Genomic DNA, 72,089 nt, shown 5'->3' on the forward strand with positions numbered 1-72,089 from the left:
TATTGTTGAGATAGGGGTTAGTGGTGAAAGATATCAGTTTGATAATTATTTATAATGTTACATTTTTTTAAAGATATTGATCCATCCCCCCTCCTCTTAGTATCAAACTTTCCCAATAGACTTCAAACACCTTCAACTTCTTGATTTATATTTCTCTCGCCACATTTACATCATTTAGATTTTTGTTTCTTTCTTCCAATTGTTCCTTCAAAAAATTTATTTCTGCCTCCATATTTCTTGTCTTTGTAGTTGCTTCTTGAGATAAAACACTCGTTATCCTTTTCTCTATTTCTTTGTACCTATTATCTATTGCTTTCTCCTTTCCCTTTGCATTTTCTAGGTCTACTTTTAACTTTTCAATTTCCTTCTCCATCTCTTTTTTCTCTCTCTCCATCTTGAATAGTAAATTATTGACCACAAAGTTGGTCTTTTTTGCCACACTAACTTTGTCCACACTTTTTACTTTGGAGAATTCCATTGATAAGGTGCTAACATGAAAATCTGGTGGATTATTATGTAGTTTTGGGGGTGAAACAATCATGAACTCCATCATTTCTTTATTTGGGTTATATGTTGAAAATATTCTATTTGATGTAGGTTCTTTAGAACGAGCCACATCAAGTGCATCCTTCTTGAATGCCTTATTATTTTTTCTATTCATATTTATGATTTATTCAAATTTTGTTACAAAATTATTGAATTCAAAATTTGGGCCTACTAACACAATACGATGTTTGAAATGAGAAAGAGTACTCGCAATATTGTATTTGTCTCCAACAATGCTTGAGGTTGTAATTATTGCATTTTGACGATTACCAATGACATCACCCCTTCCTAATCCTACCCCATTGCCACTAATAAGTTGAGTCTTTGGACTGTTCTAAGGGTTTTTCTCTGAAGGAATTGTGACTGGCATTGTATCAATCTGAGTATGCATAACCTTTTACTTCTTTTCCCAGTCAACTACAATATTCTAGTCAAGGTGCACTCGTAATGTCCTTTTTGAAGATGTACCACTAGTGAGAGCTGGAATTTTAGATGGGATGAATAATTTCATGGGTTCACCTTATTTTGATAAACCTGATGGGTCATGTGACTCATCTCCAATGGCTAGTTTATGACCAAATTTTGGCAGCTCTTCTAGGGAGAGCGGATACCAAATTCTTTGACTTGTTGGGCCCAACCCACCATCACCTAGATCACCCATGTTTTCTGTCATATTTTCCCCATGCCATACTTTTCCCTTATTTTTTGATTGAGTACAATATATTGTCCAATTGAATCAAATGTTGTAATGTGGAGCCTAATCAAACTCAGAAGTTTATTCAGTGCGATCTCCCTCTAGATTATTTCTACGACGATTTCAAGATAGGGTCAAGGGGCAATGCCCCTAGGCCCCCCAAATCCAAAAATGACCTTATATTGTAAAAGGTGTTGGCTACTATTGTTCTATTATTCTAGCCCTAATTTTTTAAGTGGCAAAAAGCTTGTATAAAATGGCTTAGGGTTAGGGGTTTTAATAAGGTGCGATGCAAAAATTGGTTCTTGTGACGGTATTGAGCTGTAAGGGATTACATATTATAATTAGGTTGTAATCACTAGATCATAATAATATTGGACTTGTTGTCAATGGATGTAGCCTAGGGATTGGGTGAACCACGTTAAATCTTGGTGTCTTGTGTTCTCTTTTATGTGATCTACTATTTTCTGGTATTGGTTATACTTGCATGTAACTGCTATTTCTATCTGGGGTTAAACTTAACAAGTGGTATCAGAGCCAGACGATTGTCATTTTTTTTTTTAGCTAGACTATCATCATTTTTTTTTTAGTGATCCTCTATAGGAAGGTCTCACAGTTGAGTGGGAGTCTTACAGTTGAGTGGGAGCTATGGCAGACGAGGGTACGCTAAAGGTGGAGAAGTTTAATGGGAAAAATTTTCAATTATAGAAGACGCAAATGGAAGATTATCTTTATCAGAAGAATTTATGGAAGTCGTTGGAAGGAAAATTCAAGAAACAAGGAACTATGTCAGATGAGGACTAGGAGATTTTAGACAGAAAGGCACTTGGAAGCATTCAATTATGCTTGGCACCATCAGTGATATTTAACATTACAAAAGCCAAGATGATGTAAGAGTTGATGGACACCCTAGTGAAATTGTATGAAAAGCCCTCCGCTCCAAATAAGGTATATCTCATGAAGCGTTTATTTAATATGAAAATTGTAGAAGGTGGATCTATTGCAAATCATTTAAATGAGTTTAATACTATTACTTGTCAATTATCTTCTAAGGGTATTAATTTTGATGAAGAAATTAGGGCTCTCTTGATTTTGTGTTCTTTGCCTGAAAGCTGGAATGGCTTGGTAATGGCTGTGAGCAATTATATTTCTGGATCTAATACCCTAAAATTTGATGATGTGATCAATGCTATTTTGAGTGAGGAAACTTGTAAGAAATCCTTGGGTAGATCTACATCAAGAAGTGCTTTGAATGCACGAAGCAGAGGCAGAATGACTAAGAGAGGAAATAATTTTGAAAATCATGGAAAATCAAGAGGAAAGTCAAAGGGGAAGAGATCTCAATCCAAAGGACAAGAGATTGCTGGTACTATGGTAAAATAGGGCATAAGAAGAAAGATTGTTGGACCCAAAAGAACAATGAAGAAGATAAACTAGAAGGGAACAAGGAGGCAAATGTGGTAAGCAACAAATCTAAAGAGGATGCTTTGCTTCTATCTTTAGAAAGTGTTAATGATTCATGGGTTTTAGATTTTGGTGCTTCATTTCATGCTACACCTCATAGAGGTTATTTTATGTCCAAGGGGATTTTGGGCTTGTTTATTTGGGGGATAATGAACCCTGTTAGATTGTTGAAAAGGGAAAAGTTAAAATTAAGTTGTAGAATGAGAATCATTGGCTACTACATGAGGTAAGACATGTTCCAAGGCTGAGTAGGAATTTAATTTCAGCAGGGCAAGTCGGTAATGAGGGTTGTGTAGTTACTTTTAATGATAAAAATTGGAAGGTTTTAAAAGGTTCCCTTGTAGTAGCAAAAGTTGTGAAAGTAGGCATCTTATATCTTTGTACGGGTTATATTGCTCCTTCTACTTTTATTATTTTAGAGAAAAATGAATGTTTAAGAATAGTTGTTGTAGTTAAGCAGGGAGAACAAATAGCTATTGTAGATTTTGATACAGTGTTGTGGCACAACAAACTTGGGCACATGAGTGAGAAAGGTATGAAAGTACTTCATTCAAAGAAATTTTTACCAGGTTTGAAATGTGTCAATAGGATTTCTATGAAAATTGTGTGTATGAAAAACAAAAGAGAGTGAGTTTTGTGGAGAATGGGAAGGAAAATAAAAGTGAGAAATTAGAGCTTGTGCATACAAATGTATGGGGACTAGCTCAAGTATCTTTCCTTGATGGTTCTCATTATTATGTTACATTTATTGATGATGCAACTAGAAAAGTATGGGTTTATTTTCTTAAACAGAAATCTGATGTATTTCAAACTTTTAAGAAATGGAAATGCTTGGTTGAAAATGAGATTGGAAAGAAATTAAAGTGTCTCAGATCTAATAATGATGGTGAGTATCGTAGTCATGAATTTGAAAATTATTGCTCCACTAATGGTATTCATAGACAAAATTTTTTCCAAGGACTCCGCAAGAAAATGGAGTGGTTGAATGCATGAACAGGACTATAATAGAGCGTGCAAGAAGCATGAGGTTGCATGCTAGGTTGCCCTTAAACATGTGAGTGGAGGTTGTCAATACTACTATATATTTGATTAATAGAGGCCCCTCTATGCCTTTGGGTTGTATTATTCCAGAGGAAGCATGGACTAGTAAGAAGGTGAGTTATTCTTTTCTCAAAACCTTCAATTGTGAAGCATTTGTTCATATAGATTCTGAAAATAGAAACAAGCTAGAAGCTAAGTCAAAGAAATGTGTATTTTTTGGATATGGCATTAATGAATTTGGTTATAGGCTTTGGGATTTTGAAAATCATAAAATTGTAAGAAGCAGGGATGTCATATTCAATGAGAAAGTGTTGTACAAAGATTTGTTGCAACAAAATGAGAAGAATGAAGATGATTATGTAGTGTTGAATGATACTTCACAAGTTGATGTTATAGAAATTCTTCATGATCTACAACAACAAATACCACATACCCTAGTGAATGTTAGATATTCAACAAGGATCAGTAGACCTCCAGAAAGATTTTCTCCTTCCTTGTATTCTATTTTACTTACTAATGTTGGTGAACCTGAACATTATGATGAAGCTGAGTAGGTGGATACAAAGATTTGGTGGGAGTCTTCAATAAAAGAAGAAATTGAATCTTTACTAAAAAATAAGACATGGGATTTATGAAAGTTGATTGCAGGTAAAAGGAATTTATAGAATAAGTGGGTTTGTAGGTTAAAAGAAGAGGATGGAGGTAAGAAACACTTTAAAGCCAGATTAGTTCTAAAAGGATTTTCATAGAAAAAAGGAATTCATTTTGATGAGATATTTTATCCTGTTGTTAAGATGAGTTCTATTCACACTATCTTAAAGTATTGTGGCTAATGAGGATTTACATTTGGAGTAGCTTGATGTCAAAACAACCTTCCTTCATGGTGATTTGGATGAAGATATATATATGGCACAGCCATAGGGATTTGAGGTCAAAGGTAAGGAGAACTTAGTGTGCAAATTAAAGAAAATTTTATATGGCTTGAAACAAGCACCTTAGCAATGGTATATGAAATTTGACAGGTTTATGCATGAGCATGGATATAGCAGGTGTCATTCAAATCATTGTGTTTATTTTAAGAGGTTGGATGATGACAGCTACATTATTTTAAGTTTATATGTCGATGATATTCTTGTAGTTGGGTCTAACATGGAGCACATTAAGGGGCTAAAACACCAGTTAGCACATGCATTTGCTATGAAGGATTTGGGGGCAGTAAAAGAAATCCTTGGTATGAAATTTGTAGAGATAGGAAAAACAAAAAATTGACTTTATCTTAGGCTAATTATATTGAGAACATGTTACAACATTTCTCTATGGAGAATGCTAAAGCTGTTAGCACACTTTACCTAGAAATTTGAAGTTGACTAAGGAGATGTGTCCCAAGACATAAGAAGAGGAGGACAAGATGTCTAAGGTATTCTATGCTTCAGTTGTAGGAAGCTGAATGTATGCTATGGTATGTACTATGCAAGATATTGCACATACAGTGGGAGTTGTTAGCAAGTATATGAGTCATCTAGGAACTGAGCATTGGAATGTAGTTAAATGGATTCTCAAATATTTGAGAGGAACATACAGTAAGTGTTTACACTTTGGGGTTTCTACTACTTCTTTATAGGGATATGTTGACTTAGATTTGGCAAGGGATATTAATACCAAGCGAAGTACTACAAGTTATGTATTTACTGTTGGTGGGGCAATAATGAGCTGGTTTTCTTGATTGCAACAAGTTAATTCTTTATCCATTATAGAGGCAGAGTATATTGCTGCTATAAAGGTAGCCAAGGAGATGGTATGGCTTTAGTTCTTCATGGAAGAATTGGGACACCACAGAGGGATAATTATTTGTTCACAAATAGCTAGAGTGTTATTCATCTTGCAAAGAATTCAACTCTATATTCAAAGACAAAATACATATATTTGTGGTATCATTTCATTCAACTCAGTTTTGGATGATGGACAGTTAAAGCTGGAGAAGATACATACAAATGACAATCCAACAGATATGTTTACAAAGGTAGTGACAAGGGAGAAGTTGAACTCATCTTTAGCTTTGGTTGGTCTTCTAAATTGAACAAACTAAAAGAACAGTAGAGTCCAAGGTACTTTAATATTCTAGTGGGAGCTACAAGTTTAGTAGTGCTATGATAAGTCTCAAAGTGGGAGGTTATTATTGTGGAGTCTGATTAGTCTCCAAGTGGAAGATTTTTTTGATGTGGAGCCTAATCAGACCCAAAGGTTTATTCGGTATGATTTCCCTCCAGATTATTTCTATAGGGGTTTGGGGGTAGTGCCCCCAGGATAGGGTCAAGGGGCAACACCCCTGTGGGGTCCTAGGGCAGCACCTTAGGTGCGCTCATTGTCACAATATAGGGTGGGGTCGAGGGGCAATGCCCCCATGGGGGTTTTTGGGGGCAGTGCCCCTGAAGCCAAAAATGACTTTATATTGTAAAAGGTATCGGCTATTGTTCTATTATTCTAGCCCTAATTTTGTAAGCAGCAAAAAGCTTGTATAAAAAGGCTTAGGGTTAGGAATTTTCATAAGGTGTGATGCAAAAATTGGTTCTTGTAGTGGTATTGAGTTGTAAGGGATTACAGATTGTAATTAGGTTGTAATCACTGGATCATAATAATGTTGGACTTGTTGTTGGTGGACGTAACCCAAGGATTGGGTGAGCCACATTAAATCTCAATGTCTTATGTTCTCTTTTATGTGATCTACTATTTTTTGGTATTGGTTATATTTGCATGTAACTATTACTTCTGTCTAAGGTTAATGCTAACATCAAATGCATAAGTAGTAGTAGTAGTAGTTGAGGGAGTGGATTCAATGGAACTAGTGGCAGTGCATGTGGCGGTGGATGTAGGACCTTGAGAAACCTCATACTCATTATCTTCATCCTCAGCATCATGCTTTTCTATTGCTGCATTTGGATGCTCACTATCCCATAGTTTGCTAAATGTTTCATCCTTAGATAAGTCTTTAAAATTTGCAGAGGTCTTAGGGTCCCAAAGATTCTTCCTCATTTCCCAAAAAAATTAATTTTATATCAACACCAATGTGCAGCTACACAATCTTTTTTTATGGCATCTAGAAGAGGTTTTTTACTTGGATGATCTACTTTATGGTAGAAATTATATGATGTCATAGGCTGCACTTTTTCTTTTTGACTGTCCAATTCTTAATTTGTGCTGACAATTCCTCTATTGAAATATTGTTTTCACTAGTCAATTTCTCCATCTCTATTTTGACAGCTTCCCAATAGTCCATGTTTTTTAAATTTTTAATTAATGGAATACTCTCATGCTGACATTTGCTTACATAGTTCCCATTTTGTACAATATTTGTACCAATTATGTTTAGTGGATCATACTACCAAGTCTTGGAAACACCAAATTTAAAAACTATAAAGTGCCATTTTGAATGCTCTTCTCTCAAATGTGAACCCTCTGCATGCAACCGACAAGGAAGGAAATATGGTTTTATTTTGGTGGCCATGAAAGAGTACATCTATACTTTCCATCTTCCTTAAATATCCCAATTCATATACCCTCTTTGTCACATGTATTGGAAGTTTGTAGGGTTCTACTGTTGAACCATAAAACCTTAATACATTGTAGTCTTTCATTAAGTACCAGTCAACCAATTGAATTTGACTTCCTAGTTGAATTAATTATTTACAAGACACATAAAATCTAGGCATTGAAATTCCTATAATTTTATGATAAAGGGTGCCACAAAGAAGTCTACAAAGTGTTTGTAGTCCCCTTTGGGATCACTAATCCTAATCACCGATGTCCATTCAAATATTTTTTTACCAAAATTAAGATGAAGCTTGTTTGTTTCAAAAATTTGACAATGCTTTGATAACATAAGATAGCACAAGTAGGTCATGTATTAAATGTCTTATGTGACTGTGACTATGATCTTGCTTTGATCATTAACAAATTGTTCTTACATGCCATGAACAATGTGCTCAATATTATTATATCTTACTAGATCTTGTAGATAATGAATATTGAAAATCATTTCCAAAATGTTGGCACCCACTTTCTAATCACTAATTCTCTAATGCTTTTGTAGAGATCTTGGTAGTTTGTGTAGAGATCGAAGATTGAACAATAAAAATAAAACCTTATGGTCTAGACTCAACACAAGAAAATTCTACAAATTATAGAAGCAGGAGAGTGAAGACTATGTTTGATATTAACTGTTACATACATTATACAATATAAAGTTGGTATAATAATTTATTATGAAATGTGGAACATTACAGTATAAATCATGATTAACTTTAGTGAATATTGCTAATTTATGTCTCTGAAGAGTTGGAGACTTCTTTTCTGAGGAAATTTTGAAAAAATTATTAGTGTAACCAAAATTGGTCTGAAATACATATCCAACCATTGATCTTTGATGATCTAATGGTGATTGGAACATCAACCATTGCCTCTTTAGAGGTCATGTTAGCACACAATGTCTTACTCATTTCTCACTTGATACATGTATGCCATGTGTCTTCTTTGTAGAAATTTTTTGAAAAACAACAACTATAGCCAAAATCAGTCTGAAGTACATCTCCAACCGCTAATCTTTGATGATCCAATGATGGTTGACATATCAACCATCACCTCTTTAGAGGTCGCATTAGCGCACAACATCATACTCATTTCTCACTTGATATGTGTATGCCACATGTCTTCTTTCTAGGAGCATTTGAGAAAATGAGTCAATTGTTGCCGAAATCAAGCCGAAATACATATGTGGTCGTTGATCTTTGTTAATCGAGCGATGGTCGACATGTCCCCTTTGGGCCCTTTTTGGTACAATATAAATGATGTCAATTTTGTGTCACTACATGTCACTATGTTATTTACCAAGTCTTAATGAATAGAGATTAGTCGCATGTGATACATGTATGACACGTGTCTTCTCTATGGGGTGATTTGGGAATACAAGTTTAGTGTTGCCCAATTCAACTCAAAATACATCTCAAGCCATTGATCTCTGTTCATTAAACGGTAGTCAAGGCATCCCTTTATTATATTAACACTTGTGATATTATATTAAATTATAATTATAGGATTAGTTATTATTATATTATAATAATAGTGAAATTGTATTAACACTTGTCCAAAGTGATCTAAAGTGCATCCAAGATTAAAATTTTAGATATAAATAAGATCTCTTATGATAAAACAAGTGCCATGTAGTGGCTTTTATTTGTCGTAATTTGTAATAATTTAATTAAGGATAGTAAAACATTCTTTTATTAAAGATAAAAATTTAATAACTAAAAATAAATTGAATAAAGATGTTTTATGTTTTATCTTAATAAAAAAATTGACTTATTTGTGTAATATCTTTTTAAAATTATTTTGTAATTGAATAAGAAGATATTCATAACAAATTAAATAGAAACAAGAATCTATGTATTTGTGCATTGAATTTCAAATGAATCATTTACATTAACAAAATAATTATCTTATTTTATGCTTTCGATGATGATTAAAAAATAAAAAGTTGGTATGTTATAATCAAATTGTTTGTATGAAAATAAAGCACTTTATAAATATTTAATATATTGACTATTATGTTAGAAAACTACATCAATAATTATATTAGGCTATAATTAAGGACTTAATACAATATAGTTAAATCATTCTGATTTATATAGCATACTAAAAGTTTTAATTGAAATTTAAAAGTTATTACAATAAAAATAATTCAATAATGATACATCATTATTAATTTATTAGTTATTAGTGTTTTCATGTATATTCTTTGTAGATGCATTTATAAAAATGGTTGAGTGTTCCCCAGATTTACCCAAAAATTATCTATGGTCATTGATCTAAGTTGATCAAATGGTGCTACTATAAGCATAGCAATTTCACACTTGATATGTGTTTTTCACGTGTCTTCTTTCTGGGGCATTTGAAAAAAACTAGTCAGTTGTTGTTGAATTTGGCCCAAAAAACATCTATAGTCGTTGATCTTTGTTCATCCAACGGTAATCATGGCATCACCTTTATAATATTACTAACATAGTTCTTAAATATATTATAATATTTCTAATTTATAAAATAAAATAGTGTTTCAATGATACTTTAAATTTGATTGTAAAAGTAAATATCGATTATGTTCCTCATATTCTATTATTCTCTACTAGTGAAACTGAACACTAAAGTAAGTGTATTATTAATTAAATTAATTATTAAATGTTAAACCTCAATGAGTTTGAATAAAAAACTACATAGTCAAATCTTGATAGCAATATCACAAAACCTCAATATGTTAATTTTAATTCAATGTTAAATGTTATATTTTGTTTCTTAACAATGTAATAGAATTTTTTTTAAATGCCAAAACATTGCATAATCAAGCATAACAATAAAACACAATTTTATATGCAACTCCAAAAATTTCATTGATATTCCTTAAAATTACAATCTCTAGAAGATGCATGTACAATGATTGTAATTTGATAAAACAAAATAGAAAGTGAAACCAGATTACAAGGGAAAACCCTAGAACTACTATACTAGTCTATGTACAAAGCATGAGACCCAAATAAGGCTATAAATTCTTGAAGCCACGGGTTGTCCTATGCCACTTCATCTAGATTATACCATTTTTGGAGAAAATCAAAGCTAATTTGTGCCCATTTCTTATGGTGCATCAATTGCCCAACAATCAAGCCCAATAAAAATGGTTGTAGGGCCATATTTGGGCCAGGTCCCAAAAGCTTGTGGATTTCACCTGCCCAAAGGATCCCCACTCCTAATTCTACATGAGCAACAATTTCAATGTCATTGCCTAATTATTTTTCTTTAAAAGTCTTCCTCGGGAGAAGAAAAATGTCGATCCTTTCTTCTTCGAGGTGAGCAAAGAGGCTAGAAAATGGGACGTAATGTCCATGTTGACACAATACCTATTCTCACTCACCAAAAACTCATGCCTCAAAACCATTTGCACAACACGAATAATGAAATCCATAGTGAGCACATCTTAATTGCAAGTTGACAAGAGGTTTTCATTAGAGACATTACCTAAGAAGGCCTTATGTTCCTCTTCCAATTTGCATGTAAAGTGAATTGGAGTGTCCATCTTGATTCACAATTTACAAAATAATTTACTATAGAACAATGACTACAAACTAGTGACTACAAATAAATGATCACTAGTCTACCACACCAAGTAAACTAGACCAAAATTTTATGAGCACCACAACTACCAGATTAATGACTACAAAAAACAAGATGAGAGATGATGAAAGATGAAGCTCAATTTCCAATAAATAAGTTGAGTGGTTGAGTGATGGTTCTAGGACATTTATTCATCCAACTTCCAGTCTAATTGTTTTAAATGATTAAATCTTTGTAAACCTTCCACATAAAAACAAGTTTGTGCCGAAAAATAGTAATGCGTGTGGAGCTGATGTAAGAGAGAATGTCACTGACAGTGATAAGACATATATTTAATTTCTACTACAAGTGGTATAATGTGGATGAAGATGCATCACCATTTCAAATACTTGAACAAGGTTGAGGCTTTGTTCAAGATGTTTGGCCTGAAATAAACCTTCAGCCATTGATATATTATCATTAGATGGTAGTCTATAGATGGATGTTATCGGTTATGCATGTATGTTGGAGATATGACATGTTATTTGAAACATTTCCCAAAAATTCATCACTTTAGACATCAATTCCCACTTACATGTGTATTGTGTACTACTACTAACCAGTAAATACTTACTAGAAAATGAAATTATGATTCAATCTTTTTTGGAAATTAATAATTAAATACATCATTTGATTACTATAAAATAACTAGAGTCCAAAAGAAAATGCCATGCCACTGAAATAACAAAAATTTCAAATATCAACAAAAAGGTGTTTACTTTGCATTATATTATTTATATCTTCTTTATATCATATATATACATATAGCACATTATACTATACCAAAACTGATTATGGTTTCCCTTAAAAAGGGAAGCGACAAGCTTCAAACCTTTACATTTCAAATTCATACACTTTTTAATAATATGCTTTACAAAATAAACCCTAACTAAATCAATGATTCTTTGTGTAACACTTATTTTATCCTTCAAAACATCCCAAAAGATTTGAACTTACAATTTTGTTGTTCCACTACATTTACAATTTGTTCTTCAAAATTTAGTAGGGTCGAGACCCATTTCAATAAACATTGCTTGGAGGTCTTCCTTTTCCTACTCTTTGATGGCATCCCCAAGATGAGCAAAGAGAACCTACAAAGCTATAATAAGCCCAGTAGTAAGATCACTTTGTTCCTCATCCTCCTCTATAGTCAAATTTGGGTTGACAACATGGCTTGGACTTTCATTCGACAATCCCTCTTCCACAAGTAGTCTCATTTTTTGCAATCATCTACATTTCTAATAATAGCAACCACTAACTAGGATGTCTACAATTTAAAGAATGCTTTTTCAACTAGATTCTACTCTACCATAAATGCAATAGGACGTTCCACATACATGTCATTCTATAGATAACTCACTTTCTTATCACTCTTTGATTTAATACTAAGTGTAATCTTTTGATAATCTGACAACTAATTTGAAAAACATACGATTAGTTTCTAGTCATTAATTCATTGAGTAATCATGTCATTTTCTAGCACATTCACCAATGCATTATATATGTCTTCCACTAGATGGGAAAATCACCTAATTCAATATTATTATTTTCCAATAAACGGGAAAATTTGCTTTATAAAATATATATATTTTCCAATAAATAGGAAAATTCGCCTTATACAATATTTTCTCTCCAATAAATGGAAAAAATTGCCTTATACAATATATATTTTTCTATCAAAAGGGACAAAATTGCCTCGATTTTATGAATATTTTTAATGTTTGGAGAAATATTGCATCTAAAATTAAACTATTCCTAACGTCAAAAAATAAATTCGCCACTAGAAATTAATTCCCCCCCTCAAAACTAATGTTGGATTTGTCATGAATTTATAGATTTTTCGAGGATGGGTTTCTTAAAGTTATCCCTAGTGTGTGTGTTTATTGTAAACAAAAAATTAATATGGTTTAAGATATTCAAACCTTTATAATATTCGATATTTTTTTATATAATTTAAACAAAAGAAATAAAATTATATTTATTTATTTTATGTCTTATTTATGAAGGTTAATAATTTATATTTTTGAAGTTATCATTTAATAACAAATAGTCTTTACATAATAAAAGAGGAGAGATAAAAGATTTGGAATAGCAAATTTGAAATAAAAAGAAATTTCTAATTAAAGTAAATTAACACATTTACGTATAAGCTTAACCCTCCAAAACACACATCCATTCTAAAATCAATTTATTTTAGTTTTCAAGATTACAATTGTACTTTGATACATTTTTAAGTTTTGTTTCTTGCCTATAAGAATCTATTAAATTTATGAACATTACTAGATTTCACTTTCATTCACAATCATTTATAGAATTGCTCAATCCCATGAATCTCAAAACACATCAAAATCAATTGAAGAAGAAATATAGAAAGTTCTTTAGCATTTTAAATTTATTTCTAGATAAACAAATGAGGAAGCTACAATTTCTATATGAAATTGTGTTCATGATTTCAAAGTTATTTCTAACTAGCAAAATCAATACAAGGTGCATACTCTTGTTTTAACTTCACATATAAGAAGCTTGTACTAACCATTTCACTTATTATGCTTATACAGAATCTACAATAATATATTTTTAATATATGCAAATGCGATTATCAAATGTCCAAAAGCTTTAGTATCATTAATTAGTATAAAATATTGTCACTAGTGCATATCTTTTTATCCCTTTTAACTCATATCTCCTCTATTTCTTATCTATGTTTACATCCATAGATCTCTACTAACCTTCATCTCTAACTATTGGAAAGTATATTGATGCATTTCGTTTATTGTTGTGATATTATCCTAAAAAATCAAATATATAGTTTTTGAGTCAAATTCATTGACCTACATTTCACAAGAACCCATCTCTCATGAAAATAAATGGAGCACTTGAGATATTCACAAACTACACATTTTACTCATGAGTTGAATTATGATATCCATATCATAATTTAACTTGTTGTGAAGAAAATATCTACAATTTGTACACACACAAAAGCCTTTGGAATATAGTTAGTTGGGGAAAGTTATTGCATCTAAATGATGTAATTACGTCGTACAGGCTAAACTATAGAATGAAAACACTTTCAATGTATTGTTGCACAACAACATGGAAAGAAACCTAAATCGATTGTAATAGAAGAAATTGAAAGGTTGCAACGTGCTTCAAAATTGTTGCAAAGTTTGACCTTTATTGTCTTTGCTTTTGAGAATGAATTGTCTCCCATCACTTGAGAAGATATACTCAACATCGTTACAATCTTTTCTCAAGTGATTCTTCACTTGGAAGCTCTGTGAAATGATTACACAAAGAAATCAATTGGATGACTATTACAAATCCCTATCTACAACAATCCAAAAATAAAAATCAAACCTAGTAGCAAAATAGAAGGCTACACCATCAACAACCTTATTTGCTATCCTATACACCAAGGAGAGCTCATTTATATCAGCTCCACGCCCTCAACCACTAGGTTTTCAAGTTAGTTTGCTTCCACATTAGCCTCCCCATAAACATGGTTGGTAATTAAAACCTTCGACCTCTTTGTTTTTTTTGTAAAGCTTCCTCTAAATGTGCTTGAAGAACCCAAAAAAAAAGTCATGCCCTTCTTGACAACATTGTTAACAATGACCGAGTCACCTTCAATCTCCACCATCCCCTAATTCTTCTCCTACATTTTTACAATCCCAAAATAACGCTAAACTCAACTATATTTTTTGGGTTTCATTCGAAAGACAACCAACCAACTTTTTACTATTCCTAATGTCACATACAACAAGAAATCATCCAAGGTTTCCCTTTGAAGCCCTGTCAAAATTTAATTTTACCTGTCTAATTTGCAAAACTCTCCATTAAGCCTCCTCACTCATTCTTTTTGTCTTGTCCTCCATACCCAAAGACCGAAGGATTTTTTTTTATATTATTATTAGGTTAATAATAATTATGTATTATTACATTGAGAGGAAACTTTAAATGTAGAGGATTAGAAATATTTGTATACATTTTATTATGTCGAGAGGTATCCTAAACTATAAAGGAGTAAAAAGACTAGTACACATTTTAAGCCGATATAAATGTGTCCTATTCAAAGTTTTCGACCAAGATTTTTTTTTTTTTTGGGTAATCAATAACAATGTTGACGTGATGATAATTTAATTATAGAGATGCAAAGTTGTCATATTTTGCATGGAAGAGTGGAAGACAATTTTAATCATTTGAAGATTTGTTACGCATATTCAAAGTAGCTTCTTTCTAGTTTTAAAGTCCACTACTTCCTAAAAACTTGTCTTGAATACAACAGATTTTGTTTAATGAAATAAGAGTGTTTTAATTTTTTATCAAGTTTTAAACTTTAATGCATAATCAATCTTGTAGTTGGTTAAATCTTGTTGTGGCTTGAAGAATCTACTAGTTCCATCCATGATTCCATGTTTTAACAATTTCTATCATTTTGACAAATTAAATCTTCCCATATTATTGTCAAACTTCAAAATTCACCAACTCTTATTGTGGTTGATGCTACTATACTTTTTGACCCAACCACGTAAAGGTGTCATTTTTTTTATTACTATAATTTATGACCTCCTCAATAGAATACATAAATATGAGATGTTTCAACTACCAAAAATGTTTGTTTTCTAGGGTGAGGCACCTTTATAGGTGAAAATTGATGCAAAATAAAGATTACCAAGTGGTAATAATCTTATTATAGATCCATGAATTTTACAATAATTTTGTGATAATGGTGAAATTAGTATTTCTATGTTATTTCCATTTATTTTTACATTTAGTTTTAGTAAAATACTTTTATCTCATGATATTGCTATTAGGATTCAACTACATGTAGTTTTTAATCAAACATATTGATTCATGTTTCATGAGTAGTACTTTACAAGAACCTATCTCTCATGAAAATGAATGGAATAGTAGCACTCATTACATCTAGGCAATCCTCACAAAAGTTAAGCATAGATCCTTCTTAGAGGTCACACATCCTAATATAAATCCATCTCAAATGCGCTTAATAGGCTTGTTTCAATGAATTTGATTGAAAAATTACATAGTTTATATTCAAATATCACGATTTGACTTGTTAGATGGATAATATCTCTTGATTGCTTTTTTTTTTTTGTGGGGGGGGGGGGGTTCAGTTGATTATAGTTACTTATATGTTCGTTTTTATTACATTATCTTCAAATAATTATTTTATATCTATAGGTATTATTTTAGCAACATAAAATTTTTCGTTTCATATATTAAAATGAAAATTATAAAATAAAAAAGAAAAATAGATTATTGTGGATAGTAAAGATTTCATTGTATTAAGCATAATTTAAAAAAAAATTATGGATCATAACTTAAATAATTTACCAATTTAGACAATGAATATATATATATATATATATATATATATATAAGTTGTGAGGGAATCTTTGAATTTTTTTTCATGGAAACTTGTGCAAGGCAAAACAACACAACTACAAATAATGGGATTGTGTAGATATGGTTGATTGAATTGATCAAATCACATGAGTTTAAGGTTACATATATAGTTGTACAATAAGAAAAAATATTAGATTAAGAAAACCACAATATGTTATTGCACAATTAGAAGGAAGATGACACATGTCAAGCATGGCTTAATCATTAAGTAGGTGCAATGATCTTGTTATCATTCGGTATTGCACCCTAGCTCGACACAAACTCATCTTATTGGTGAAACACGAGAACACCTCTAGGTATCGAGTAACATGTAATGGAGATGAACCTCTAGAGAAGGTTGGATTCCTTTTGGTACTCACTTGAAACTATTTCTTATCAACTTAATTGAAAGAGATGCTTGAAACAAAACCTACAACTAATAGTAGGTGATTCACCAATATTGTTTAAAATCACTATATGTTGATCACAACTAACTCAAAAAAAATGGCATCATTCACAACTAATTGACACCTAAGATGACCATATATATTTCATATGAAGTTTTTCCCATCAGTTTGCATGAAAGATGAGTTGAACTATATAGTAATAATAACTGAAATAGAATGTTGACACAACATATAACCTGCTCTAACCAAAAGCTACTTGCCAAAATATTGTGTTGATGTAGAATTCAAAGGATCTAAAGTAAATCACAATGTATTCTAAGATGAACATGCTAACACAATACGAGACAAGATAATGAGTAGGAAAAGTGATATTCTTTATTAATTTTCGGAGGATCTTCTCAAAACTTGTTGCAACTATGATTTTGTATACAAAAATGACTTATATTATGTAACTTGATTGACTGTAAAAATATTAGAGCTAATCTTATGTATCCCTCCCCCCAGCTCTTTAAAGTAAAATCAGAATAAAAAGAGATGCTTGCTTGATGTCCCTTCTTGGCTAGCTATAATTGCATGTGTATTGTTGACTCCTTGATTTTCATCTTCAAAATCAGGCACTTCCATGTTGATTGGGTTACCCCAACTCTCTCCAAACTACTTCCTTAGTCCCTAAAATGTGAATCTTTCTTGTTAGCTCAAGCAAAGGAGAAAAGCTCCAATGTTAGGGGTTGGAATTGAAGAATTTTTTAATTTATAGTTACAAAAGACTTCTTGATTGATGACACACAAAAGTAGGGGATGCGAAGCTACTTTTGAAGTGAAAGAAAATCCTCAAAATTTTATCCAAGTGACTGATGAATCCCCTAAATGTTGCTCCAACTTGAATAAAAATATCTTTTTGGGTCGTACAAGCTTGAAAAGTCCAAAAAAAAATCCATTAAAACTAAGAGAAAGGCTTTTTGTGAAGCCTTAAAATCCTCTTCAACTTGTGGCATACCAAGATGGCTTATTGAATTAAATCTAGCCTATTATATTTTCTTCAAAATACGACCTTTTTAGGCTTCAACTTATCCTTGAATTGTTCTTTTATTACCATGACATTTTTTTAGTCTCAATGATTATTACTAGCCTTTAATCACTACTTTACCATTTTTGTAACCATACATAAACTATTAAATATTATTATCATTTTGATCTAACTAAATTTTCATTACATTGGGTTTGTTCCATCTTTGACAATTAATGACTTTTTAAGAAATATATGTGTGCTACTATTATAATAGTGATATAACCTTTTCATGGCTTTTGATTCTTCATTATCTTTTTTGGAAACCATATCCTTGGTCATGGCCGGTTCTCCATGCATTATTTGATTGGATCATTCATTGCAAAAGTATGCATCTTTTCTTCTTGCTTTTATAGCCTCATAATTGATGTCCTTTTACACCTATGCCTATGTTTTCATGTTATGATTGCTTCTTGATTTGGGTCTTTTTAAACTAGTGAAGATCTCTCAAAAGTTATGAACTAGGTTTGCACAAAATTTATTGAGTTTTTTCATTTTATTGTCTTCAAGTTTCTAACAAAAAAATAGTTAGTATTTTTATGGATATGACTAAAACATGTCTATGGCAATAAAGGATGTTCCTTACTATTGATGCTTTGTCTAGACAAATTGGTGCTCCTTAATTGAAAGATGTTGTTTAGTTCATCAATTTAATGTTCCTTACTGAAGAAACCTAAGTCCTCTCTTTTTGCGCTATTCATTCTTCTAAACTATTTTTCACCTTTAAGGACTCATAGTTGTGTTTGAAACTATTATCCAAGATTAATGAGACTTTTTTCATCTCCATGGGTTTTCTACATCATTTAAATCTAATGTTATGTTGATGATACTAATATGTAGTTTCATTTCCTTGTGATTCTGCCATGTATCTTGTTGTTTTCTCCTCTTCATTGAGATTTTCTTGTGTGATCTTGTGCAAAACTACCATTTCCTTTCTTTCTTGAAATAATTATCTCTTCTTTCCTTGGTAGCTATGAAGAAAACATAATAAAGATAGGGTTTCATAAGATTAGAAAAAAGTTGGACTCCTTTTTGAACATGGGTTAGGATCAAGGATTAAAAAAAATGAGCAAAAGAAAACTCAAAATTGTCTCCTAATTGAAAAGACACATAATTTTTTGTATTCTCTTACTTTTGGAAAATAAATATTCCAAGAAATATTTTTCTACATTACAAATAACTTCTTAGGACTAGAGAGGAAATGTTTTTATAGTGAATTGGCTTCACTTAGATATCTTAAGACTAAGATTCAAATTTAACACGATACAGACTAAATGTTTGACTGAATAAGTATGTTTATGTCTAATAGGGACATGCCCTTTCACCCTCTATACCATGATAATAATATCCACATGCCTTCTTGTTTCAATATCAAGTTGAACAAGCAACTTACCATAACCAAAGTAGCCTAGTAGCAAAAGGCTATCAACATACTCAATATGCCTATCTCCTTCTAGTGTAGGAGCACCCTTTCAAGGCTCCCACCATATCAAATTTTGGTGTGATGAACTTCTTCTAAGAATTATGTAGATAGAATAAGAGTTTCTAACTCATTTGGTGTGTTTTGCTCTAGTTTAGGTTCTTGGTCTAGGTGATTGGCAATGTATTGTCTGTTGTGATGTTTTGCATTCTAGGTGCATAGGGTGTTCCTAAAATGTTGGAATGGTGTATTGGGGAAATTTTGAATCCAAAAAATGCCTTGGGAAGACCCAACAATGGTTTTGGTGAAGGAATTGCAAAAAGAGCAAAAAAAAGAAATAAAAATTGCTAAGTTGTTGGTCACTTGTGTAAAAGTGCTAAGCAACTTTTGTTAGAAAGAAAATTAACTTGTTTAATTGGTTGAAAATGCCCTAACTCAACCCATAAACCATGGGATGTCCTATTTAAGGTTAGAAGAACCTGAACCAAGGATTGGAAGTCATTGTTTTGTATAGCATTCTACTGCTACAACAAACTGTGACTAATTTTTATACATTTTTACTGGTTTTTGGTGTTGTTTGGCAGAAAATCACATTTTTACTGTCATTTTTTTGCATGTTCTAGTTTGTATATTGTATATTCTCCATTATCCATGCATTATACTAGATCTATAATCATGTTTTGGAAGGTTTTAGTAAATTTCTTTAAAAGTAAAAGTTTGCTGCCCGGTTTTGAGTTCTCAGCAATGAACAGGTTGTAGGTCTTGTTTCCACATTGGGATTTCCATGGCCATTTTGATTCCAAGACTAAAGACCCTAATGTGTAACATATTGCAAGAAAGGGCCCAGAAAATGTGTGCAAACATTTGTTTGACAAAGCCCTAGACGAGCTAGGCAATGCTCGGCTAGGAGCAAGCAACAAAGAATTTGTTCTCATGAGAAATGGGAGTAAGATCAAGACTTTCCCTTTGGAAAGGATGAAGGGGAGTATATAAAGGTTCTATGTACAAGAGGAGAAGTTTGTGTGAGTTGTGAAAGGCATTGAAAACAAGAGGACAACAGGCAGTCCTTCAAACCCTCCTAAATCCTCATTTTTACAAAATCTGTTGTATGACCTTTTTGGAGCCCAAGACCCTAATAATCTTGTAGAAGGTGTCTAAGGGAGTAAATTTCCTTATTACTAGAGATTTTGAATCCTCTTAAGGTTAAAAAGTTATAAGCCCTACAAATTTGGGTGGAGGCCTAATTTAGGGCTCTTTTAGTAGCCTTTTTGTGAAGAAATCTTGAAATTAGGTACAAACCCATTTTTGTTATTATCCATTCAAGCATAGTAAAAATGTTCCAATAACATATTAGGACATCATAGAAACCTTGGTTGGACTGGGGAGTGTTGTGGTACCCTAGTAGACCTATAAAACCATTAGAGGGATAGTGTTCCTAGAAGAGTAAGGGAATGATGTTGCAAGTTTGGATTAGTTAACCTAGTGAGGAGGTTGGGCAAGGTCAGGGGATGTTCTAAGTAGCAAGAGATCCTATAGACCACATAGGTGTAGAGAAAAAACCAAGATCCTATTTTTGGATAAGAAGCATAGACTAGCTAGTCTATCCTAGCCTACCCCATCAGATTGCTATCAGAGCCTGTAAAGGTGTGAGACAAAACAAGTGCAAAGTAAGGTGAATGCTATCACCTAGTGAATCCAATGATTCTAACACAATGGTAACCAATGCTGAATTGGCCAAGAAGGTCAAAGAACAAGAAAGAAAGGTAGAAGAGCAAGAAGAGGACAACAAGTCTTTGAGAGAAAGATTGGCACAAGTTGAAGAGTTGTTGAGCGAGGTCCAAGAAACGTCTAATAAAGTCAAGGAAAAGATAGAGAAAAAATAAGAGAAGGAGGCCAAAGTGAAAGACATTGAGTTGGAAGAAGAAATTCCAATACCAAACCCTATTTTACCAAAAGAGCCTTTCTTGAAGGCAATCAAGGCAATAAACAACAAAGCCTTGGAAGGCATTCCTCTATTCAGTAGAAAGATGGAGTCTGATCTCATCATGGAATGGAGAACCATTTTGAATGTGATGGTGTCTCTAATGCTCAAAAGTTCAAGGTGGCAAAGTCGAGGTTGAGAGGTACTGCTCTAACTTGGTGGAAATTTGTACAAATGGAGAGGGGAAAAGAAGGAAAAGATCTTATTGCTAACTAGAAGGGAATGGTGGCTAAAATAAAATAAGCCTACATTCCTAAAGACTATGAAATATAGTTGCATAGGAGGAGAAAAAATCTGAGGCAAAAAGACATGGATGTGCATTCTTATATTGAAGAATTCTAGAAGTTATGCTTGAGGTCTAAAGTGGTGGAAGATGAAAGTATCAAGTTGGCAAGATATCTAAATGGACTCAAATGGTCTATTCAAGAAGATATGAGCCTTGTCACTCCTAAAATAATTCACCAATGCTATCAAATGGCCCTAAAGGTGGAAGAGAAAGGGAAAAGAAAGCAAGACCATACTTCCAAGAATAGAGGAAGAGGTAGAGATTCTAGAGGAGGTCAAAGAGGTGGTTCTAGTAGAGGTGGTGAACCAAGAAACCAAGGGGAGAGTAAACTCTTGGAACAAAGTTTTGAAACCAACACAAGGGGATATTTTGGTAGAGGAAGAGGATCTCAAAGTAACAAAGGGAGAGGAGTAGGAAGAAGCAGCTCCTACTTTGCCACCATGAAATGTTATCAATGTGGACAACTTGGACACCTAGCCTATAGGTGTCCTGATAAGCCATCAACCTCAAATAGTGAGAAGTAGGTAGCTTATGCCAAAGAAGATAATAGCAACTCATGTACTAATGAAGTCAACAAATTAGAATCAGAAATGGGTGAGAATTTGATGATTAGAAAGGTACTCATAAGGTAGCCCAATCAGAATGAACACAAGCAGAGAAGGGCTCTTTTTAGCATCAGATGCAAGATTCAAGGCAAAGTTTGCAAGGTTATAGTGGATTCAAGATCTATAGATAACATTATATTAGAGGAGGCTACAAAGAAGTTGAAACTTACAAAGGTTCCCCATGCAAATCCCTACAAGGTGACTTGGTTGAATCAAGAGAAAAGTGTACTTTTTAATGAGCAAACATGGGTTGAGTTTTCTATTGGAGCCTATAAAGAAAAAGGACTTTGTGATGTCTTACCCATGGATGCATGCCATCTTCTATTGGGAAGACCATGGTAATTTAACAAGAAGGTGATCTATGATGGAGAAGAAAATGCCATCTCTTTCAAGAAAGGTGGAAGGACTTTCAAAATTCAGTCCTTAATAAAGAATGAAGGGGAAGCCTCTAAGACACCTAGTGTGTTACTTAGTAGTGGTAAAGAGTTCTTGCAAGCTTTATAGGATGAGGAAACCATAGGATATGCAATTATGGTGAAACCAAAGGAAGAAGATACGAAGTTACAGCCACTACCTCTTGAAGTGTAGCAAATTCTTGATGATTTCGAAGATATTATTTTAGATGGTACACCAGAAATACTACCACCTAAAAGAGCAATCAGCCATCAAATTGATTTTGTACCCCGTGCTTCTTTGCCTAACAAAGTAACTTATAAGCTTACTTTGGATCAGAATAAGGAAGTGGCAAGACAAGTGCAAGAATTATTGGATCAAGGGCTGATTAAGAAGAGCATTAGTCCATGTGCAATCCTAGTGATCTTAGCAACAAAGAAAGGAGGAAAATGGAGGCTTTGTACAGATTCAAGGGCTATTAACTGGATCACTATCAGGTATAGATTCCCTATTGCAAGAATAGAGGACTTGATGGATTTTTTAGGACGTGTTATGTACTTTACTAAGTTGGTTTTAAAGAGTGGTTATCACCAAATTAGAATCAAGGAGGGTGATGAATGGAAGACTACTTTTAAAACCACAGATGGGTTATATGAATGGCTTCTCATGCCATTTGGGCTCACAAATGCCTCGAGCACTTTCATGAGATTAATGAATGAAGTCTTAAAGGACTTCACAAATAGATTTGTGGTAGTGTATCTAGATGATATACTCATCTATAGCAAGACAAAAGAGGAGCACCTGGAACATGTAAGGTTGGTCCTGAAGAGACTCCAGGAAGAGCAACTAGCCATTAATCTGGAAAAGTGTGTATTTATGCAACAAGAATTGGTTTATTTGGGCTTTGTAGTGTCCAAGGGTAATCTAAAAATGGACCCAAGAAAAGTGGAGGCAATCTTGGATTGGTCTACTCCTAGAAGAGGGACTGAAGTGAGAAGTTTTCATGGCCTAGCACAATCTTATAGAAAGTTTGTAAGGAACTTCAGTGGGATTTGTGCACCAATATTAGACACCATCAAAGGAGGGCTGAAAACAAATTTCAAATGGATTGAGGCAGTAGAGAAAGCATTTTAAACACTGAAACAAGAGGTAGCTACAAAACCCATTTTAATCTTACCTACTCTTGATAAATTATTCACTCTTGAATGTGATGCAAGTGATATAGTAGTAGGGGTGTCTTGAGTCAAGAAGGAAGACTTGTGGCATTCTTCAATGAGAAAATCAATGAGGCAAAGAAGAAATATTCAGCTTATGACTTGGAGTTGTATGCATTAGTACAATCTCTCAAGAAGTGGAGACATTACCTCCCACCCAAAGAATTTGTTGTCTTTACAGATAATCAGGCTTTGAGTTATATAAACACTCAAGAGAAGCTTAGTAATAGGCATTTGAAGTGGATGGAGTATCTACAAACTTTTACATTCACAATCAAACACAAGAAGGGGCAACTTAACAAGGTAGCAGACATCTTGAGTAGGAAACATTTGATTGTCCAAGAAGTGCAACTAAAAAACATTGGAATAGAAGGTTTTAAAGACGTGTATGAAGAGGATGAAGACTTCTCCCAAGCCTATAGGGTATGCCTAGAGTTTGAGAATCATTTTCATAGTGATTTTGCAGATTATACCCTTCAAAATGGATTTCTATTTAAAGGTAATCAGCTATGCATACCTAAGGGTTCCACAAGGGAAAATCTAATTCAAGAGAAGCATAATGGCAGCTTGAGCGGACATTTTGGCATAAACAAGACATTGGAGTTGGTATGGAGATACTACTTTTGGCCTAAGTTAGCAAGGGATGTACAAAGATATGTTGAGCAATGTGGAATATGTCAAAGAGCTAAAGGAGGTTCAAGCAATGCAGGACTCTATCAACCCTTGCCAATTTGAAATGGGCCTTGAGAATGTGTAAGTATGGACTTTGTGGTTGGACTTCCCAAAACCAAATCAGGTATTGACAACATTTATGTTGTAGTAGATAGGTTCTCTAAAATGAGTCATTTTATTCCATGTAAGACTACTCATGATGCAAGTTATGTAGCACATCTCTTCTTCAAGGAGATAGTTCGGATTCATGGACTTCCCTTGAGTATTGTGTCTAATAGGGACAACAAGTTCATGGGTCATTTTTGGTAAACCTTATGGAAAAGGCTGAGAACTAATCTTTCTTTCAGTTTAGCTTACCATCCTCAAACTAATGGTCAAACTAAGGTCATCAACAAGATGCATGGTAACTTGCTAAGGTGCTTATCAAAGGAATATGGGAAAACTTGGGATCTTGTTATATCTTAGGCTGAATATGCTTATAATGATAGTGTTAACAAAACCACAGGAAGGAGTCCTTTTGAGATAGTGTATGGAAGACATCCTAGAGGAGTGAATGAATTGAGATATTTAGGTCCTATGGAGCTAAAAAGTGGACAAGCTAAAGATTTTACCCAAACTATCACATAAATTCAAGAATAGGTGAAGAAAACTATGTTGGAGTCTACTCAAAGACTCAAGGCCAAAATGGATGAGAAGAGGAAAGGAGTATATTTTTAGATTGGGGACTATGTTATGGTCCACCTTAACAAAGCCAAAATGTAGCAAGGTATGCCCACTAAGCTCCAAATGTGAAGAGTTGGCCCATGCAAGGTTCTAGCTAAGTATGGAGAGAATGCCTACAAAGTGGACTTGCCATCAGATCTAGCTATCTCACCAGTGTTTAATGTTGCAGACTTGATCAGATTTAAGGGAGAAATCAGTCAGCAAAGTGCAGCTCCAGCAAGGGTCCTAAAAGACCTTGACACTAATGCAATGCCCAAGAAACAGCCAACCAAAGCAGAGAAAGTATTGGAATCTAGGGTGAAGAAAACTACATGGCATCAAGTGTATATGGAACACCTGATCAAATGGAAGGATCAACCTGAATCTGAAGCTACTTGGGTTGAGGAAGGACATTTCAAAAAGTTTGGCATTGATCCATCTCTTCTTGACCCCAAAGTGCCTTATTTTATGTGGAGGGGGGGAGTATGGCGCAGGAGCACCCTTTCAAGGCTCCGACCATATCAAATTTTGGTGTGATGAACTTCTTCTAAGAAGTATGTAGGTAGAATAAGAGTTTCTAACACATTTGGTGTGTTTTGCTCTAGTTTAGGCTCTTGGTCTAGGTGATTGGCAATGTATTGTCATGTTGTGATGTTTTGCTTTCTAGGTGCATAGGGTGTTCCTAAAATGTTGGAATGGTGTATTGGGGGAAGTTTGAAGCCCAAGAGTGCCTTGTGAAGACCCAAAAATGGTCTTAGTGAAGGAATTGCAAAAAGAGAAAAAAATAAGAAATAAAAATTGCTAAGTTGTTGGTCACTTGTGTAAAAGTGTCGAGCAACTTTTGTTAGAAAGCAAGTTAACTTGTTTAAGTGGCTAAAACACCCTAACTCAACCCATACACCATGGGATAGCCTATTTCAGGTTGGAAGAATCCAAACCAAGGGTTGGAAGTCATTGTTTTGTATAGCATTGTACTGCTACAACAAACTATGACTGATTTTTATACATTTTTATTGGTTTTTGGTGTTGTTTGGCAGAAAATCACATTTTTACTATCATTTTTTTGCATGTTCTAGTTTTTATCTTGTATATTCTCCATTATCCATGCATTATATTAGATTTGTAATCATGTTTTGGAAGGTTTTAGTAAATTTCTTTAAAAGTAATAGTTTGTTGTTCGATTTTGAGTTCTCAACAATGAACGGGTTGTAGCTCTTGTTTCCACCGTGGGATTTCCGTGGTCACTTGGATTCCAAGACTATAGACCCTAATGTGTAACATATTGCAAGCAAGGGCCCAGAAAATGTGTGCAAGCATTTGTTTGACAAAGCCCTAAGCGAGCTAGGCAATGCCCGGCAAGGAGCAAGCAACAAATAATTTGTTCTCATGAGCAATGGGAGTAAGATCAAGACTTTCCTTTTGGAGAGGATGAAGGGGAGTATGTAAAGGTTCTATGTACAAGAGGATAAGTTTGTGTGAGTTGTGGAAGGCATTCAAAACAAGAGGACAGCAGGTAGTCCTTTAAACCCTCCTAAATCCTCATTTTTACAAAATTTGTTGTACGGCCTTTTTGGAGCTCAAGACCCTAATAATCTTGTAGAAGGTGTCTAGGGGAGAAAATGTCCTTATTACCAGATATTTTGAATCCTTAAGGGTAAAAAGTTATAAGCCCTACAAATTCGAGTGGAGGCCTAATTTGGGGCTCTTTTAGTAGCCTTTTTGAGAAGAAATCTTGAAATCGGGTATAAAACCATTGTTGTTATCCATTCAAGCAGAGTACAAATGTTCTAATAACATCTTAAGACATCATGGAAACTTTGGTTGGACCGGAGAGTGTTGTGGTACCCTAGTAAACCTATAAAACCGTTGGAGGGATAATGTTCCTAAAAGAGTAAGGGAATGACGCTGCAAATTTGGATCAATTAACCTAGTGAGGAGGTTGGGAAAGGTCAGGGGATGTTATAAGTAGCAAGAGATCCTATAGACCACATAGGTGTAGAGAAAACACCAAGATCCTATTGTTGGATAAGAAGCATAGACTAGCTAGTCTATCCTAGCCTACCCCATCACCATCCATCCTAGCTCAACCTTCAGTAGTATTTCCTTCCTAGTCAACCCCAAAATATTGATGATTTTGGAATCTATGAGATCAAAATTATATCTCATTACTTCAATTAGTAGATGGATAATATCAAATGACAATAAAATTGAAGCTGTATCCAAAAAGGTGGTCTTCCCATACTCATGAGAAAGGGTTGTAAGATCAAATGAAGCAGTATGAAGAACATCTTGTAGAATTTGTTTATCCAACTTCATGGAGCCAAGTTTACATGCATGCAAAGATAACTTATCATAGGGAAGAATAAATTAGTAAAGCATGGGCTTTGAAAATATGAGAGATTATATTATCATATCAAACTGAATGAATAAAATATTCACTAGATCAATCCTTATAAAGGATATCGATCGAGTAACCAAAAATTAAAAACCTTAAAAAGAAATTATTTTATAATTACTATAATTATTAAATTTCACAAATGCATTAAGTGAAATCTCAAGAGTGAAGTAGAGATAACTTAAAAATTAAGTCACTACTTTACTCTAACACCCCCCCTTAAGATGAGAAAGAGTGTCACTATAAATAATACAAGAAAAGAAAAGGAAACTATAATGCTAAAAGTAAACTTGGGTTCAACCAACATGGCTTGATGAGGTACCCAATCACAACCAAATTTTGTAAAGCAAAAAAATAGAGAAATCAACATGGGAAAATCTCTACTCCACAAAGAGATGAAGACTAGTGAAGGACTGCAGAAGCCTTCAAAGTAGAGAGTATTCCATAAAATAAGAACAAAAAATTGATCATGAAGAACACCACTAAAGCATTAGGAAGCTGCAAACACTGTCGAAGAACATCTACTGATTTGAAGAATCTCCATAGAAATAGAACATGACTAGGTAGAGAAGACTATAATCTGCATGAGTGCCCTAAAATGATACTATTCAAATCAAGAGGCAAACAAAGGAAAATAATTGAAATCAAAGATAGATATATCATAAAACACCAAAGCCTAAAGAACTGATCAATCCAAGATGTAAGGTTTCCTTCAAAATAGGAAATAAAGAGTGTTCATATGGTAAATGATCCATCTCACTAAAATGTATAAGTACCTAACCATTGCATCCACCTAATACATATGATAAAATATTGTATATGTAAGCATGCTTTCAACACTCAAGTTTGAAACTTTGAAAATTAGATTCTTTAAATTGTCCTAATGTTTTAGTTGGTTTTTATTGCTACCGATGATTTTGTAGACTGTCTTGTGAAGAATGCAGCATTCTGAGATCATGTTAAACTTGAACTTTGAACCTCAAAGTTCAGAAGTTCAAGTTCAAGATTCAAAATTGAGCTCACAAATTCAAAGAATCAAGGTTGAAGATCAGGTTCAAAGACCACAATTTGAAGTTGACGGTTTGAATTTCAGCTTCATTGTTTCAAAAGTTTCAAAGCCCGGTTCGAAAATGCAGAATTCGACTTCATTAGTATAGTTTGATGGATCTTGTTGCCAAAAAGGATATAGCATTAAAAGAGATTTTTCATATATATGCCAGAAAATTGGCCACTTTGAGCGTCAGAATTTTTGGGCTCACTTTATTAATGGACACAAGGATGAATTATAACTGGATGAGAACTCCAAATTTGTTAGAAGTGGGTTGAATTGGGGTGCACGTTTACATTACTCATGCCAGATCAAGGGAGATGTATATGAAAGGTATTAAGTTCTCATTCCAACTCACACCGACTGAACCAGTCCATATCAATCAGGCCAAAGGAAGAAACTTCACATGTCATCCCATGATCCAATCGGTTAATCCAACTGTCAATTCCTATAAATTGAATGGATGAGAAATCTTGAACGTGTCATGGACACAATCTCATAGTTGAGGCACACAAAGAGAAAAAAACTCAATTGAAAAGAAATACTCCTCACGCAAGGAATGGCTATGAACTGTTTGACGAATTGTCAACACTGTTGTAGTGCTTGTCAATACGACAACACTTGGATGCATGAGAGAATTCATCCGAAGTAATACATGATGGGAGGGAATGCGCCTTAAATGGATGATCTCAAAGAATGGAGATACTTCATAAACTTGGTGCTTAATATCCCAATGTGAATTATTGAGTTATTGATAAAAATGTAAAGAGCTCGATTTCTGTTTACCACTCCAAGTTCTTGAACGCCATCAACCATGTCATAGACATATTGCTGTATAATGAATCACTGAGTACATATGATGGTATACATATGACAGACATCTAAAAATCAGTGTGATCTTGAGTATATGTTATGGATTGAAAAGACAAACCCAATGGTGTGCTCTCCAATCGACTGAAACAAATCTCACAATACCCACTTTTTGTTGCAGTCAAAAGCCATTAGGGCTATGCAGACGATATTGAGGTCCAATCCGCAAGGATCTAGATCCTCAAAACAAAATTCATGGTCAATCATATGTTCATTAAGGAAGACAAATTAAAATGTGAAAGCTCAAATAGTACATGCAAACTGTTTGATAAAATGCTTGTCCCTCTCGATGCTCGCATATGAGTAAGGTTTGTAGATACTAGCTCACAGAAAAGGCAGAGATAGCAGTGATGCCAATAAAATTGAACTCAGACCTTCAAACTAAACGAGTGATATTGTTAGATGCTAACTATGATGACTCGTGAGCTCAAATCACAGTCATAGGGTTTGCTTGTTATGTCACGTAATACTCTGAAGAGGTCAAGTTATATATTAGGTGTTGTAGTAAATCACGATAATCAATACGCCCAAAACATCATTCAATGATCAGAATTTGGTGTGTAGAGTTTCTGTCACAAGCTTTCTAACACACTATGATCAGACTCATAAGAGGCTCGATGCAGAGGATAATGAGTGATGGAAGTGAATATGTCAGACGTTCAAAAATTGGCATGAAGCAGTGACATCGCAAATCCTAATGTGCCCTAGAGTTATCAATTTCATCAGCATTGGCTACCTCTAGATGTCATTCTGACTCCAAATGGAAATCTCAAATAAAGTGATCTTTAATATCTATCCATGTGGCTTTTCTCAGCCAATACCACGTTATTGTTATCAACTTGTAATTTTATTTTATGTTTAGAAAGTATGAGGTATCCAGGAGTTAGCAATCGAAAATAAATGAAAAGTTTAAGGAAAGAAAATGGAGATCTTATCAAGAATGAGTTACCATCATAACCGAAATGTTCCCGGAAAGGTCAAGTGTTAATAGGTGACAAAACAATGTAGAAAGGGTCTTCTTTTTTCGCAATTCTTGTGGCTGCCAGGAGAGGAACATATATTCTGTTTGTAACAGAGAAATAAGAGGGAAGATTATTTGTTTTCTGACTGTAATTATAGGGACAAAGTAATCACGTGGTTTCTTTTGTTATGTATTTAGAATGAAGAGAAGGTTATATTATCAGATCTTGTGGTCTGAATATACCTTTCTTGGATTGATATTGATCGTGTGGTCACGTCTTTTGTATTTTGGATGCAGTCGTGGGATTGAATAAATAGTCGTACAACTATTTGTTGTTCTTTCTCTCTTTATTCTGATTCATAAATTTAGCAACTGCATTCATTTCATGTGTATGAATGAATGTTAAAAAATCTTTGTGTCTTCACGTTAAAGATACATATTGTTATTTAATTAATTGCAAATATTTTTATTAGGGAGTTGTACCTCTAAATTAAGAGGAGAGTTGTCAATCAATGATAACTCTTCCAATTGTTAGTAGCTTTTTGTTCTTTTATTCGAGCATTTGGAGTCATACTTTATAATTCTTTTCGAACAACAAATATGTTTACTAATAGTATACATAGCTCACTCCAACAAACCAAGAAAGCATTAGAACCGATAGGAGAACCCCCCACTGCCCACCAGAATGTGGACAAGGAATAGGTGATAGGTAACTAGAAAGTATGGCCAATAAGAATTGCATGTCAAAGAACTAGGAACATCAATGTGCTAAAAAAACATAATAATGTCGTCGAAGGATCACTCTCTTGACATATATCATAAGACTAATCATACACTCATTGGACAAAGTTAGATGACAAATAGAGATTCATCTAACATCGACTCCCCATGGTACTTTATAATCTAGTGCATGTATAATGAGGCACAATATGTGTTGGATTCCAAGTATACAATGCATAGTGGCACACGAGAACTGCATGTCAAAGAATTAGAAACATCAAGGTATGCAATGCACAGTACATGTATACAAATAGAGATGAACATCAATCCGCCATGGTACTTTATAGTCTAGTACATGTACAATGAGGCAAAATATGTGCTAGATTCCAAGTATACAACGCATAGTGGAACATTATATCAGTGTGCTTGCATAGAAACAATGCTTTAAAAAGATGTCAATAATGATCAAAAGAGACAAAGGGCTAGAAATATATAAATAACAACCACCAAATGGGTCACCAGATCCCTACACCTAAAACACCCAAGACATTCATCAGAGTGTAGAATGAAAAAAATTAAATAAAATATACCTCAAGCATAATCTAGAAAAATAACCCATATCACTAGAGAGAGCACATAACCACCTTTCCAAGTGATGTAAAATTTTCGAAAAAGAGAGTCTAGATCTTCATATTATGTCTCCCAGAGTACAAACATGACATCAAAAAAGAAAAATTAGAAACTCAAACCTCTAGAAATGGATAAAACTTGGAAGGAACTTTCTAATGATGTAAGATATGTCAAAAAAGGTTTTGCATGCCCAAGATATGGTCATTTAATTGAAGGGTACTTTAGGAAGGGCTTGAAGGGTTGTTGATGCGGCGATGATGTCGATAGTTCCTAAGCTTAAATTTGACGGCCATATGGTTGTCACTATAAAAAATAGTCACCTAAAAAAAGTTGCCACCAGTGTCAAGAAAGTAGTTTTGGTTGCTAGATAGGTTACAAGTGTTGAAAAAATACCCAACAATACCATGTTGGCGTACAAGTGGTTGGTGAGTGGCGCTAGCGGTAATAACACTATTGGTGGCCGCTTGGCAGCTAAGGAGGTGCCAAGTGGATCAAGGAGGCACATGGAAGCACTTGAGATGAGGTGTAGAGAGACCTGTATCAATAAGTACAAGGGCCTGCAGGCTTGCATTAGCAAGTAGTTGTGGGTACCCAATAATAAAATGCCCACCTTTTTTGTTAAAAAATGCCTACGTGATTGTTTTTTGAAAAAAAATTACTTCCTTTATAACTATGTTCTCTTTTCTTTTAAAAACATTTTTTCTATGTATATTTTTTAATAAAAAATAATTGCCTTGATTTGCATGCCTAAGGCCATATGACTTTGAGGCAATTGTTTTTGCCTCAGAGGTCAGTTGTGGCCAAATTGGACAAATTTATATGGAATAAAGGTTTTCAGGTGCTACAAACTCAATAGTGAGGTTCATTTGAGGTCAAAGTGTGCAGAACAAAAAAGGTGACCTAATGAAAAACCTTGATTTTCCTAATTAAACCCCTGTTACCAAAAATTCTTCAAAAACCGAAACAAGTTACAACAAGTCAATGCTCTAATACTATGTAGAATTGTTCAATTCAACTTCATCGAACGAGATCATCTGCATGCAAAGATAACAATCATAAAGAAGAATGGAGTAGAAAAGCAAGGGTTTGGGCTCTGCAACTATGATAGATTATATTTTTAAATCAAAATGAATGAATAAAATATAAAATTGATCAATCCTTATAAATAAGATTGAGTAACCTAAAATAATAAACCCTAAAAATCAAACATTTAATAACTAATATAATTATTAGATGCCACTAGTTTATAAAATAAAATCTTAAGAGTGAAGTAAAGTTAACTTAATAGTTAGGCAAGAGCCTATAACACAATGGTAAATTGTGAGCCTCTAATCTAGGAAGTTTTGAGTTCGAATATACTCAAGTTTAATCAACAACAACAATAATAATTGATCATAACACATAATAATAATTAATCTTGGCTTCGGCCTCTCACTAATCAAAAAATAAAGAAAAAGAAAAAGAAAAAGTTAACTTAATAGTTAAGTCAATAGAACTTAATAATTAAGTTATTACTTCATTCTAATACATCTTGTAAGGTATATAGCAATAGAAGATATCTCTTGCTCAAGTTTAGAAAAAACAAACACAATTAAATCTGTTAATATGTAGTTTCAAACAAAATCCTTCAACTACAATGCATCAACCTATAAAAGGAGATATATTCCTTATGTCAAAATTCCAATCTTAAGACAATGTCAATCTCCTAAATATACCAAATACAAAATTTCAAGTTTTAGGAACCCTCCATTTCAAGAAAACCCTTTTGGCGAAACTATTCAAAAAGGCCACCTGGCTATGACCTTTTCAAAGTTGTTTTTTGAAAAGAGATTCCTACGTTCAATATGATATCTTGCATTCAAGATGATCCTATTGAGTCTTTTATATTTGAAATCACAAGTTTATATCCTATTATGTCTCACTAGAAGCCTTTAGGAGAGCCCCTCATGTTTCAAGGAAATCACAAACCCCCCAAAAATCTATACCAAATGATTCTTATCAAGCGAGACAAATTAGTGAACAAGATAAGGAGTTTTGTACTTGTCACTTCATTGCATTACATATTTTTCAAAACTTTAGGATAGTTCCCAAAGATTGAACTACCACATCAACTCCATAAAGATATTTTGATAAAACATGAATTGATGCAATCCTGCATTTTCACTTACTGAATATTGGATAGGGGAATAACCCCTAGTTTACCTCTAAGATAAATGTATCATTGGGTAATGGCTTGGTGAATATATCTGTAATATTCTCTTTTGACTTCACATACTCCAATCTCACTTGTTTTTCTTGAAATTTTTTTCTTAAATAGTGATACTTAATAGAGATGTGCTTTGTCTTGGCATGCATCACCACATTTTTTTGATATATTAATAGCACTAGTGTTGTCACAATAGATTATTATAATATTTATGACCTCCTTTTGCATACCTTCCAATAATTGTTTGCTCCATACAATGTTTGAGCAATTGATTGCAATATTACATATTCAACTTTAGCAATGGATTGTGAGATACAACTCTGCTTCTTACTTATCCATGTCACAAGTATTTCTCCTAAAAAGAAAGCTCCTCTACTAGTACTAATTATGTTATCAACATTTCCTACTCAGTCGGCATCAATGTAGACTCTCAACTCAAAATCTCCACCTTTCTTGTACCATAATCCATGTTCTTTAGTTCCTTTTAGAGATCTAAAGATTCTTTTCACTACAGTCATATGTCTCTCCTTAGGATTAGATTAAAATCTTGTACTATTCCAACTACATGTGCAATATTAGTTTTACTATGAACTATATATTGCAACTTCCCAGTCATAGACCTATACAGTGTCTCATTGACTTCTACCGAGTTGTCTTCCTTAGACAATTTACATCTAGTGACATTGGTGTACCTATTGGTATTGACTCTTCCATACAAAATATTTTCATTATCCCTTTGAGGTATTTAAAATGAGTAATGTATATTCCACATTCAACTTATTGAACTTGTAAACCAATAAAGAAATTTATCTCGCCAAACATTGACATTTCAAACTTTGTCCTCATTTCATCAGCAAATGACTTACACATCAATTGATCTCCTCCAAATATAATATCATCAACAGATAACTCTACAATTAAGATCTTATCTTTAGATTCACTTTTCAAGAATAGATTATTTTTGTTACCAGTTCTAACAAAACCAATTATGATCAAATAAGAATGTAATCTTTTGTACTATTCTCAAGGTGTCTTCTTCAATCCATACAATGCTTTGTGTATTTTGCATACCTTCTTATTTTGATCCTTTTCCACAAATCCTTCCAGTTGTTATATAGACCTCTTCCTCTGAGATTACATTCAGGAATGCAGATTTGACATCCATTTGATCGATCTTGAAATGTTTGTATACAACATATGCAAGTAGTATGCTCACTCCTTCCAATCTTCCAATAGGGGAAAATGTTTCACCATAGTCAATTCCTTCTTCTTGGAGATATCCTTTACACACTAGTCTTGTTTTGTTCCTTACAACTTCTCAATTTTTATTCATCTTGCTCCTGATAATTATCTTTTCCCAATCATATTCTTTTCCTTGGGTCTCGGTACCAATATCAATGTGTTATTCTTCTCAATCTAACCTATCTCTTCATTCATTGTATTAATCCAATCTTCATTTTTCAAGTGCATCTTTTACTGTTCTAGGCTCAAATTCACAAATCAAGCATGTGTTGTCTCTTAAATTACTTCTTGTTATGAATCCAACATTCTTATCTCTAATTATTTGATTTTGTGAATGGTGACACTTTTTAATAAAGGCTTGATTCTAGTTCCTCCATTATTTTCATCATTTAGTGGGGGTGTAACAATTTTCTTGGTGTGCTCTTGTTGTGACTTGGGTATTGCAGATTATAGCTTTGTGGGTATTTGTTGTTGTTTGGACATCCTCTGCTATGACTCAATTTTCTTCTTAGCTAAAGTGTCAAGTGCTCCATCTTGTACATAGACAAACCTTTGATAGTCTTCAAGTTCTTTCTTTTTCTTCTTATCATTATATCTGTAAACTCATCACTTCTCACATTTTCAATTTTAACCATAGTGTCAATAACTTTATTCAAACACTTAAATGATTTGTTCCTAGTAGATTATCCTAGAAACATTCCTTCATCTCCTTTTGAATAAAACTTTCCATTTCTAGCATCTTTATGAATACAATGCTTACTTTCAAAGATTTTGAAATAAATTGCATTCGTTGTGTGTCCATACTAGAGTTCATAAGGTGTTTTGTTTGTACCTTTATTCAATTTTACTTGGTTAAGGGCGTAAAAATCAATACTAATTGTCTCTCTCCAAATTATTTGAGAAACTCTTTTTCTCAATCAACATTGCTCTAGCACAATCAACAATGGATATATTCCTCCTTTTAGCAATGTCATTTTGTTGTTTTGTCCTAGGTGTATATGCTTTCCTTTTAATTCCATTCTCATTACAAAAGTTAGTAAATTTATTAGACATGAACTCACCTCCTCTATTAGATCTTAAAATTTTCAATTTCTTATCGGTTTCCTTTTCAACTCTTGCCTTATACCATTTGAACATTTCAAGTGCATCAAATTTAAGTTTTAGAAACATCAGAGTCATCATTCTTGAGTAGTCATCAACAAATAGATTAAAGTATCTATCACCATACCAGATATCAACTTTCATAGGACCATAAATTTCAGTATGAAATAAATCCAATATATCATTAGATGAATGTGATTTTCTTGAGAAACTTGACTTAGTCATCTTACCAAGTTGACATTATTTTCACATAGCATTATCAAGCTTATGTAAGCTCGATAAATATATCGCTTTCTTTTTCCTACTAACCTTTATCAATATTATCAAAGTTCACATGATAGAGTCTCTTATGACATAATCAAATATCTTAAACTTTAGCAAACATGTATGTATTTGCAATAGAATCCATGTAGAAAAGGTTACTTCTTGTTTGTTAACTAGTCCCAATCAATTTTCCATCAACATCAAAGATCTTCACTTTTCTATCTTGAAACTCCAGTCGGTGAGTTGTGTTATTTAGTTGTGCAATACTCAAAAAATTGTATTTTAGACCTTGAACCCAATAAGCATCATCACGCCTAATTTTTCATTCAACATTAGTGAGCCTCTTCCTTTCATAAAACACAAAAAACCATTTCCAATTTTAAAAAATCCACCACCATTCTCTTCTAGGTTATCAAACTTATTAATATCACTAGTCATATGATTTGAAAAACCACTATCAATAATCCAAATATCATTCTTACTAACATGAGGTATAAGATTATTTTCTTCTTCATACATTTCCTCCTCTAAATCTTCTTTCACAACAACATGCATAACTTCCTCACCTTCATCTTGATTATTTGATTCTAACTCAGTGTATTCTTCTTTGGCTTCTTTCCATTGGTTTTTTAATCCTTGTTCCTTCAATATTTGTTCTCCCATTTTTCATTCTTTGAACTTTTCTTTTCCTCTCAATAGTCTCCTAGCTAATAGTACTTCTAGCTCATCTTGTTTTCTCTCATCTAATTCATAATCACCTTCATCTCTTCTATAATGAGTATTATTGTCTTTCCTTGAACATCCAATAGTTATTGATGACATAAAATTATTTTCTAACTTTGGAAAATTGTTATCAAAGTTACTTAACTCAAAAGTAGTCAATCTACCAACCAAAGCATCAAGAATAAGGATATTACAAGGGATAGATCTCATTTCTTAAATAGTTGATACTCTAATTGCATTAATAGGTAACAAGGTTCTTAGTACTTTACTTACAACATATTCATCACTTATGACTCCTCTAACAATTGTAATGGTACTAACCACTTCCTTTATTTAGTTACTGCATCGTGCAATGTCCTCTCCTTCTTTCATTTGCATCTCATCAAATTTTCCTTGTAGACTCTTAGCTTCTTCCCTCAACACATTATAATCTTCTCCATGAACAAGTGTAAGCTTATGGGTAGCAACACAATCTTTGACATCATCAAATTTAACATCATTAAGAGAAGAACCAGTCTCTATCATCAAGGTATCGTGTTCTTGTTTTTCCTTCATCTACTCAATTGTCATTGGTCCAAGTTGTGGTGAAGTGTACTCATTATCCAAATAGTACAATGTATAATGTCTAATTTATGATAGGTACAATCTCATCCTTCTTTTCCATGATACAAAGTTCTCTCTATTCATCTTTGGTATCTCTCTCTTATACACCTTCAGATCTTTAGTTTAATTCCTTTAAACTTTCCTCTTCAAGCACTCAACTTTGATACCAATTGTTAGATAACTGGGGGAAGGGGGGTGAATTAGTTATCCTTAGGTCCTTATTCCAATTTTTAGAAACTTAATAACTTAAAATTTCAACATACCAACTCAGTAACTAGATTCAAACTTCACAATAATGTCCACTTAACATTTACTAGTAAACTATTACTTATACTGAGTATCAAAGTAATTGACTGTTAATTGGAAGATCCATAAATTAACTGGCAATAATAAATAGTAAACATCACATAAACATGAAATAACATGTAAAACAGTCATCCACGCATTTTGACATAGCAATTTTAAATTAGAAACTATATTAAGGGAAAAATCACCTGGGACCAATAGCCTAAAAATTTCACTCTTTTGAAGTTAGCTCGATTAGGAGCCAACCCTACTAAAGGTTACAAAAATAATGCTAATGTGACCCTATTAGGGGATTTACAATAAAGATCATCTAGACCTTATCACTCTTCAATTGAGTGGCCTATTGTAAAGGACTTACAAACATTCAATGGAATGTCACCTTAAAAAATATCTACAAATAAGACTTTTAAGTCTACTCAATTAAGAGATTTTCTGCTACAATTGTTAGAGAGTAATAGTGAAATGATCTGATAAATAATGCAACTATCTTTGTTTTTTTAAATCTCCATTTTTCTCATCCTTTGTCCTAATTTATTCCTCTTTGGTTGATCCCTCTTTGGCTCATCCACTCACACACATCAACTTTGCACCTCGCTTGATCTTGCAATATAGTTCTACTTAGTAGCCTCTTCTAACTTCTCATTTTTAAATGATCCTAATCAACAACTCTAAACATCTTGTTCATCCCTTATATATATATATATATATATATATATATATATATATATATATATATATATATATATATATATATATAAAATTTTATTATTTTTTAAATTTATTTATTTATTTTTATTTTTATTTTTTTTTAATAAATTTTTTTTTTTTTTTTTAATTTGTTTTTTATTTTTTAATCATGTATTCCATTTTTTTTTCACTTAATTATAACTATATGATCATCTTCCAACTTATGTTCATTGAATCTAGACACTCAATTAACATGGTTTATCCTCAAACTTTGAACTTCTCTTCTAATCATTAAATCTCCTCCATCATATCATACCTAACTCAATCCCTTTATTAAATTATCTTATTTACATCATCCTTAACTTATAAACTTCATGATCTATTCACATTTTCAACAAATGTCAGCCTCAAATCAATTCTCCCATAAATTGTTCTTCTTTCCCTTGCTCAGTTAATACTACACTTGCTTGATCAATACTATGCTTGGTTAACACTATACTTTCTTTGATAATACTATTCATTACTCATTCACTACACATGTGCTTAGTGACCATTAGTCCTTCATTTACTGGCCTTGATCTATCCTGGTGCAACTCATTGTTTCTTTGTCTTTCTCCAAAATAAATTTCTTTTGTATCATCTCAATCACTTAGTCAAATCATGTAAAACTATAAAGTTAATATTATCTTGCCAAAGTATAACTCATTAAGTGCCCATTGAAATTCACATACTTATCAACACTTTCTCTTATTATCTTCTTCATCATTCTTTCTATCAACCTCTTCATCAACCAACACTACATCCTTCAGATGATTTGGCACCTTACTAAATTAGCATAATGTCTTACCTTATCTAGTTTTACATCAATGATAGCATAATAACTAATATGATCCTTCCACATATACTTTGTATCTTTGTTCTAATCTTTATCTTCATTAGCATGAGTTGTGTCCAACATTATGGACATGAAGCACATGTTCCAAATCAAAAAGATGAGGTTAGTAAGGCATTCAATCAAAAAAAGATCAATTTGGGAGTTCCAAATTTATTTATTTTTGAGAGGTTGAACCATTACACATATAGTCATGATGGAGTCCAAAAAACCATTAAATGTTATGTTTTCACCCAAGCATTAACCTTCAACTAAAAAGCAAAAATTCACCTTATATATTTCCTCCTAAAAATGATATGAAATACAAAAATAAGTTGGTAAGAGATTTTAATCTCTTTATTCAAGAATCATTACAAAAACTAATCAAGTGGTTGTCTTTTTTGCATATCCTCATTGTTACTCATCAACATGTCATTGATTCCAAAATGAAGAATAAATGTATCCATTTCAATCAACCTTGTAATGGTTTTATTTAAGAGATATTGACATTTGGTTAGCATACGTTAATTTAGAGTAATTTTTTTTTTCATTAAGGTTTTGTGACACTAAGTTTTAGTGTCAATTTTAAGGCTTGTAGTCATGTTTGAGTCTAGTTTTCATTCGTCCAAGTATTGTAGTACATTTGTAACAACCTAGTTTTAGTCCAAAGTAAATGGGTAAAGTTTGTCGTAGGTTTTTGTTAGTCAACTATGACTACTATGACCAATGGATGTCATATAAATTATTGGTCTTTAGTGTTAGTAGGAAAACACTCTTGAGAAGTCACCCAAATGTTAACCAAATTAACCCTTTCTACTAAATTTAGGTTAAATTTCAATTTTAGTCTTGAGGTCCCTAAGTGAAGAAAATTTAATTTTTTATAAAGGTTTTTCCTCTCTACTCTTTCAAAAAAAATTATTTATATCAAACCATTTGGAAAGTCAAAATACACTTATGGTGTTTTATTTCTTGGAAAAGGCTATGTGTCTTTTTAGGTAGAGACAATTTTGAGTTTTATTTGTCCAAATTTGTTAACCATTGGTCCTAACTCATGTTAAAAAAAGAGTTCAAGCTTGTTCCAAAGTTTAGGAAGACCTAAATTTATCATTTTCATGGATATTGAGGAAAGAGTAGATAAAAAGTTTAATAACAAAATAAATGGCATATCTATGCAAGATCACACAAGGAAATCCTAATGAAGAGGAGAAAATAACAAGATAAATGGTGAAATAATTGTTGTCCCAACTGGTACTAAGAGGGGGAGGGGGGTGTGAATCAGTACACCCAATTCCACAAATTCTACTAGTTAATGCAACTAGTTTAAATACAAACTTAGTCACTAACACCTTAACTATTAAGGTAATGATAAAAGATATGTATTAAAACCATACAAGATTATATAAAGACACGTACATCAATGACACAAATATTCTTAAGTGGAAACCCCCAAGTGTGAGGGTGAAAACCATGGTGGGAGTAATATACCCACTAGCCTTTCCTTACATGTAAAAGGATTCTTTGTTAAAGGCTTACATATGTTCCTTTTGAGAATGCATCCTATTATGAACACTTATAATTTTCTAGGCTTACAATAGCCTATCAAGGCTACCTCACCAGAGGATTTTGATCTATTTCTAAGAGATTTCTTTTTAGAGGACTTGAAAGATATATTATAAGTCTATCCTATGAAAGGATTACAATAGTTGCAATGGTTAGAAAGAAAGCTAAAGAATAGATCTAAAATTTTGGTACACTTTTTGTGGTAGATCATCTATGTCAACTTCCTTGAATATGATTTGATCTCCTTCCTCTAACATGGCTTGGTGAACTTTCTCTATTCACTTCCTCCTCTTATTGACCTGTCATTACTCTATGTTCCTAACTATTTGTGTATGCCTTAACAAATCTATTCTCAATGTAGCTAGAGAAACAACAATAATAATAAAAGCAAAAACTTCAAAAATGAAGTCTAAGTGAACTTGAAGAACTCTCACTATTCATGGGTGGAAACCCTAAAATTATCCTACTCAAATTGTAAATTTTAAATTTGAATCGCATAGTAAGCACAGTCACATGACACCTATGACTACCTATCTGTAGGTACCTATACATGTAGCCATGTATGTCCACTTGTATGTCCACTTAAAGACCTATGTCCTTACATGCTTTAGCCACATTACATCAATTCTTTCTCCATGCATGTCACATCACTATAGATATTCTTTGGCCTTATCACATGATCAATGGTGACTAGTTCATGACCATCAAATTTCCATAATGTCTCCTTTCCTTTGTTAAGACTAGTAAGCAAGTCTATTAGTGGTTGCACTTGCAATTGTTTAATCCTCTTGTTGAATGATCTCCAATCAATTACAACACTTCAATACTTACTCAATGCTTGAGTTCTTTGCTCGCCATTTTTCCCAGTTAAGCATACTAGTGTAATTTAGTCCAACAATCTTCCACTTTTCCATTAATGGAAAAATATTTATACTTGGAGATTGACTTGTAGGTTAACAAGACTTATATTTCTTCACAATTTCATGCTAACATGTTTCCTTCCTTTCTACTTAACTTTTGAGTTTACTCCCCCTTTGTAATTGCTTCTTTTTATGTTCTCCTCTTCATCTCCTTCTTAATCATGCATCTCCCCTTGTCTAGAGGCTTTCCATATTCCCCTTCATCTTTCATCATCGCCCCCTTTTTGTCATCAACGAACAATGAGTAGTGTTAGGTTATCTATAGGTTATTTTTCTTATGTATATTCTCCCCCTATGTTATTTTTTTCCTCCTTGGGTTGGGAATACAACTCGTCAAATATATATTTATATTTGTTTCATGTTGTATTTATTAGAGTCTCCCATGACTCTTCATATGTCTAAGTGTCAGTATTGCACTCCTAAGATATACCAGTTACCTATAAAGTACATCTTTAATCTCTAATGGTATAGCATGGCTAAATGAGTATCTTCTTCCTTTAGATACTAACTGGTGATTTTTTTTTAGTGGGCTTGGGAAAAAATGGAGTTTCATTAGTCAGATAGATTACTTAGCTTCCTCTGCTCATAGTTGATGTACCAAATATAATGTATCTTAGATCTTTGCAATATGATATGTGACTAATCCAAAGAGTTGATCAAAAGGTTGAGTGCTTCAACATGCTCCTATTGAGCCTTTGTCCTCTTCTACCCTAGATCACCAGTTAAGGTTCCTAATGTACTAGATTTTTGGAATAATGAGGTTATTTCTTTTAAGGCTGAGTTGTCCAATTATGAGGAAGTGGGAAGGATACCAATTATTGTGGAGTAATAGGACTTCCACAATAATTGGTATCCTTCTCACTTCCTTGCAGAAATCCTATGACATCTTTGACATGGGTGATCAAATCATCATTATCTTTATATGATGTCCCTTTTGCAAGCCCTTTTAGTATGTCATGAGCATCAACTCGTGTGTTGGCTTGTTCATACCTCTTATTATTTTGCTTTATCCATTTGTACTTTTTTATTAGGATAACATATTTATTTCGTTCCTTGGAGTTCATCTTGTGAAAATTCTTTCCCATTTCTTCAACTCTATCATTAAGCTCTAGAATCCTTGCATCTTCTATTGCATTAGTATCATAGAGTTTATCCTCATCTTCTAATGTTCATGACTCTTCTATTTCAAGGGATTCTTGTCTCCCTCTACTCTTCTTCTTGCTTTCTGATTCCTCTAACTCTCTTTCCTCTTATCCTTTCCCTTCTCTGGCTTCTTGAAACTCCTATTTCCTTATGATGGTATTATTGATAGCTCCTCTACTAGTGTCTTATCTTTTTGAGTTGATGGAAATTCTTCTTGCCTCTATGTGTATTCAATTTCTCTTGCCTATCATTCCCCTTCTTTGGGAATTTCCATTATAGTTATATAAGTGTCAACCATTCTATTATCTATTTCATTTTCTTTTCTTTCTCCTTCCTTCTCTCCTTGTCTAATTTCCTCAATGTGATTGATTGCATCGTCCTTCTCCTTCTTTCTCATTTCTTTGGACTAGAGTCCATCATTATCATGTCAATGATACTTGGGTCTCCCTCACCTATTTGTGTATCATCTTTTAGTTGATCCTCTATTGTTGGTGGTCCTGTGGTGGCCCGTTGTGTCTCTCTTCTCTCTTAGGTTCTTTTTTATCTCAATCCTTTTCTTGACCTCTAAAATAGCTTGTTCTCTTATCCTTTTCTTTGAACTTCTTAGACATGTAGTCTTAGGTTGCTCTTCCCTTTTTTTCTTGTCCTTTGCTTCTTGGCCCTTCCCTTTATACTTTTCAAAGCTAGCTTTCTCCTATTCATGTAATTATGACCAAAGTTTTCTTACATTTGCAAAGGCTTCCTTCTTCATCCAAAATAGTTATTAGAGCTATGTTCTTTAGGGCATTAGTATTTTACTTGGGTGATTCTACTAGGTCTATGATCTCTCTCTTGTTGAGATCTTATCTGAGCTTTTCTAGGGTAGCATCGAGCACATGCTTCCATTCCAATATGGCCTTCGATAATATTCACTTAATTGTCTCAAATAATTCACTTGGAACTTATGACCCATTTTTTGCTGGTGTTATATTAAACACTCTTAGACTTGCAATTATAGCTTTTATAATTCTACTCCTATTAGGTTTGATAAATTTTGAAAATCTATCTTTGAGTGTATTATAATTCCAATTATTTTCAACATCATCAATAATATTATATAATGTAATCTTCTTACCCTCATTTATTTACTTGACATTCTATGTCTCTATCTCTTCTCAGATTATTCTTTTTCTAACTAAATGAGAGGTTTCCTTTTTCTCATCTATATTATCTTTCTATTGTGTATTTCAATTGTTAGAGGCTTGGTAGTAGCAGGCCTCTTCTTTCTTGATGTCCCCTTCCTCTTCTGATTTAGGTTGGGTTTGAGAGTCATCTTTGGTGTATAGTCGAGGACTCTCTTCACTAACATGGGTTGCCTCTTCTTTAGCCTATTACACAGCTTGTCATGTGCACTTTTTCTTCTTCTACTTCTTTGCCTTTGATATTTCTTGTACCCATTCCTTCGGCTCTTTTATTTTCTCTTTAGTTGTGTTGAATATATGTTATTCCTTGTCAATAGGCATCACCAATAATTGGTTGATGAGATTCCTAGTTAAGTCTTCTTCAACCACATAGGAAAACTCAGTCAACCATTGTGTTCATGGTTCAATCACCTGTAACATGCACCTATCTATGTTGGCTGAGAGGAAAATGTTGCTTCTATAATCATTTGTTAAATTTACAGGTATTCTTCTTCTCTTATGCATATTATTCTGAAATTGTTATAAATACCTATCAAGGTTATCAAGGGAAGTGATGCATGTTTGTTATTGGAGTTGCAATGTAGCTCTTTCACTTCCACTAGAACTTCTTATATCCAGGGTAATCTTTCTTGAAGTAGAAAAATATACTTACAAGTATTGCACCGAACTTGAATATACACGCATTACTATACCTCTTAATCTTCCTTAGATTCTCCATCATTTTCCCATTTAACCACCCACTTAGGTTAAGTTGAGTATCCTCAGTTATGATCTGGTGGGTTCTATACACTACTCCACTAGGCACACTATTTATTCAACTCAATAGGTAAAGTCCATGTGCAATCACCCTTGCTACAAACTACACTTTCTTATTAGTAATATCTTTCACTACTATCATAATTACATCTAGATAATTTTCCACTACAACTGGCTTGTGCTTTCGAGTATGCTTCAGTTCTATTGAACCTTGTAACTCTTTCAATTACTTTATTTATGATCTTTTGGGGTTTATCAAGCCACATGTACTCATTGTCCATCCTACTGAGAATGAATCTCACCCAAACATCCTTGAAGAAATTAGGGACATCTAACACACATGCTAGGGTTGTTTCCTCTAGATCTTTGAAACCCAAGTTCTAGTGGTCATTCTCATTGAACTTTTCATATTGTGACTTAATATTTGCATCTCCCAACTCCATGATCTTCACTTTGAGATAGTAACCATGCCTTTAGTCAATGGTACATTTCTTGAGAGAAAGGGTAAGAGCTCTTATCATATCCTTATCATCAATGCTCTACAATATCAATCCATAGATAGGTGGCTCTCTTTCATTAGCATCAACTACTTTGATATCAAACATACCATCATATTGTGCCATTATAAGATTTAGTTCTAAAATGGTCATCTTCCACATGATATATTTCTTTGGATTGGTTATAGGGTTGAAAGTTAACTGATAATTTATAGCCCAAATTCACACAAAGAATTCTCTTTAGATAGATAGGGTTTCACAAACAAAAGCTGTTTGGATCTCAAGATTGAAAAAGTGATTTTTGTTAAATGATGTATGTATTTATATATCCATGCAAAAAGTAATATTAAGGTCCTAACAATAACCTCATCTCTCACTACCTCTATCTTTGTGTAATAAATAATTTCTAACAGTTAATCCAATTGTCATATTTTGGAGACAACTTGTCTTCGCTCTTCAGATGAAACATGTCCACTTTCTACTACATCACTAATCATGAGTTACCAATTTGAATATGGGAACCGGTGCACTGCTGAATTTTCTTTCCTAACCCCTCTTAAGATTGGCTAGCTTATCTTGATTAGGTGGTCTCACCACTCATCATTGAGGTAACTGCTTCTCCAATCTTTACTCAAGTATCCTCTACCCTTTGCTGGGTCCATACCTTATCAAAGTCCTTGTTGACTTTCTCTATATCAATGGCCTTGTATTTTCCTTTGTTTCTATTGTGGTATTGTTTTATTTTGTGCTTTAACCAACAATCCTTAGCTACATGACATGTCTTATGACATCTATAGCATGCAATTATTATTTTATTCCATGGCATTACATAATTCTAATGACCTATCTTCAAATTTGAAATGGGATTCAATGTCACCATTATTTCCACATGTGAAGTAGACATGTCTCTCACTCTAAGGAGATGACTAATGTGATCAAGCTTTTGATCTATAACTTTTATTATTGTGACCATACCTATTACACTAATAAGAATAACATTTTTTTCTTCCCTCATTTTCAAGATCTCTACACTCATGTGCATTATATCCATACCAATGACATATATTGCAATAACTTTTATAGTTATCTTGAATACTGATTGTTTCTTGCCTATGCCAAAACACATTTTGTGTGTGTCCTATTTTACAAAAAAAAAATTGAGTAGACTTGTTAAATGATGTCTCTTTCTTTGCCATCCTTTTGTCCTTTATTTAGTAAGATTCTTTTGTCATTGAAAACTATCCTTTCTCAATACTGTTGATTCCTTTGAATCCTAGACCGGTTGAACTTGCCATCTCTCTTTGATTTTATAGCTACTCTTCCACCTTCCTAGTTTTTTCATTTGATCTTGTTATTACATAACATTCTTCCTTCACTATCTTTAGTTTTTCCATTAACGAATGAACTTTTTCCTCCATTTTCTTTGCTTCCCTAGTGAGAGAATTCAGTTGTTCTATTTTGTCATGATTGAGCTCAAGTAGGACTTGTGTAATATAGTGGTTCTCTTCTTCCATGTGAGATATCTCATCTTCTTTTTCTTTTAACAAGTCCTTAGCTCATTGTTTTGCTTCCTACACTAGTCTGAGTTCCTCGTACGCTTGATCTCTTGCTAGGATGGTTTTTCCTTTCTCATCGTGTGCTTCACTTAATCTAACTATTGTGTGCTCTTGTTCCTTTTTCATTTTTGTAATCTTTTTCTTTAGATTTTCATTCTCACTAACGATTCTAAGATTGATTCCTCTAACTCTTCAAAATCACTTAGCTCTTCGAGATTTTCTATCAACTCTTGACTTTTTCCCAACTTCTTTACTAAATTCTTTCTTTTGGCTAAGGATTCTCTCAAATTTTCTTATATATCTTCAATAGTGTCAATTACTTCATCAAGTTGTTACTTATATTTCATGGATGCCATATGATCTTCCCTCAAGTTTTCAAGAGTGTATCTATCAAGTTCTGATATCTAATACCAATTTTTGGCCTCAATCAGTACTGAGAGGGTGGGGGGGTCACTCAATATATCCAATTTAATGAATTCTACTAATTAAAGAAAATATCTTAAATAAAAATTTACTCACTAACATCTTAACTATTAAGGTAATGATAAAATCTATGTAGTACAACCATACAAGAATACAAAAATACGCATACATCAATGATAAATCGATTTTTATGTCAAAACCCTTGATGTGAGGGTGAAAACCATTGTGGGAATAATATACCCACTAGTCTTTCCTTGCAACTAAAAGGGTTCCCTATTAAAGGCTTAAATATGTTCTCTCTAAGAACACATCATGTTAGGAACACTTATAATATGTTAGGATTACAATAGCTTGTCAAGGCTTGCTCACTAGAGTATTTTGATCTATTTTTGAGAGATACCTTTTTAGAGGATTTGAAAGACTTATCACAAGTTTTTCATGTCAAAGGCTTACAATAGTCTCAATGGTTATAAAGAAAGATAAATAATAGATCTAAATTTTTGGCACACCTTTCCTAGTAGATCCTCTATGTTAGCTTCCTCAAAGATACTTCCATCTCCTTCCTTTGATCTAGCTTGGTGAAATTTCTCTATTCACTTCCTCCTTCTCATCCTTTTGCATTGATATATTGTTAATCTTTGCTCCCAAATTTTGTTGTCTTCCTTCATAGATATTTGCTCAATAAAGTTACAAGACCAGTGATAACAATGCCAACAACTTCAAAAATGAAGTCTAAGAGAACTTGAAGCACTATCATTGTTTATGGGTAGAAACCCTAGAAAAATCCCACTCAAACTGTAAATTTTAAAGATGAATTGCATAGTGAGCATAGTCACAAGACAAACATGAATACATATTGATAGATGCCTATACATGTAGGCATTCCTATCCATCTACATGTCTACTTATAGACTTGTGTCCTTGCATGTTTCAACTAGATTCTACTGCTTATTTTTGTGTGTGTATCATGTTGCTATCAGACCTTCTTTAGTTTTATCAGTTCAACAGAAAATGGGCAGTGACCATCAAACTTCAACATCTGTCTCCTTTCCTTTGTTGAGATTGATAAGCTAGTCCACTAGTGACTGCACTTGCAATGTTTTAATCCTCTTATTAAAGGGTTGCAGTCAATGACAACACTTTAACACTTAATGCTTGACTTCTCTGGTCACCATTTTTCTTGGTTAAACATGCCAATGTAGTTTAGTCCAACAAGCATAAGGAAATGAAACTATAAATTAGTCTCTCAAATGAACAATATATTTAAATGATGAGTAGCAAAATATCCATGGAGATTAGAATGCTTTCATTAATATTGGACAACAATTTCAAAGGTAACCATGAGTACTTAAAGGGTAAAATAGTTTAGATGAATGAATGGGGAAAAAATAAAGAACCCAAGTTTCTTAAGTATAGAGCATCACATATTTGAACTTAAGTTAATGTTTCAATAAAGCTCCATTTTGTTTGGAAAAAAATCAACAATTAGGAGTTTTCCAATAATAAAAGTGGTAGGGTTTCATAACTATCCAAAACGTACTCTACAAATATCATTTATTTATATAATTGTGTTTTAGTCATATCTATGAAAATAAAAACTAAGTTTTCATTATTTTTTTGACAAAAATTAGAAAACACTAAAATGATTTTTATTTTTTAAAATTGTACAAACCTAGTTTGTAGCTTTGGGGAAATGTTCACTAGTACAAAAGGGTCCAAATCAAGAAGTGACATGATGATATGAAAACATAAACATAAGTATAATACACCATTAGAGGTTATGTTTGCACCCAAATATTAAGCTTCAACTAAAAAACAATAAATTCTCCTTGTTTATTTTCTTGTAGACAATTATATGAATAAACAAAATAAGTGGGTAAGTGAGTTTATTCTATTTGTTCAAGAATAATTCCAATAATTGATCAATTGCATGTTGTTTCTTCATATCCTCAATGTTCCTCAACAACATGCCATACATTCCAAATTGAAGAATATAGAAAACTATTTTAATCAACCTTGTAATGGTTTGGTTTAAGAAATCTCATTATTTGGTTAGCATAAGTGAAGTTAGAGTATTTTTCTTTTTAATAAGGTGTTGTAACACCAAGTTTAGTGTTAAGTTCCAAGTTTCATGTCATGTTTGAGTCTAGTTTTCATTTGTTTAAGTGTTATAGAAAATTTGTAACAACCTAGTCGTTCTCTTAAGTGTTATCTTTTATTTCAAAGTGGTTGGGTAAAGGTCATCTCAAATTTTTTTAAGTCAAATAAGACTCCTTTGACCAATGGATATCATATAGGCTATTGGTCTTTAGTATTCAAAAGGAAAAACACTCTTGAGAAGTCACTATAATTTTATCTAAATTAACGCTTTGGGCTAAATTTATGTTAAATTTCAATTTTAGTCTTGAGGTCTCTAGGTGACGAATATTTACATCATGTTATAAAAGCTTCTCCTCTTTAGTCTTTAGAAGTTATTTGTTATGACGATTTAGAAACCCTTATGGTGTTCTATTTCTTGGAAAAACCTTTTTTTTTTAAGTAAGAAAATGAATAAAATCATGTGTATTTTTAGTTAGGAGACAATTTTGAGTTTTTTTTTTTGTTCCAATTTGTTAATACTTGGCCCTTAACTATATTAAAAAGAGTCCAATTTTTGTCCAAAGTTTATGAAGGTCTAACTTCATCATTTCTTCTTCTTGGTTGCCAAGTAAAGTGTAGACAACAAGTTTAGGAAAGAAAAGAAATGTAGATCTATGCAAGATCACACAAAGAAATCTCAATGAAGAGGAGAAAACAACAAGATAAATGGTGAAAACATGAGGAAAGACAATTATACATTATTTTGTTCAATGGAACAATAGATTTAAATGATGAGTACCAAAAGATCCATGGAGATGACATAAATTTCATTAATCTTGGACAACAACTTTAAAGGTAGCCACAAGTTCTTATAGGGGGGAACAAGTTCTTATAAGGGGGAATGGTTCAAAAGAATGAATAGGGGAAAAAACACAAAGAACTTGGGTTTCTTGAGTAAGGAACGTCACATATTTGAACTAAAGAACATCTTTCAATTAAGGACCATTTTTTCTACATAAATCATCACAATGAGAAGTTTTACAAAAGGGAAAGAGGTATAGTTTCATAACTATCCAAAACCTACTCTACAAATATGATTTACTTTCATAGGCATGTTTGAACCATGTCTAGAAAAATACAAATTGAGTTTTCATTTTTTTTTTGTGAGAGATTACAAAATAATAAAAATGAAAAAATCCAATAAATTTTGTGCAAACCTAGTTTGTAGTTTTTAAGAAAAGTTCACTAGTACAAAAGTCTCCAAACCAAGAAGAAATGATGATACAAAAACATAGTCATAAGTATAAAAGGTTAACAATTTTGAGGAAATTAAAGGAAAAATAAAATAGACTGAATTTTGTGTAATGAATTATCAAATTAAATAATGCACGGAGAATAGGTTATGACCAAGGAAATGGTTTCCAAACTAGTGGATCAATTATCAAAATCTATGAATAGATCATCTCGCTATTATGTTAGTAGCATGCACATTTATTAAGATTTATTCATTGTAAAAGGTGGGAGGAAAAACATGTAATGATTATATTATTAGAACAAAATGTAAATGATATTTAATATTTTGGTGTCATTAAAATAATTATAATTTTTTTATTAAAGGCCAATAACAATCAATGAGATCAAAATAATGTTATGGAAATGAACGAATTGCTCAAGGATAAGTTGAAGCTTGAAAAGATTTAGTTTTGAAGAAAAAAATATAGGTTTGGTTTAAAATTCCAACTTGGTATGACACAAGTTGAAAAGGATTTGATGGCCTCAAACAAAGAAGTCCTCTCATTTTTTATCCCTTTCCTACAATGCCTTGCTCGAGAATCCAAAAGAAATAACCTAATATGTTACAAAGTTCACCAAACTATTCTTTCAAGTTTAGGCAACATCAAAGTAACAATGCGGAAGTAATGTACACAAACACAATAATAACACATGCAATTACAATACAAGTTTCATTCCCAAAGGGTGCCTCTGCATTGAGTCACGTTAAAAAAATTTTATTAATAAGTTTAAGTCTCAAGTACAAATTTTGTAATCATAGAATAAAAAAATACATAATCTAATATACACATACATAAGAATAATTGATATGATAAAGTACATCTAGATAACATCATCCACTACACATGTTACAGGGTATGCAATAATAAATACAAGTACATAAAATTACTATACAACATCCCATAGGATCTCAAATATAAGATACATAATTCACATATATACAACATTTAAATAGAAATCTTCATGATAGGAATAAGAATGATAATGATACAACTACATCAATGAACATCCAACATTTACCCATCCAAGGAGGACCTAAATGGTAAGAAGTCACTACCTCCTGACTGTGTGGTCACCTAATTAGACTCCCACTCCCACCATGCAGGGGGGATAACTTATGATCCACATATGAATGTCAAATCATAAAATCAATCCTAGGGAAAGGATCCTAATATACAAATCTACCTCAAGGGCACTGATGAGGGCACACTCCAAGAACATGATGAACACAATAGGAAAAGGGGTATATTATTATCAGAAGTGATCTACTATTACATTCAGTACAATGAAAATAGACTCAAACATTCCCTATGAGTATACAATGCTATCTGATTCTGGAGAAAATCCTCCTCATAGTACCCTCTCCCAAACTCCATTAAAAAGATGTGTTTACAATGCCAGAAATGTCCTTAAGTACCCAAACTAGGTTTAGGGTTAGGAATACATTCTATAATATGTCATTTGAAATCCACCACCAAAGGAAAAGGTTCTAGAAAACATTTCAAAAGTTGGTGTAAAATTAGAAGAATCTAGAAATGGTGGTCTAACTTCTGGGAGGCATAATTTTTTATCTAAGACTCTAATTAACGAACTGTTTACATTTCTGGAAAGCTCTCCAAGTGCTTTATAGCCCTATGGACCAGATTTGCTCGTCCCCCTTTTTTTTGGATTGTACAAGGCTGTTTAGTGACTCAAATCTTACTTTTAAGTGCTCTTAGGAGGTCTCTAGGCAACTTAAAACTACAATAACTTTCAAACCATAGAGCCTTTTGACCTAATTCTTTTTCTAAAGAGCTTTAAATTAAAAGTATAATCATCCCTCCAACTTACACCCTCTAACTCATTATAATTATGGCTAAATTATTAATTTATTTATTTATTTATTTATTTTATTTTTTAAAAAACCTATTGTCTACATTGGCACATATCCCAAGGTGCTCAAAAATTCTAACCCAAAAAACCAATAGTTGAACTATGAGAGTTGGAATCTTTATTTGACCCAAATGGGTATCTAGAAATGAAAAAACCTTAAACAAAAACTAAAACTAAGCATATTTTTGGGTGATACATGATTGCCCTTACACCACTAGATGCTCCTACATTAGACACCCAGGGTAGATTGAAAAGTGACCCTGTCACTTTATAAATGGTAGAGAAAAACCCAAATGGGCAACCTCTGTTATGGATATCCAAGTTGAGTCTTCTATTGTTCGTCCTTTCCACTTCACCAGGTATTCTTCATACTGCCTATTTCTAGTACTTCGGCCCACGTGACTATCCAGAATTTCTTCTATCTCTTCCTTCTTAAAAGTAGGAATTGGACATGGCTCCAGCATCAACTCCTCATTCCACCATCATCATGATATTATGTTAAGTCTGCAATATTGAAAATGGGAGAAATGTGAATCCCATCTAGCAACTCCACCTCATATGCATTTCCTGAATCATGTTTCTTCAAAATTTTGCAGAGGCCAAATTTCTTCATTTTCAGCTTGTTGTAGGTACCCAATGGAAATTGTTACTTCCTCAAGTATACCATAACCAGATCCCCAACTTGGAACTCCTTATGTCTCCTCTTTTGATCTGCCCTAGCCTTATACTGTAGGTTAATCTTGGTAATGTGTGCTTGCACCTCCTCATGTAAGTCCTTAATATGTTTAGCAAAGTCTTATGTCTCAGCACTTGTCCTCTCCCCTTGCTCCATCTTTCTCAGCTCTAGTGCAATCCTTGGAATACTCCCATACACAATTTGGAATGGTGATCTACAAGTACTCCTATTCACAAAATTATTGTAAGAAAATTTTTCTTGTGGTAGAATCAAATCCCATACCTTGGGCTTATCTCCTACTAAACACCTCAGTAAATTGCCCAGACTTCTATTTACTACTTTTGTTTGTCCATCAGTCTGTGGATGATGTGTAGAACTGAACTTCAATTTTGTCTTCAACTTCTTCCACAAAGTCCTCTAGAAATACCCAAATAATTTAGTATCTTTGTCAAAAACAATACTTTTTGGGAGACCATGTAGCCTCACCACTTCTCTAAAAAAAAAATCTGCAATATGTACTGCATCATGAGTCTTGTGGCATGTAATAAAATGTGCCATCTTGGAGAACCTATCAACCACCACAAATACTAATTCATTACCATTTTGTGTCTTTGGCAATCCAAGAACAAAACCCATACTTATGTCCTCCCAAGGCTTCGATGGAATAGGCAATGCTTGATAGAGTCCAGTATTGTGATTAAATCCTTTGGTTGCTTACGACATACTTGACAACTCTGTACAAACTTCTTCTCATCCCATGACAATTGAGGCCAAAAATAATGTTCTCTAATAATGGCAATGGTTTTATCCCAAACAAAGTGTCCTATCATCCCTCCACTATGCTTCTCCTTAATCAATTTCTCCCTCATAGAACTCCTTGGAATACACAATTGAATTCCCTTGAACAACATACCATCTTGAATCATATAATCTACTCACCTAGTCTTGTCTAGAGTAACAAGTTCTTTACAAGCCTTCTAAGCCTCTGAAAAGTTAGGATCATTAGGGTACATATTCTTGAGTTCATCAAACCCAACCACTTCAACTTGCATTACTATCAGCAACAACTATCTCCTACTTAATGCATTTGCAACCCTATTAGACCTTCCACTTCTATGTTTCAATACAAATGTATAGCTTTGCATGAACTCTACCCATTTCAAATGTCTTTGATTCAATCTACCTTGGCTATTTAGGTACTGCAATGCTTAGTGATCAATATATAAGACAAATTCTTTTTGCAACAAATAATGCCTTCGTTTCTTTAAGGCCTAAACTATTGCATAGAACTCCTAATCATAAACATAATACTTCTTCTTTGCATCATTCAATTTTTCACTAAAATAGGTATTAGGCTTACCTTCTTGGCTCAATACAGCTCCAATAGCACTGCCACTAGCATCACAATCAACTTAGAACACTTATTGAAATCTAGAAGTGCCAACATAGGTTTCTTTTTCACCTTCTTCTTTAGCAATTCAAAACTCCTTGCAGCTCTTGTAGTCCACTTGAACTCTTTTCTATCCCCCCTCATTGTTTCAGTTAGGGGTGCACATATACTACTAAACTTCCTAATGAACTTCCTATAAAATCTAGTTAGACCGTGGAATGACCTCACTTTAGTGGCAGACCTTGGAGTAGGTCATTCCAAGATGACCTTCACCTTCTCTAGGTCCATTTTGAGACCCTTAGCTGATACAACAAACCCCAAATAGACTAACTCCTTTTGAGAAAGCTACACTTCATCAAATTAATCAACAATTTCTCTTTCCTCAACCTTTCAAGGACAAAATGAATGTGCAATAAATGTTCATCCAAAGACTTTCTAAAAATCAAAATATCATCCAAATAGACAATAACAAATTTTGCTAAATTTTTCTTTAGTACCTCATTCATAAGTCACATGAAGGTGCTTGGTGCATTGGTTAGTCCAAACAGCATGACTAACCACTCATATAGACCCTCCTTGGTCTTGAATGCAATCTTCCACTCATCTCCTTCTCATATATGTATATGGTGATAGCCACTCTTGAGATCTATCTTTGTGAAGCACTAAGCTCCACTCAAACAATCCATAAGATCATCCATTCTTGGTAAAGGATACTGATACTTGATGGTTATTCTATTTATAGCCCAAGAGTCTGTACACATTTTCTATTCTCCATCCTTCTTTGGTGCGAGCACTACAGGTACTGCACATGGACTCAGGCTCTCTCGAATCAAACCTTTCCTCAATAGATCCTGAACTTGTCTATTTAGCTCCTCAATATCAATAGGAGTCATCCTATGAGAAGCCTTGTTAGGCAAACTAGCTTCAGGGACTAAATCTATTTGATGACTAATTTGCCTTACTAGTGGCAACTCATCTAGAACATTATCAGAGATGACATCTCCATACTCACTTAATAGACCTAAAACTTCAAGTGGAATCTCACTACTACCTTCCTTATCTTTTCTACAAATTAAAGCATAAAAAACATGTTGATTTCTCATGCCATCCAAAAAAATTCTTCCATCAACAAGACATACCCTAGCACTATTGCATACCTTTCACCCTCCTTTATCAAGGGCTTCAATTTGTGGTGAACTCCATCCTTTGTCAGAGAGTATGTATTTGCATGAGCATCGTGTATAGCATGCCTATCAAACTGCCATGACCTTCCCAACAATAAATGGCAGACATCTATTGGAATGATGTCATAGAGAACCTCGTCATGATAACTCCCAATCTTGAATTTTACCAAAAATTTCTCACTAACTAGGACCTTATGAACATCCTACACCCAAGCAATCTGATAGGGTTGGGGGTGTTTCTCCCTCTTGAGCTTTAGCTTTGAGATCATCTGCTTTGACATCAAGTTTTCAGTGCTTCCACCATCAACAATCACATCACAACATTTTCTCTCACACTTACACTTGGTACGAAACAAACTCCTCCTTTGTCTAGGTTTAGTCTCAATGCTCAATAAGACCTTTTCATTAACTAGAACCTCTCCTCTTTCTACATCCTTTGAATGTGATGATTGTGCATCATTATCCACATGAGCAACCCTTGCTTGACCATCAACTCTCCTATCTGTACTTCCTTAGCATTGAGGGCATTCGAAGGCATAATGACCTTCTTCATTACAATGAAAATAGGTACCATGGAAGCCTCCTCTTCCTAAACCTTGTCCACATCCTCTACCTCTTCCTCTTTGATCTCTAAAGTTTTGATCACAAAAGCAGTTGAAACCCTCATTCCTCTAGTTTTGGCTAGTACGCACATCTTCACTTTTCTTTTGGTTCTCGTTTTGACCTCCAAATGACCTGCCACTGCCCCTTCCTCCTTGGTTGTGCCCTCTTTGCCTTCCATCAAACTTTTTTTTTAGCTTCTGCTCAAATCATAATGAAAACTAGTATGCCTCTTCAATGCTAGTCATTCTAACCAAACTTAACTCCTAAATGCTAGGTCTTATCCCACTAAGGTAACGGGCAACCTTCTCCTTGTTTGCTTCTGCATGCCCTACCCCAATAAGGACTTGATAAAATTCCTCTATGTATACCTCGATAGATTATCTTTCTTGCTTTAACCCTTGCATCTTGTTGAACAAATCAAGCTCGTAATCAACGGGAATGAACTACTTCTTTAGTTTGTCCATCATGCGATCCCATCTTGTAGTTTTCTCCTTTCCTCTTCTATTTCTTTCCAACTAAATCTCTTGCCACCAGATTTTGGCATGGCCTTTCATTTTGGCCTTTGAAAACTTAACCTTATTAGGGTCCTTGATAGCCTCATACTCAAAATATTCCTCCAACTCATTGATCTAGTCGATCGACTCATCCAGGTTTAGATTTCCCAAAAACATGACGATGTCAATTTTAGGTCTTTTTCCAAGCTTGGCAATGTACCCTAAAAAGCTTCTCCTCCACCTAATTTAGGACTTCTCCATCTCCTTCCCCTTTCTTCCCAATATTTCCTTCTTCTTCATTTTCTTCCTCACTTTCGTTGCCTACAACAACATTCATCCCTCTACGGATCTCCTCCTACAATGCCTGGACTTGTCTTTGGAGGGCTCTAACATCAAGAGTAATAACTCTGGCCCTTCCACCATGCTCCCTTCATGGAGGAATCTTCTTGTATCAAAACCCACAACCACACAATCCTAGTGCAAATGCCTCATAGTCGGTGCTCTATCTATATACTCAAGAAAACCTGCTCTGATACCACTTGATGAGGGCACAATCCAAGAACACAATGAACACAATAGGAAAAGGGGAATATTATGATTAGAAGTGATCTACTATTACATTTAGTACAATGAAAATAGACTCAAACATGCCCTATGGGCTTACAATGCTATCTAATTCTGGAGAAAATCCTCCTCACAGTACCCTCTCCCAAACTCCACCAAAAAGATGCCTTTGCAATGCTAGAAATGTCCTTAAGTATCCAAATTAGGTTTAAGTTTAGGAATATATTCTATAATATTCCATTTGACATCCACCACCAAAATAGAAGGTTCTAGAAAACATGTCTAAAGTTGGTGTAAAATTAGAAGAATCCAAAAATGGTGGTCCAACTTTCGAGAGGCATAACTTTTGATCCGGACTCCAATTGACGAACCATTTACATTTCTAGAAAGCTCTCCAAGCTCTTTATAGCCCTATGGATAACTTCTCTTGTCCCCATTTTTCATGCCTATACGAGACCGTTTAGTGCCTCAAATCTGACTTTTAAGTGCTCTTAGGAGGTCTCTAGGCAACTTAAAACTACAATAACTTTCAAATCATAAAGTCTTTTGACCTGATTATTTTTTTGGAGTGTAATTACAAGTATAATCATCCTTCCAACTTACACTCTCTAACTCATTATAATTATGGATAAATTACAAAAAATCTATTTCTTGCATTGGCACGTATCCCAAGGTGCTCAAAAACTCTAAACCAAAAAACCAATAGTGGAACTATGAGAGTTGGAATCTTTATTTGACCCAAACAGGTATCCATAAATGAAAACACTTTAAATAGAAACTAAAACTAAGCATATTTTTGGGCGACACAAGATTGCCCTTACACCATTGGATGCTCCTACATCAGGCACACAAACTATTGATAAAGAAAGATAACCAAAGCCAAACAAACACTCAACCAATTCCAACACCATATGCCAAATTCAATAATAGATGCCAAGTATAAATCAAGTATTGAAACCAAAGAGATATGAGACTAAAAGAATAACCATTTCCAAACAAAGTGTTGAATGCCAAAAGCACAATAACTAACAGAGTAAATCTTTAATCAATAACTTCAAAAATAAATACACCACCAATGTGTAATTGAATCTCATCAATAAAATTCAACCATCAATGATAAATGGCATCCAACTAATATGTAGCAACCCACAATAAAAACATCCAACAAGTACACCACTAGAAGGAGACTCGGGCTACATACTTGGGAGTGTCATCACATGGTCAAACCACTTGAGTTACCCTAGACTGGTCACTCTAGATCTTGGATCCTCAATGTGACCCATGCAAAACCATAATTCTATCTCATGAAGACGAGGAAAACCAGTCATACCTCTCACTAGGTATCATCCCATTCTCAACCTTAGCCTGTATAAGCACTCAAGGAATAGTCGAGGCAACATCTCTAATTATCTTTTTAATATTTTCTAAATATTTTAATTACTATGTTATCACTTATTACACAACTTACAATAAGTTACCCTAGTAGCCACTTTGGGCCCCAATTCACATTGCAAGCCACTGATCCCATAGGATGCACCTAGACTACCTTCCCAAAACTCACAACCCATATTTGTGTCCCAATCCAAAAAATAATAATGATTGAATTATGGTCCATAATAGGCAATCTAAAAATATAAGTTAATTCTCAAAACCCAAGTCAACATAAATGCTCATCAAATAAATCTCACAAACATAAGTCTTAGTTTTGAATCATAAAGTACATCATGACATCCAGTCAAATAATCATAAAAGAAGTCTCAAAAGCCTCTGATCCACATCCTAGTTTGGCCAACTATACAAGTCACATAAAACCATTACGAAATAAATATCACAAGAGTTTAAACAAAATATAAAGAAATGTAAGGAAACTTGCAACAAAGAATATAACCATTTCCACATAACCCATAATAGATCTTAACTATATATGCAATTGAAATCCACATGCAAGAGAATATACAATATACCCACAAAAATGTGACACAAGATATACCTTGGGAAACCCTCATTAAGAGAAAAACCCAGCCTCCAAAAGCATCCATCACCATGTATTATTCAACAAAAATACCATTGCAATACAACCATGGAAGCTTTCAAAGCCATAGCCACTATTGAGCAATCTATGTGAATAAGCATGAATCCACACATCCCATGTCATGCTTCTAACCTTCACAAATGCTCCCTTGGCTAACCTGTTAAGCCTTGTCACACTTGACTCTTTCTTTTTTGCCTTTTGTCTTCTCAGTTTCTCACTCTACAACAACTACCCTTGTGGCTACTTATATAGTAGCAAGTCCCACAAAACTACCTAGTGGTATTACATAAATCATGTGCTAAAACTATGTGCTACCTAATCCATTGACCCCACATTTAATATTAGAATTTTAATTCTTTTCCTCAATATTAAATAATTACATGAAATATTATCACAATGTTACAATACAACTCATCAATTTTTCTCATAGGAATCTTTACATGTTGCACATCCTTCTAGGTGCAACTAGGTACAAAATTACATAATAAAATAAAATAATACAATATAACAATATTAAGCAATGTGTGCAACACCCATTATCTCCACAAGAAACACATACTTTCAACCATATGATTTAATTCCATCATTTTCTATTATTTTGTTTGGGCCATAAAGATGTGTTTAGCAATCAAGTAAGAATATACATATTTATATAAATTATTTTGTTTATATACTTATTTAAATTAATGAGTATTTAAATGTCAAGTGTCTTTGTGTATATAAAATATCATGTTATTAATTTAAATAATATTATCATAAATGACTTAAATAACATAAATGTATATGGGTAGATTAAAGATTAATATCAATTTTACTTCTAGAATATTAGTTTGACTTTTGTTTAAGTCTAATATTAATATTTACTCTTCGTTTAATTCATAATGCAACTACAATTAACTCAAACGTGAAATTATAATTTCAATTAAATTATTTATAATTCATCTCATAAAAATAAATAATTATAACTAGGTGATTACATAGTGAACTCCACTATAACTTCTCTTAGAATAGACATAATCACAAATTCTATTTATTTTTAACTTCTTACTTTCATTAATAAATATATAATCACTTATATGCAACTAAGAGTTTAACTAGGCTTAAGAAAGTATTAATACTCCCACTTTACAAATACATGTGTAATATCTATTTTTTTGAAATTAATAAGTAATTTTAAATATATATATATATATATATATATATATATATATATATATTTGATCGGTAAATGGTCAAAGCCTAGATTAATTATTATTATTTGTTGGAAATAATTATTAGTATATGTTAAGCGAAGGTAGATTCAAACCCAACACCTCCCACATGAGAGGCTCGCAAGTTACCATTGCATTGTAGGCTTTTGCCTTAAATAATATATTTTTAAAATAATAATCATGCAATTATAGTTTTCACATGTCTATGATCTTTGAAACCATGGAAGCATAATATACTTAGTTTTCTATCTTGAATGTATCTTCTTCTTCTTTTTTTCAAAAAGTTTTTTCAACCAATAATTTTGTGTAAATCTAAAGCAAATATACATTTTAACTAATGAATCTTTACAAGGGTATGTATTGTAGTTTTTGAATAATTTTCTTTCAAACTCCAGTTGATAATAATAATTTTCTACTCAAATATGTGTTTTGTAAATCAATTTTCAAAAACATAATTCTATAGTTTATATTTGACATTGGTTTCCAAACAATGCATGAATCAATTCTATTTCTTAACTAAAAATTAAAAATTCCCTTCATATTAATCAATTAAAAATAAGATTAAAATGTGCAAAAAGTGATTATGGCAATCAAATTAGATCCCAAATATGTGAAACATGAAAAAAATCCTAATAAAGACAAGCGACAAGGTAGTCACTTCTGACCTCCAAAGAAATTGGGGTATTTGGTTAATAATCCAAGCCCTAGCTCTCAGTTGTTATGCAAGCATTTTGTGCCTCATCCTCTATCATCGTCTTGAAGCCCTAGCGAGCATTCAAATAAGTCTAGGAGACTTTTCACTAATCCTCCTTCCCTCGATTTCAGACATTCTACAAATTTAAGGCGTGCAGTAAATATGACAAATCCTTTTTCGGCTCTAATTGAGTCCAATGAACTGGAACATTCCAATATCCATGAGAAGAATTACAAACCTTAGATCATTGAAGAAAAATCAAGCGCCGCCACTTTAGAGATTCTGGCAAAATCTTTCGAGAGGTTAGGGTTTCAGCTAGTGGCAAAATCCAATGGGAATATTAGTGTCAGAGCTAGACACGAATCAAGTCTCTAAGCTCCAAGTCTCCCTAGATCATCATAAGGCAAGTAAGATTCTGTTAAACCCTCAAACCATTAATAGAAACAATTTTCCCAAATTAGTCAATTCCCCTACTCATAAAGGCTTTTAACCTAATACCATTTGTTCCATTGAAAGCCTTGACAAAAAAATTCACATTTTAAATCATACTAAATATGCAAACTGAAATAGATATCTCCTATACTCTCAACATATAGATTTACCATCTGAATCCTATGTGATTTCCCCAATATCTATGAAGCACATCTCTGGATGATTGAGACCTCAAATCTCAAACCATCTTTCATCCTTCCTAAAACATATATCCCCCCTTACCATAGCAATATTATTCCTAAGTCTCCTACTCATTCCTCTACCCAACCCTTTATGACTCCTCACCCCAATTTTTAAAAATAGAGGAACAGACCTTGATTATCAGTAATCGGGACAATGAAGATCGCTAGTAGGATTGTCATAATGTCAATTTATTTGCATTTTGGAATGGGCCAAAACAAGAAATGATCAATCTCATTAACTAGCTCAAGGATTTTTGTAAAAATTAGGTAAGTATATCTCACCATTCTGATAAATTATTCTACATTAATTGCAATGGTGAATATGTTAAAAAAGATTTCCTATTTTTCTATGTTTGTTATTTTAAAGGTTATGTTGTTAAATTCTTTGAATGGATACTAGATTGTAAGGAAGAATTGTTAAACTTCTCCATAACAACCTGGATTTCCACTCAATCTCTTCCTCCTAAACTTATGCATGTAGAGATTCTCAAGAAACTAGGTTTTTCAATTGGTAATTCGATAGGAATAAACACCTCTTTTAAATATTACAATAATATTAAACTTTTGATCAACTTCGAGACTAAAAACCCAAAATTCAAATCTATTAAAGTAATAACAAGCAAATCTATCTATAACTTAAACTTCTAAAGATTTGAAGGCAAAATCTCATAAATAGTTAGATTAAATAATGAGAGAAAGATTACATTTAAAACTTTTCAACCAACTTTGGATCTTAAAGATACCTTCCCTATGGTGAATATAAGAAACCAAAAAGAATACCAAAGGAAGTCCATAAATGAGAAAGGTCTCCTGAAGCCTATTCATGTTACAACAAGGAAAGCAGTTCTAAAGTTGGAGAATGGTGAAATAAGAAAAGAAAAAAACAACATTTCTAGCTCTAGTTATAGAGATCACAAGCAATTCTTCTCCTATCTCTAAGAAAGATCAGAAGAAAGTAACAGAGATACTACAAGCTATAAAAGAAAAAGAATCTCAAAGTAAAGAAAAGGAAAAGGTTTCCAATGTCATATAATAGTGAAGAATTTATTGAATTGTTAGATATGAAAGAATGTAGAGGAACTAGCTCACAATTGAAAATAGATCTTACTTGTGAAGATCAAAGTCCCAAAGAAATGAAGAGAGAAGAAAAAACTAAACATGATATGCCTAACATAAGGATGCAAAGTATAGTCATTAGCAGCAGAAGGCTAAACAAGAAACTAAAGAAAGCACAAAAAGATAAGAATACAAAAGAAATTAGTGGGAGAGAAAATTTGTCAAAAAGGGAATCTAGGTCTCAGGACAAAAAGCTCTTGGGTAATACTAATAGTAGTCTTGAAAATATAGAAAACAAATGTCTTTTCTCTTATGTCTCTCCAGAGCGAAGTAAGGCTAAGTGTATAAAAGAAATAATGGGTACTCCACAGGAACATAAAGAAGAGCCTATGAAGGAGATCATAGATCCCAAAAAAGAGACAATAAATCAGTTCACCAAGTTTTGGCAGAAACCTACTACAACACAAAAATCACCTATTTATAACTTCAGTGAGTACAATGCAAGGGAGAAGGATCATAGTGAGATAAAAGGAATTTTAACACAAGATTTTCATGATTTCTTGAATAATGATATGTCAAAGATTGAAGATTTGGAAATGTTAATTTTAGATGAGGCAGAGAAAGAGAATTTGGAACTATTAACCAATGAATTGGTCCAAGTATTTAACTTTGGCAATATTGATAAGAGCAATGACTTACAAAAAGAGGAACTAATGCAACAAGTTCTAAAACATGGCAGAGATAACTACACCTTTGAAGATTTGAGAAGAGATATGTTAATCATTGAGGATGTAGATAAGAGAAGTAAAGCTTTAAAAATAACCGAATCTAGAACAATAACAAGACAAGGAAATGATATTGATATGGTTAGAACATGGAGTATACCAGTATTAATAGATAACAGACATACATATGGTCAAACAATCCTTGCAGAACAGATAATGAAAGAATTAGAAAACGAAGAAAAAGATAAGAAAGAAGGTATACAATTTGAAAGTGCCTAAAATGCATAGGAGAACATGGAGCAATTGGGTATTTTGATGAATCGAGAAGGGATAAATTCTCCTAAATATGGCAGATTGAAAGCTAAAAGAGGAAGGAAGTCTCTTAAATATCTTAGAGAAGCAGATGGATAGACAAAAAAATAGCAAAAGATCAATCAATTACTTAATCCAGGGAAGGGGAAGAGCCTTCCCAAGGCAAGATGAAGATCACCACCTAGAATGATGGGGATCAAATGCTCCTAGCAAGAAACGCTTACTAAAAAAAAACCTAAAACAATTTGATTATGAAATTATTATGTTACAAGAAATGAAACTGAATAAGGAAGAAGGAATTAAGCTTGAAAACAAATTAGGTAGTTGGAACATTAACTTACATGAATGAGTTGGAACCCTAGGAAAGTAACTCTAAATGTACTACAATCAAACAATTCATGGATGAGCAGCAGAATTAAAAGAATAAAGACTAACCTACAACTAATTTTAACAAACCTTTATGGGCCGATCCATAACATAGATAAAAAAAATTTATGGGAAGAAATTAGTCTATTTAGTAAAAATCACGGTAACGAACTCACTCTTATAGGTGGAGATTTTAATACTATCATGAATATAGATGAAAAATCTAGAGGCATCCAGCAAATTTCCCAAGCATCTATGGAATTTCAAAAATGAGACTATAACAATCTAATTGATATTCCTATTAATAATGGTAAGTAAATATGGCATAATGGAAGGAAAGACTTTTCCTTTATCACTAAGAAACTAGATAGGTTCTTTCTCAAAGGAAAACTAAGTGAACTAGATTTAGATATCCAATCCTTAATTCTACCTATAGTAGGATTAGACCACTATCCTATTAGAATTGAATCTATTGAACCTTTTAAACCTATTAGAAATCCTTTGAAGTGTGAAAAATGTGGTTTTTAGACTAAAAATTTATGGAGCTTATTAGAGAATGATGGAATCAAGGCAATTTTAAAGGTTCCAAAAAGTACATATTTGTTTCTAAGATGAAAATGATTAAAAAGAATATACTTAAGTGGAATAAAGAAAAATTCAATAATATATTTAAAGAAAAAATAAACATCAAATAAAGCTTAAAAAAATAAAACACAGAAGTAATTAAAGAAGGTATGAACAACGAGAATATTTTTTCTAGAAAAAGAACTACTTGCCAGGCAGGAAAACATTCTAGAAAAGGAAGAAGTCTTTTAGAGACAAAAATCAAGAGAAAATGGATAGAATGAGACCATAATACATTTTTTTTCATAACAGCGCCTTGTACAACAGAGCTAAAAGCAAAATTATAAAAATCAAAGGCTCTTCAAGTACTATCACTGAAAATCCTGATAGTATAGCAAAGATTTTTGTAGGTCATTTCAATAATTTAATAATAATTTTGATTGTTTGAATATGATAGCTCAAGCAAAAATGCTTGAAGCTATACCAAAAGTGGTTGCTATAGAAGATAACAAAGCATTAAATACACCCATATCTCTAGAAGAAGTCATATCTATGTTATTCAACATGAACCCCGACAAATCTCTAGGTCCAGATGGATTCCAGACTTTCTTCTACCAAAAATGTTGGGATATTATTAGAATTGATCTTTGGAAAGCCATTGAAGCATCAAGAAATGGTGGATCATTACTATCTGAAATCAATAATACCTTTCTTACCTTGATACCCAAAAAAGATGACCCTGAAAACCCAGGGGACTTTAGACATATAGCTCTTTGCAACACCATTTATAAAATCATATCCAAAACTTTAGCAAATCAAATGAAACCAATTCTCCCTAAGCTTATATCAGAAGAACAAACAGGTTTTGTACTAGGAAGATCGATTTTGGATGGGATACTCATCATACAAGAAATGTTACACTCAACCAATAAGGATACAATGGCAAGCATGCTCATGAAACATGATATTCAAAAAGCATATGACATGGTTGACTGGAGGTTTCTACGCAAAACCTTAGAAGCCTTCGGATTCTCGCACCAATGGATTAATCTTATCTATCAATGCACCTCAACAACTAAAATTCTAGTTCTTATTAATGGAACTCTCGAAGGCTTCTTTGACACATCAAGAGGTATAAGGAAAGGAGATCCCCATCTCCTTTCCTATACAATATCATCGCATAAGCCTTCGATAGAGAAATTATCAAAGCTCATACTGACGAAAAAATAAGTGGAATTATTATAACAAAAAATGTCCCTAATATAACCCACCAACAATATGCAGATGATACTGTTCTTCCAAGAGAAAATACAATAGAAGAGGCCTTAAACCTCAAGTCAATCATTCAATAGTACATGGAAGCATAAAGCCAAAGAGTGAATGCTAAAAAATCAAAAGAAATTTCCCTTAACACCAAACCTAAAACTAAAAAACAAATCTGCAATATTATGGTATATAAAAGAGGTACATTCCCATGTAAATACTTAAGAATAGAGCCAAAAAAAGGTAGTAAATCTAACAAGGGATGGCATAGTATCCTTAAAAGAATGGTTATCATAAAAAGATAGGAGGCTGGAAAGATAAATGGCTCACAAAGGCTGGTAAATTTACAAAGATCAAAGCAGTCTTATCTGCCCTCCCAACCTACCTCCTTTCTTGCGTACCTCTAAATAAAAGTTTTAATAAGAAGCTTGAGGCAAAACTCAGAAGCTTCTTTTGGAATGACATTGAAAAATAGAAAAAAATGGCTCTTATAAAATGGGAAAACTTATGTAAACCAATGGAATTAGGAGGTCTAGGTATCAAAAACTTAAGTTGGTAAAATGAAGCATTAGGAGCCAAACTGGCTTGGCGACTATTCATAGAAAGAAATAGAAAATGGGCAAAAAAATTGTATAAAAACTACCTAAATGCAACTGATCCTTACTCTTGTTTAGAATGAGGATCCTTCTTAAAGGATTTGAAAGCTTGGATTTTATAGTAAAAAGAAGATCTCTGATTAGTAAATATCTCACTTGGGATGTTGGTAATGGTGATGAAGCTCTCTTCTAGGAGGACTCTTGGGATGGCCACCCCCTAGTAGATAACATGGGTATCCCAACAATTCTTAAAGATCAATTAGTCAAACTCTGGGGGTGTAAGGTCAGCAATAATAAAACTAAAAAAGATATTAATGGTAGAATAAGTTGGGAATGAAAAACTTTGGATAATATTGACTTGGAACCAGTAGTAAAAAAGGTTTATGAAACATCATTCATAAGAGGAAAATAAAGCAATTAGTGAGAAATGACAAACTCATAGGGAAGCATCAAAAGATGGCAGGTATAACATTAAAAATGGATATAGAGTAATCACTCATTCCCAAAGGTGGGAAGAAGTTAATACTCCCCTTAAACTATGTTGGGACTCTTCCTGCCTACCAAAGGTAGGCTTCTTTCTATGGAATGCCTCCCAAATAGGATTCTAACTATCGACAGACTCGAAAAGTGGGGCATTGAGGGCCCTTCAAGGTGTGTGCTATGTAAGCATGACAGTGAAGATATTGATCATCTCTTATATAAATGTCCATATACACAATATTGTTGGGAATGAATTCAAAATATGTTAGGTTGGATTGCTCCTTTGACAGAATCTCTAGATGATCTTCTTAAGGGATGGCCAATTGATAGTAGTAGCTATATCTATTGTAAACTCTAGAATATTTGTCCATCTATCCTTATTTGGGAAGTATGGAAAGAAAGAAATAGAAGAATATTTCACGATCAGGATATGACTATATATGAGCTTGCTAATAAAATTGAGGCATGTATTGTTGAAACCTTAAAATATCACCTTAGGACAATTCCAAAAGAGGAAGGATCATTTTCAAAGTGGCATGGTCTAATGAAAAAGATTTGGAAAAATCTAATTACTCCCCCACTTATGTATTAAAAAATAATAATAAAGAGGCGAGGGACAAGTGTAGATGGATTCCACCTCCTAGGGGTTGGATCAAATCAAATTTTGATGGAGCTTCAAGAGTCAACCCTGGTACTACTAGAATAGGATGCATCATTATTAATGATTTTGGTAATTGGATCACTAAAAGTGCCAAATCTTTAGGATCAACCACTAACAACCTCACTGAATTAGTAGCCCTTCAAGAAGGTGTCCAAATTTGCCTAAATCTAAGTGTCTCAAAACTTATTATTGAAGGATATTCAAGATTATTCTAAATTCCATTAGAAAAAAGGAGATACTAGGTTTTAAACTCTAAACTAGAAGAAGTTCTAAATCTCCTAGACCTCTTCAAAGATATTCAGATTCTACATATTTTCTAGGAAGGTAATAAAGTGCAAGATCAACTAGCAAATAAGGGTGCTGACAGTGAAAATATCTTAATCTATAATTATAAGTAACTTAGTCAAAAATTGAATAGTCTTCTGAACCAAAATTAGATAATGTAACTCTCATTCTTAGTAACTAAATTATCCCTGACTTTCAGACTGGGATGGTACAATGAAAAGAAATTGGAATAATATGATCAACCCACCATTAGTGCACAAAAAAAGGAGTCAAGAGGCAAGGGTTGAATGCAATTAGGAACCCCCCCCCCCCTTTAGGTTGGTCAAAACTAATCTTTTCCAAGGCACCTAGAGGCAACCTTGGGATTTCAGGGATAGGATGTATAATAAGCAAGGACTCAGGGAAATGGATTATCAAAAGAGCTAAATATATGGGTAACATGATGATTAATTTAGATGAACTTGAATCCTTCCAAGAAGGACTTAGATGATGCTTTGACTTAGGTATCAAAAGACTCGTTACTGAAGGAGTCTCTCAAATTATTCTTAACACTTTAAGAAAAAGAAACATCCTTAATTAAGTATTAAATTCAAAATTAGAAGAAGTCTTAAAGATTTTTTATCTCTTTGAGGAAACCAAAATCCAACACATATTTGGAAAAGGAAAGCGAAAATTCGATCATTTAGCAAAAAAAGGGGTAGATGGAGAAGAATTATTAGTTATTAATCAAGACTTTTAAAGATTTAAAAATGTTAATATAAAAATAATAATAATAAAGGGTTTTTAATTTAATAATAAATATAGATACGATGATAGCACTTCCATATTTGAAAGAAAATCATCTTAAGAATTAGGAAATTAGTAAGATTATTTGGGAACATATTTTTGAAGCCTATAAGTTTTTATCCCTAGCTCTAATCTTTCTCTCGACTTCTTTTTTGCAGTTTTATTTTGTTACTTCCAACCTGTGTAACCTCTTTACTATTCCCCTTAAATTTTCATCATCACTTGACACTAAGTATCATTTTGTATCATCATTATACGGTTTCCTTTAGCTAGTATTTGTAGATGACATCAAGTAATCTCAGCTTTTTTGGATCCTTCCTTTAAGATCATTAGTTTTCTATTTAACTTCATCTTGGATTTTGCTGCTTATCTTGACCTGACTTTATTGAGCCTGATTTAGCTATAGTTTTAGGATGGAGACCAATTTTAGTTTATTTCATTCCTCATAGCTTCGTACCATGGCTTTTAGAGGTAACGTTAAGCCAGAAAGATGGAATCGTCTTTTAAACCCTATGGATGCCTTGACTAGGATCGTTGTTGACCGTGTCTTAGGAGAAGGTGTTTTCAATTATGATTTCTCTTGGATAGCCAACAATGACATTTTAGGTTCCTTTATAGGGTGTCTAGCCAGAGCTAAAGTGGCGAAGTGGGTGATTATCAGGCTTTTCTATAATTTATTCAATCCAACTTGTTGTATAGGTCTTGAAGAAGCTATTAAGAGTATAGATGAGAAGCTTAGAATCCCTCTATCAAAGCTTTACATGGTGAACCCACCTATGAGCTTCAAGTTTGACATTGTCCCTAGATGACCTTCTCTAGTAATCCGAGAGAATGACTTATTTTTCAAGAGTGGCAAAAAATGGAAGCCAGTATCCATTTTCTTCTCAAGTGGAGAGGGATTATAGAATATCATAGCAAGGCCTGGCTTAGGCACTATCTCTGCATCTTCAATTCCTATATTCAACCAGGAGTGGAGCTCGATAACCTGGAAGCTTTGGATTTTTGTATCTCGAATATGGAAAAGTCCAGTAGGGAGAAAAGCTCCTTCAAATTTATACCAAACTTCCAAACTGAGAACCCTAAGGACATAGCGAAAATCATCGTGGTGTACTAGAAAAAGGAAGGTTAATTTTGTTGGCTTCTCCTACTTGAAAGTGCCTTACAAATGTAAACTTTTGATCATCTCAACCGCGAGATAGAGGTTTTTCTCTTTTGTCCCTCCTTTCCTGCCTTTTGGCATCTCTGTATTTTGGATGGTATCAGATTATGTCTCTAAGTTCTCGCCTTCTTCGTTGTTTGGGTCCATTTTATTTTTTGGGCCCTTCCTTTTCCCCTTGCTTATATTATTATCTAGTTTAGTTAGGATTCTCTTTCCCTGGGCCCACAAAATTAATGTATCCCCTCTTCATCTCATTTCATAATAGAACTATACTTGATGAATTTGATTTTTAGTTTTGTCAACATCTGTATGACGCATTTAGGTTCTTCATATCTGTTTTCTTCTAAATGTATGAATAATGGCAGAATCTTGGTATAATCACCTTCAGAAACTGGTAATATCATTTTGCAAGTTTGCATTTCACATATTTCAAATCTTGCAGGAACAATCAGATTTAAATTAAGAAGTTCAAATTTTGAAAGAAACATATAAGGTGATAAATGAATCAACTATAGTAAGCAACATCAAAGAGGCAATGAAATCTTTTAATGGAAACTTTTAATCACTCTTAATCTTTCCAATATAGTACAGTATAGTATGATTGGTTTATTCACTAAACTAGATCGTATAAGCTCGTATAAACATCAAAACAAAACTAACATTAAAAATGATAAATTAGCTAGTATTTTACCAACTAGTAATAATCTAAATATAGCTAAGAAGGAAAGTGTTTAAAAAAATTATAGAAAAGGTTCTTTCATCCAATCTTGTTTTTTATTCCTTCATTTACTCTGTTTGGACTAATACTACTAACCCCTTGTGGAAAGAAAGGTTTTCTTTGATATGCAGGTTAGTATAGTAGTACTATCTCAAGAGGTATATTTAGTTTTGACTAGCATCATAAGTCTAAAATTGGAAGACAAGTTGAATACTATCTATCAATATAAGAACTAATAAATGGACATTGTAAGATCTTATTAATTTTGAATACACTGGGGAATGCCCCTTTTAAATTCTGTATAGTATAAGACTTCAATCCCAAGCAAGACTGGAGGTTTTCTTGCTCCATTCTTTCCTACTAGTGCATGTTTGAACGAAGAACAATGTAACTTTCTTTTTAACATTTAATTATAATATAAAGGCTTCAGTCGTTTACTGATAATAAAAAAATTCCTTCATATTTTATTCCATAAATTTAAACAATATGATAGACACGAGGTGAATAGATATTCCAAAATAATTTACACAAAATTTGCAAACCCTACCTCAATTTAATAGCTAAAATTCTGGACAACCTAGTGAATACATACAATCCA

The sequence above is a fragment of the Cupressus sempervirens genome, chromosome 7, assembly GCF_028749045.1.
Source record: "Cupressus sempervirens isolate cs-2001-9-10 chromosome 7, ASM2874904v1, whole genome shotgun sequence".
Taxonomy (NCBI): domain Eukaryota; kingdom Viridiplantae; phylum Streptophyta; class Pinopsida; order Cupressales; family Cupressaceae; genus Cupressus; species Cupressus sempervirens.